Here is a 60948-nt window from a genome sequence, read left to right on the forward strand (position 1 = left end):
TATATAGATGAGTGTACTTGTTGTATACTTTAAAGTGTACTTTTCAAAACTTAAAATGAACTTTAAAGTATACTTTTATAAACTTGAAATGTTCTAATTTAGTCCTAAAAAGTATTCAATTTGTATACTTTCTAGTACACTAAAAGTACATGGTCTGTAGGATACTTGCTATACTTATACTGAAGCATACTTAATAAAATGAACTTTAAGTATACTACTGTTTGCTAAGGGAATAAGTCTTTATTTGTCACACATACACTTAAGCACACAGTGAAATTTAACCCATCTGAAGCAGTGAACACACACAAGTGAGCAATGAGCACACACACACACACACACACACACACACACACACACACACACACACACACACACACACACACACACAGAGCAGTGGGCAGCTATGCTGCATCACCTAGGGAGCAGTTGTGGGTTAGGTGCCTTTGCTCAAGGGCACTTCAGCCCAACCTCAGGCCATGGCTGCCCCATGTTAACCTAACCTGCATGTCTTTGGACTGTGGGGGAAACTAGAGCACCCAGAGGAAACCCACGCAGACACAGGGAGAACATGCAAACTCCACACAGTCCCCGTCGGCCAGTGGCTTGAACCCAGAACCTTCTTGCTGTGAGGCGACAGTGCTAACCACTACACCACCGTGCTGCCCATCATGTTATGTGTAAACCCAAAGTGGTCAATTTACCTCATCAAATGCTTAGAAAACCAACATAAATCTATTTTTATATGCTCAGGTTGTAATTAAGGCATCGTTTTTTTTTCAGCAAAGTGCAAACTGCTGTTAGCTAACCACCGCTCCATAGAGACTGAATGTGATTTAGTTAACTAGCGATGGTTTTTGCTAACATAGTTAGCTGAAAGTTATCGCTAGCTATGCAGGGGTAACGTTAGATCTCTTGCATCAAGTTAAAAGTGATGGGCAACTCATGATTATTTTTTGTGAGTTGTAATAGAGATTGTCGAACATATTGTCTGATCTAATTCATATACAGAGCACGACTACTTGTGGAACCCAAGGGCAAAACAGTACAAACTTCAGGATCTAAAAAAGAAAGCCTTTCCAGAGCTCCGTCACCTCTTTTCCTCCTCAGCAGCCATCTCCTGATCCATGACCTTTTGTCTTTTTTGCTGAGATGAGAATTAAGCGATTATATTTTTTCCATTATGTTTTTGTGATGTGTATGTCAGTTAGTAGTTATAGCACATGTGATTGAGGCTAGTAGCATTTTTAAAGAGATTTAAAAAGTGTTTATTATTAACAGAATAATGTGGTTATTTTGACTTATAAATGTTAAAATAATGGCAAATTATCTTTTGACCACAGTATCTATTCAGTTTTGTTCCAGAAGTGATATTTACTCGAGTGAAATAAAGGCTGAAGCCAAGATAAAAGTGATTGCTGCAAATGTTTGTGTCCATCTTTGCGGTGTCTGTCTCCCTGGTAATAGATTTGCTCTTATCTGATTGGTTGTTGCGAATTGTCTGTTGCCCTAATTAGTTGCCCTGTGTCTCACCTGGTTGCCCGTTGCTGGCAACACTGCCCGACAACATTGCCCAAAAAGTTGCCCTATGTATCATCACCTTTAAGCAAAAAATGCAAGAATGTTTCAAGGGCTGGTAATATCAGTAAACTTCTCATTCTCATCTCATTATCTCTAGCCGCTTTATCCTGTTCTACAGGGTCGCAGGCAAGCTGGAGCCTATCCCAGCTGACTACAGGCGAAAGGCGGGGTACACCCTGGACAAGTCACCAGGTCATCACAGGGCTGACACATAGACACAGACAACCATTCACACTCACACCTACGGTCAATTTAGAGTCACCAGTTAACCTAACCTGCATGTCTTTGAACTGTGGGGGAAACCAGAGCACCCGGAGGAAACCCATGCGGACAGCATGCAAACTCCGTACAGAAAGGCCCTCGCCGGCCACGGGGCTCGAACCCGGACCTTCTTGCTGTGAGGCGACAGCGCTAACCACTACACCACCATGCCACCCATCAGTAAACTTCATCATATGAATTAAAAGTTGTAGGTACAACAAACAGTAGTGATACTACCACTTTATTTCTCCTGATTCAGTTTGCTACAAGCTTTGTGTGAGTCTAAAAATGCTGGTGCTAACAAGATGACACATACTCTGCCACACACAGTTATATGGAGGTGCCTCTGGTGGTGCAAGAGCATGTGTCAATCATGTCCCTAAATTTGGATTGTTAGTGGGAGAAATTCAAAATGAACAGAGACAAAGAGAGTACCATATTTACTGCACTGACAGAATTATCTGTCAGTCTGATGAGGAGCTAAGTATTTTAGCAAAAAAAAAAAATGTAGACAGACATTTCATAACTTTAAACAGAAGGGAGTATTTTTTTCGCAAACTTATGACTTTAACTTCACTACATTTGAAAGACAAATATCGTACTTTTTACTCCACTACATTTCTATCAAGGTCCTCGTTACTTGTTACTATGAAGCAGCTTTGAAAGTGGATTTTTTTCCTTTTTTTTCTAAAATGTGATTTTTTTTTCCGCAGGTGACGCTGAGACAGCCTGTCAGTAATCACTAAGGTCACGTCTCATCCATAAACTATAAAATTAAGTTCAATGATTTCTCTGCAGCATTATTTGAACACAATCAGCTGATGGCAGAATGGAAGGAGGCAGTTCTGGGGAATGCACGCACCCAGGGCCCATGAACCCATGTTTCAGTTTTCTGAAAGGATTAAAGATTCATTTCATTTTAAATGTTTGCTTTGTTTGCTGAAAACGAACCACATTGCAGCCTACAAAAATTTGCCGTCCAACCTGCGGAAGCCTATTGAGGTATGTAAACGTTTTATTCCTAGAGAAAGCTTGCAACGAAGTTGTCTGTGCTTTTAGAGCTAGAGATGACATTACAATAGCGATGCAGTCTGGTTAGTCAAATGATTTTCTATGGATTTGCCCGCCAAGTTTCCGTAGCCTTGTCCATGGCTAACGTTAACACATAGCTAGTTAATTTGGACACCTGTAGTTAGCATGTAAAAACAGAGTTGCACTAACATGAATAATGTTAACTTATCTGAAGTCCTTTCAGAAATATGGTTTAGCATAATCTTGCCAAATAAACAGAATGTAGAAAGCTTTCTTTTCTAGTAGCGTTAGCAACCCAATATGATTTTGAGTTTGAAAAGAGTTTACTAGAATGTCAGGTGGAGCTTCACTGACTAGCTAGCTTAACATTAAACCACCATGATGGCACAGCATGCGTTCATTTTGTGAATTCACATTTCTGTCTTTGGTAATGGCATTAGGTTTTGTAAGCATTGTGGCAATAACACAACGATGCGTTGACAGAAAATGTACTTTTAATACTTAAGTATTTTTAAAAGCAAGTACTTCAGTACTTTAACTTAAGTAAAAATTTGACTGGACAACTTTCTCTTGTATCGGAGTAACCAGTGGAATCTGTACTTTGACTTAAATAGTGAAGTTGGGTACTTTGTCCACCTCTGGATTTAAGGTAGTATATGTTCAAAAACCAGGCGGCATGGTGGTGTAGTGGTTAGCGCTGTCGCCTCACAGCAAGAAGGTCCAGGTTCGAGCCCCGTGGCCGGCGAGGGCCTTTCTGTGCGGAGTTTGCATGTTCTCCTTGTGTCCGCGTGGGTTTCCTCCGGGTGCTCCGGTTTCCCCCACAGTCCAAAGACATGCAGGTTAGGTTAACTGGTGACTCTAAATTGACCATAGGTGTGAATGGTTGTCTGTGTCTATGTGTCAGCCCTGTGATGACCTGGCGACTTGTCCAGGGTGTATCCCACCTTTCGCCCGTAGTCAGCTGGGATAGGCTCCAGCTTGCCTGTGACCCTGTAGAACAGGATGAAGTGGCTAGAGATAATGAGATGAGATGAGATGAGATGTTCAAAAACCTATTCACAACTGAGTGTGTGTAGCATGGTTATATTTATCTCCAATAAGAAAGCAGGTGTAATGAATTAAATGATGTTAAATAAAATTTCTTTTTAAGTAACACCTTTACAGCTATTTGGAGCAAGTATGTATTCACATCACGAAATATCACAAAACATTGCATAAAAATCTCATAAATGTGTGATTTTATTTGTTAAACATAGGTAGTAAAGAAGGCAACTGGATTTGCTTGAAATTTTTGAAGATGTTTCACCTCTCATCCGAAAGATTTATGGTTTACGATGACCTGGATGACTGAGAACCTTCACAGACGATTTTATTTGTTCTTCTGGAGAAAAAAAAATCTACTGTAGGGTTAAATCAACTTGGAATAGCTTACTAAAGGACAGTGTTTCCAGAGCAACATGACACCTGCAGAAGTGGTATACAGTGTTATACAGAAGGATTTCATATTGTTATTACCACCAAGTGGTAACAGTCTTGGCTCTTCATCTTGTTTAAATATGATCTTGGTCTTGAGCAAGTGTTCAAGTTGAACAAGTCTTCTATTGGTGACTCAATTATATGCCTAATTCTATTGTCCAGAACGATTCTACAGAATTCTGGACTTAAAGCTAGACGGCCTTTCGATTTCATAAAATCGGTGAAATTTAGTTCCCTCTGAAATTTGGTCACTGTGATATATGTTTATCTCTGTAATATCTCACAAAATATCAGGCCATTCTGTGGCTGGGAAGTTATTTAATTTGAAGGGATTCCAGAGCAAATAATGTGCATGAAATCGCTCGCTTCGCACAGTCAAGCAGACAGAGGAAGTCCGTGTGTGCATGCGCAGGTTTATGTTCGTCTTTTTCTTCTTTTGGGTTTTACAGCAGCTGGCATCAACAGTGTTGCATTACTGCCATCTACAGGTTTACCTTTGACCGTGCACTGACAGTTACATCATTCTGTCGCTAAACAAACAGCTGATCACACTGAGGTGCTCGCTGACCGCTGATATTTATTAGTTTGGTCCTGCATTTCCTTTCCTTCACAACATAATGTCTTTTCTTCTCGCTTTCTGTTACTGTAGTCGGTCTCTCACGTTTCATTCGCACACTCACATCCTCCATTTTTCTCTCCTGTTTCAAATTTGTATCCCACAATGCCTTGTGCGAATGGGAAAAGCCCACCACGTGATGTATGACGAATTAGGTCATGGTGAAGCAGGAAAAAATAGTGGAGAATTTAGGACCCTAAATTCATTAATTATTCTATTTAAAAAAAAAACAATAAAATTGGAAGTCTATGATTCAAATTCAGTAGCTTTTGGTCCAATAAACAAAAATAGTTGGGGGTCGGGGAAAATTCTTTTTATGACCTACACTTGAAAAATCTGAAAGGCAGTCTACCTTTAAGGCTCGGTCCCACAATACTGATAACTATAACTACAACTATAATGATAATTGTAAACAAATCAGTCCCCTGGAGTTTATGTGGTTGGTGGTCACACCAGACTGATAACAATGCCTATAGCCCAGGCCTAGGTTTATCAGTATCGGTGAGGTTGCTTCTGGAGAGATTTTTCCAGGCCTGGACCTGATCTGATAAAACATCTGACCAATCAGCTAATTGTTTACATGTGACATTGTCTGAGCATGTGCTATTTTCCCTGGACATCTTTGTATATCCTTATTGTATCATGAAGTCATGGAATATGGATTCACGGAAAATAAAAAAATATATAATACAAAGTACCGATCTTTTATTCATGGATATGTGATATTTTCCACGAAATTTCAATAGTAAATTAACAAAGAAAACATATAAATGCAGGTAAAATATTTTAATTATGAACTTCGGCAGTCCAAACATTTAATTGTTTTAGACTTCTTAATTTTTTATCTGTGATGAATCATCCGTATGAAATCCGTAACCAATCTGTAACATACTGAAACGTCCATGACCAATCGGTAAATTATTAGCATCCATGATGCATCTGTATTAAAATCTGTAACCACTCTGTATTTTGTATCCTTTTTTATTATATTTCCATAGTCCTTGGCCTATCTGTGTTTTGTCAGCCACTGGAGTGTGTGCATGGGTTGCTCTGAAGTCCAAGCTGTGCAGTATGACCCGGAATAATGTGCTACTACTTGGAAAAAAAACTTCCATGACTATTCCTAAGTTGCATGCATTTATTTCCCTGAGTGGCAGGACCAACCAATATTATAGTCGGGATTATAGTTGTGGTATGACTGCTCCAGACTGGAACTAAATTCAGACATAGGTATACAGTAGTCATAGCTGTAGTTATAGGTATAGTTATAGTTATCAGTGTTGTGGGACCGGGCCCTTAATCTCAGCTAGTCCTGATCTAGGACTTCATAATGATGATTTTGACTACAACCCTAGAATTAGCTTTTACAAATGTTTATGTTAAGTGTGGTCATGAAGAGCTTATGTATATGTCATGTAGCCCTGTGAACATAACTCCTTACATAAATTGTTATGTAAACTTAAAAAAATCCTCCAAGTAATATAACATTTAACAAACCTTGCCCGGCGGCACTTATTTTATAACTATATGTTGATAATGGTAATATTTCTCAATCGTCAGCTGTCAGGTTATAGTCCTATGAAAATCCACGACCTTGAGTTTGGCATTTCAAAGTCATTCAAGGTCAAAGGTCATGGTGGCAACTGAAAGCCCATATGGGACTTCTTATCTGTTGATAATGGTAAACATCTGTCTATCATGAACCATTTTAAAGTTACCGCATAGCCCTATGAAAATCCATGACCTTGAGTTTGACATTTCAAAGTCATTCAAGATCAAAGATCATGGTGCCAAATGAAAGCCCATATGGCACTTCCTATAAGTTGATAACAGTAAATATATGTCTACCATCAACCATTTTCAAGTTACAGCCATCTGAAAATTCGTGACCTTGAGTTTGACCTTACAGGGTCACTCAAGGTCAAAGATCATAGTGCCAAATGAAAGGTAATATGGGAGTTCCTATATGCTCATAATAGTAAACATATGTTTATCAACAACCGTTTTTGAGTTATAATGGAAAATATGTTATTTTGACCGAAAGGTTGAGCTTTCTGGTGACCTTGACCTTCACCTTGACCTGATTACCCCAAAATTTAATCAGGTAATCTACGGACCATTGCCCACCTACTCTGAAAATCTGAAGTCAATTGATGCAACCATCTAGACACTAGATTGTTAACAGACAGACAGACAGACAGACAGACAGACACAAACAAACAAACAAACAAACAAACTGATTACAATACCTCACCCTGCTTACTCCATCATGGGTGAGGTAATGACTAAATCCATGCCTCGTGTTTCAGGAAAGTCTCATTTTTGGTGTAGTTTCTTTCCAAGTATAACAATAAAACTGAACGAGATGGCTGGCTTTGACTGAAGAAGTGCTAATTAAACAAAAACGGACATTCTAAGCATTTGCATAAATTCTTACAGAACCAGATCAAAAGAAAGCCAAACCTATTATTGCTGTTATGCACCGCTTTTACGCAAGACCAGTTTTACGATGTGAAAGTCTTGACTTTACTGTCAAAATAAATCTAAATCTCTACAGCATGTACCTCCGATTCATTTAAAATAATCCCAGAAAAGACAGACAGCCTCTTTGGATTTTAGTGTCTATTGACATTTCAATGGTCTGACTTCAGTAGCAGCAGTTAACCAACACATTGAATTCTGGGAAAGCAGGCTGCACAAAGTCCAGTTGTTCTCCCTGTTCAGCCAAAAACAAACTTATTAAATTCTGGCAAAATATAGTGATTCCTCAGGCCACATATTGAAAACATGACATTTAAAGAGATGAAAACACACAGTGTCAGCCTTGGATGACAGAGACATTCCTGGCTGTGGGTCCCAAGTTTGAACAGTATTTTATTGTATATTTGCTAGCATTGCTCTCGCCGAAGAGTTTCACAACCTGAAGCAGTAAAACAGACCGGGCAATATACAGTATATCAAACAGAAAAGGAGCTTTTTGTTGTTGTTGTTGGGACAAGTTGTTCTGGGTGTGTAGCGGAAAACCTTAAACATATTACTTGTACTTTTTCAAGGCACTGCATTGCACTGTATTCGATTCAAAACCATGTGCTTTCCACATGCCTGCCTCAATGAGATCACTCTTTGCACATCCACCCCCAAGGCCAAAGCGCTCTCATTCAGAAAGCTGTTTAGACGTTACCAAACAACGCCTATTTCACTTAATTAGTGGGTGGTTCAACTTTAGCCCACCAGTCAGAAAATCCAGCCCTGAAGAAACACAGTCAGCCTCTTCTACCCATTAAAGGACTAAATGTGTTACAGAGCAGAGGCTAAATGTGTTATGGAGCATTTGTGTGAGGAATCACTTGAAGGCAAGAAGAGATTTATATGCTTTATTTTTAATGATTGTCAAATGCTGACGCTGCAAGCACAGATCGTTAAACAAACCTGCAAGAACACACCAGAAGCGACCTGTTCTTAAACAACTATTCGCTGATACAGACTGTATGGCTCTGACGCACACACACGCACGCACGCACAAGTTGAGACACATAAGTAGACAGCGGCATTTTCGTCTCTCTCCTCTCATCCTCTGTTATGACATCACTGCGGAGCACAGATTGTTGCCAAGGAAACCTGCAATAGGGGAAATGTGTAAAGTGATAAGGCTTCAGCAAACCTCGTGTGCATTTTCCCGAGGAGCTCTCAGGGAGAAATATTTACAGCACACAGTCACTGTAAACATGCTTGTCCTTTAAGAAAACCCACAGTAGAGAAGAGGCTGTAAAACCTAAAGCGATTCCCACAAGAGCAGCCTTGTGGTGTGCTGTCGTGCATGTTGTCTGAAGGGCAATTCAACGAAAACAAATGTTTTCTGTTGTAATGAGACGAGCAAAGCTGCACTGCATCCCTTACACATGGTTTAAATGGGCTCTGTTGTGCCCTTTGTCATCTCTCTCTCTCTCTGCATGAGAGATGAATGTAGTTGAATCATAAAAGCTGGAGAAAGTATGAATGCAAGAATGGGAGGAAAATGCCCAAAGATCATTGGTGCATATCTGAATGTGTGTTTTGGAAGGGAAACAAGACAGAGTGACTGAGTCACTGATAGAGAACGAGAAAGTGCACAAAACACATACATCCAATAGCAAGGGAGTGCATACTTTCTGTTAGAGTTACAGTGAGGATTTTATTCATCTTAATGCAAAATAGTGAGCATGAGAGAGCAACAAGACGTATTCAATGGTATATTAGTATATTGTCCTACTTGCATGCAATTTTGCCTTAATCTATCTATCTATCTATCTATCTATCTATCTATCTATCTATCTATCTATCTATCTATCTATCTATCTATCTATCTATCTATCTATGGTATCTATCTATCAGGACAAGACAAAGTGAGAGCACAGAATCCATGAGAAACACAGGGAGGCAGGAAGGGAAGGAGAAAGTGAAACAGGGTGATTGACAGCCAGCATCTCCTAACAGGACTTCATCTCCAGCCGGCTTCACATGTTCTAAACACAGCATGTCATAAAGTAACTGTTCAGTCTGGATGTAGCAGCGATTCTAAGAAGTGGAGAAACCACAGAAATAGAGGCAAATTGACTGCTGAGAGAGAGAGAGAGAGAGAGAGAGAGACAGGTGCTGCAAGAGGGGAGAGCAGGAAAGAGGAGGAGGAGATTTCTCTTCGAGCAGAACGGAGAAGAGAGAAGCCGCACACAGTTATGCAGAGGAATTCCTAAACAGCTGTCCGGCAGACCTCCTGCTTGTGAGAAACGGACATCCAGGGCTAAGAGACGGAAAGACAGAGTGAGAGACAGTGAAGAAGAGGAAACCACTGTAGACTACGCTAAATAGAAGTATTTTGGGACAGTAATATTTCACAAGACAAGCCACTACTTCTGCAGGAAGGACTGAGAGATTCATCTTAAGAAGATAAATACACAGGTAAAAACATATAGGTGGGAATTATTGGGTTGTAATCTCTTCTGCTAATAAACAGTATGCATCATTTTTAAGGTTTTATTAAGGTGATATTTTGATTTTGAATTATACATCTATACTTTGGTTTCTTTTTCAATCTGAGTTAATATGCTATAAGTGGTATGAGTAAATTATGTTGCACTGCTGAATAACACTAAAATAATGCTTATGGTTTATGGGTTATGACTATTTAGTAGCCTTAATGAAATAAAAATGCCTGCTCATTTGAGACTCGAAAAAAATCAAGGGGGCATGTAATTTTCGGTAAAGAGAAAAACTCTGCAGTAAATTATTCCATTAAATTATTTCATGCACGCCACATGCCAGACTGTGTTTAGTAGATATTGTGTCTGCAGGATTTTTTGCTAAGTTCTCAGAGCAAAGCGGAAGCAATAACACACAAGTGTAAGATGGACAGGAGTAGCCGAGCATGTGCCCACAACAAGAGTTGAAGCACAGCAAAAGCAACCTGATACTTTTTTTGCCACTGCAGCAAACACTTTCCCACTCCGTCGACACACTAACCGCAATAACCATAGAGCTGCTATTCAGTGGCTGCCAGAAGAACTTAGAGAGTTCTTCCAGCTGTTTTGACGTCCCCTTCATGTTTTTCAGCCCTCTCATTTCATCTTCAGCACACGGTGGGCCAAAGACAACACGGGGGCTGAGAACAGAAGGAGAGGTGGACAGCAGAGGAGGGAAAAAATAAAGAAAGAGGGAATAACAGATGAGGTTGAAACGAGAAGAATACTTGCTCCACCCTGCCTGTCTCAAAAGACTCAGAAATCTCGAGCCCTCAGGCCTCGAAAGGAAGCGCCTAGCCTGAAGTATAATTACAGCTCCCTTTATGTTACAAACTGGCAAACCAAACTGGAGGAATGTTGAGGGAAGGCTGCCATTAGCCTATGTGCTATCAGCCTTTAATCTCTTTTATTACAGAGTGCAAAAGATGGGGTCTTCAGTCTATTTTGGATGTAGGAATGTTTAGGACTAAGGGTCAATCTGCAGAAACAGTTTGGTCACTCCAGTGACATGCTAGTCAATCGTTTATAGCATAGGATGTCTTATGTCTAGATCTCAGTGCCATAGTTGGATGGATCTTAAATACAGCATCAGCAGCAACAACTGCAGAGGTCCAAGTAGCCACCACATTTTCTGCCAAAAATGGCCAAGGCTAAAAAAGGTCAGCACAACACTCTGAGACAGCACTGTTGTAGGCACTAAATTAACGGTTGTCCTCGAAATGCATCTCTGCATACAGCGAGCTTAAACTGCTGAATGTTATCATTGCACTTGTTTAGATGAGCGCACGCTCATATTCACTCTAATAATAAGCTGACCCACATTCTTGGTCCATGATTTAATTACTAAGAACAAACGAGCAAGCTGACATAAGTCAACACAAGGACCCTTACTTACTGTCTCACTATCCCCATTAAGGGCCCCCCCGTCTAACTGCCCATCTCCATAATTAAACAGCACCCTCTGAGTGACTGGAGTAGGTCCAGGCTTTGGCTCTCACTCAGCCAGCAGGATCAGAGATACACTGATGACCTGCTGGTATGAAGGCCGTATGCTCCACTGTGGTTGATTGACATAGTACAGCACTAACACCTCTGAAAAGAGTGTGTGACAGAAGGGGGGGTGGATGGATGGAAGGGAAATTCATAGTCATATTCTGCTATAGAGGACATGGGCATGGCCATGTGGGTGGCAGAATGGCAGCTGCTAGTCTTGAAATACGTCTTGCTTGCGGTTTACCCATCCCAAGTCTGACCTTAAGTCATGCTTTAGTCGTATCCAATTATTCTGACTTAATGATGCATGTATATATAAAATATGGAAACGAGTGTTTTACTGGAAAATATGCCACTCGTATTTTTCATACTTGCTACATCCAGGACATGGAGAGCCAAAACCATTACATAAATCTCTATATGACACTCGTTTATCTTCTCGTTGACAAACTCGCATTTTTCATACGAAATACATTGTGGATCTGAGTGACATATTTCCTGATATTTCACTCCAATGATGTCACTCCCAGTGTATTCCTGCTGACTAGGCGCACGCTGTCAAAATGGTGAACTGGTTCAAAATTAAAATTCTTTTGATTAACTTGCGTATTTTTTGTGTGGATATGTCCATATAATATAAAGAACATAACATGGTGGCACAAGGATAAGAAGTTTATCTACTCATTCGCTTCGCTTACTCATGAATATGTTCACCACTCGAAGATAAACTTCATATCTTCACACAACCGGGTAATATAGATGATATATATATAAACAGTTGTTATTCCAGGAAACCGAGTCGTACATGAGCTGATTGTCGATGAGGTGCGTAGCACCGAGTTGGCTATAAGCCATGTATGACGAGATTGAGTGGAATAACTATCCACATTCTATCCACATTCACTGGATTTTGAGAAACAGAGCATTTTTATTTTTTGCAAATTTGACAAATAAAAACTTTATACAAAAGGCCTGACAAAATCATTTCCGTTTAGAATGTAAATAAACCGACAAAATTACAGTAGCAATTTGTGAAAAATACTATAATAATAATTCTTGAAAAATAAAAAAGATGTGTTCTTACTGTCAAATACTTTTATTCCATATTTTGTTGCTTTTTTTGTAATTTTTGGGGTTTTGTTTTCGAGTAGACTTTTTATTACATCCTCAGTTGGTTCGGCAACACGTTCCACCATTTTGTTTTTCTCTACTCACAGTATATGAGCTGATATCCTCATAGTAGAGGAGCCAATCAGAGCGCATGATTGCACATATCCAAAAGCTTGGTCACATATTAAGGTTTAATAATAAATCAATTTATTAACCACTTAATGGCACATTGTTTAAGAAGCTTAAAAAAATACCTCATTTTAAAAGATTTGTTTTGGTACTACTCTTTGCAAGGCAGTGGGATGCTTAGACTGGATTTGAGAATCCCTGCCCATTCTTTTAATATTTGTTTTCCAATTTCAAAATTAGTACCAAGATGAAAGATTAAGAAGCTATTTTTCCTTAATGAACTGTATATTAGTTGAATATAATTTATACATTATTACTGAACCTTAATTCTTATCAAAGGTTGATCACCTTAAAGCTTATCTAAGGTTCATAATTTTAGCTAAGGTTCATCAAGGGTACCTCATGTGTTCTAAGCGCCCTATAGAGGTTCCTCTTGGAACGCTTTCTGATGTTTAGTCTACAGCTATTCTTCAAGAGTTCCTCAAGAGGGTCAAACTGAAGAATACTCCAGACATAGAGTGTAGAACAAGTATTAATCTGATACAATAATGAGTAATTATATGGTTATTTTGGGAAAAAAAGGAATAAATTAAATATTCTATCAAGGGAACTGTGTTAGGTTGTTCCACCCCTTAACATGTTCTTGCCCTCCATTTGCAGTTCCATGTATTAAAATGTGGGCAAGCCACACACAGAGGACGAAAGAAACACACTGCCTACTCCTTCTCCCTATTTTTAAAAACAGTTTAGAGTATTTTTAAAAACCAAATTTTAGTTTAAAAACCAAACAATAAATAAAAGGGATGCATTCACCATTACTGTACATTAGTATCACTGTATATTTTGGTTGTTAACTGTTAAAAATGTGTTGTGAACTGCATCGACTTTAACGTCACTTTAATTTTTCAGCCTTACAATGATAGACATGGTTTCTGGAAGCAGTGACAGAATGTGTACTTATTTGTGAAATTCCTCATGTGAAACTTGAGCATTGAGTCCTGCTTCCCAACCGAAGTGTCAGATTTACTCCACATGACATGTCTTGTCATCAAATCCCACCTCAAAGAGTATTACTATATTTTACAGAGACACATCCATCATGGTATTTGCTAACATCCGTCCTGCTTTGAAAAGCCTTATACTTAGCTGTTAAGGTAATAGCATTGAATTGAGTGCACTAATCATTTCCTCCTAGAAAATATCACAAGATGTGTACATTTTTAAATACATTTTGAATTAGCAGGTAGCCTTCCGGGGTGTTAGAGCCTATGGGTGATCAATAAACTAATAGTACTAATAGATGTAATGATGTTCTAGTGTCTCAGCACTGCAGACAGAGCCCTCTCTTCACTCTCTCTCTTTTCACATATACACACAAACATTTAAACACACAGAGTTCCTGTTTGAAAAGAATGTGGATGCTGATCACGGGTGGGGAGGGGGTGCTTGTGGCACGCGACAGGCTAGATTGTTGGTGTGAATCCAATTTGCTTCCTTGCTGCAGTGAGTGTGTTAAGTCAAGGTCAAACTTCAGAGTTGCAGGAGCATAATGGAAATTGAAGGAGTTATTACAGACACTGAGCAGATTGAAGAGAAGAAAGAAGACAAAGAAGTGAGTTAGAGATAAATGAACAGACAATACAATGAACAGTTTAACTGGTTCAACTGTGACACTCACAGTTTTCACACTTTTCTTTACCCCGCATAGATTTTGCTTTCACACAAACACATAAAATCTCTTCAGCCACATTTTCACATTGCCATATAATATAATTACACTAATTTTAGGCTAGAACAGCAGGAGTAACACGCATTCATTAGCCCCCCCCCCACACACACACACACATGCACACACACATTCCTTATCCATCCATAAAGCTCAGTGAAACTATATATAGCTCTCTGGATGTTTGTCAAATGAGGTTTAGGTTATTTGTGTTGAAATGCATCAGCATCTAAAAATGTCTTTAAAGACATGTGGACTCTTTACCCTCTGGGCTGTTCAAGAGGAGAACACATACATGGGCGAGCGAGCCTGCACGTGCACGCGCACACACACACACAAGTTTGTCTCACTGTCCTTGTGAGGACCTTCCATTGACATAATTATTATTATTATTATTGCAGTTAATTAATGCTGTGCCTGCACCTAAACCTAACCCCAACCTCCGTAATGAAAAGGAAACTTTTTGGCCCTTTTATTTATTTTGTTTGTTTGTTTGTTTAAAAAACCACAACAACAGCAATTTCCTTGTGGGGACCATCCAAATGTCCCCACAAGGTTGAAATTGTCAGATTTTACTATCCTTGTGGGGACATTTGGTCCTCAGTAGTACATAAACACACACACACACACACACACACACACACACACACACACACACACACACACACACACACACTTACGTAGAGTAGGCTCCTCAAAAGAATAATGCCACTAATTCAGCCTATGTAGGAAGGAATAGCAGTCATTGTGTAAGTAACATTCATTTTCCCTCTACAATGTCACAAGTACTACAATGTACAAGCCAATGTAACCTTGATGTTGTGTACACGCACTCAAAGTTGTTAGCATTTTACCATCGTCAAGTCATGTATCCTGAGGAAATGGAATCTGGGCTGTTTTGTAAACAGATCGGAATTTCTGCTGTTTTGTCTTCTTTGGCTGCCACTTACTGCGTTCAGGGCAAAGAGAACACAGTGTTGAAGCTTATAGTGTCTTATTTCAGCCAAAATACTCATCCTTTAAGGCTTCATGCACTTTTTTTTCCACTTGTAAGCACACAGAAAATTGGATCGGTGATAAAATGTCAGAGTCTGTGCAACATCGCATTTGGTGGCATCTATTCATAGCTTTAGGAGCTTTTCTGATTGAGGTCTCAGTGGCAAGAAAAGTACTGAGCTGTGCTACTACAGGAATGTAGATGTTTTTTCAATCGTACTCATTGGTGTGGACTTGGCCCAGCCGCTGCTTTTGTGATAGCTTGCAGTCTGTCGGTGAGGGTCAGCGCTTAGAGGTTTCTCAAAAGTAAATATGTCTATAAATGGGCAAGTACTCTGCCTCTCTCTCTCTCTCTCTCTCTCTATCTATCTCTCTCCTGCCCTCAGTTCTCTCACTCTCCTCATCTAGAAATTTATCCACGCCACTTTAAATGCTCTTCAACCTTGTTGCTTTGGCATCTTGTAATGTACTTACAGCCTAGTTTATCACAAATATCTGTAGAAATACAGGCTTCACTCTCAGTACGGTAGCTTTCTCTCCTGAGTCATTCTCACTCTGATCCTTTTAAAGCCCCATCTCCTCTTCTAGACCAATGTAGAATCCAGCTGGTCCATATTAGCACATACTAAACAGGAGCCGGACTGACTTTGAGCCAACGACAGCTTGGGCCTCTCACCATTCATGACTTTCTGGTTATACTGATCTGAGATCAGGGGTATGAAGTCATTTTGGGGGCTATCCTCTGTGGCACACAACTGTTCTTCCCTTCTCCAGAGGCTTTGCTATGAATAAGATGAAGTGATATCTTTGTTGGGTGGTTTCATGACAGACACCATATATCATCAGTGACAAACTAGTATGACTTAGAAGGTTGGTCTATAAAAATATCAACATGTGCATGTGGACATTATTTGAAAACTGAGCGGAATGCAAAGTAAAACATCAGCTTTCATCATTACACACATACTGCTTTATATAAGATAGGTCCCTGATGTAAGATAAAACATAAAATAATAGACCATATGTCAGGCAGTTTTCTTGACCAAACTCATAATACACATGATGAAGTTTGCTTTTTAAAGGGTTTGTTGTTGATTTCTACATGACCCTTTAAGATTTCCCCTAGAAGAGCCAACTGTAGAACCCATAATGGATCTAGATATTTAAAAAGTGTATTTTGAATATCATCCAAAAATAGCATCTAGCTTAGCTTGTAAGAAAATATCAATAAATGTAAAATAACAAAAAAAGTCAAAACAATATTAAAAAGAGAAATGCTTCTCTCTGGTTTCCCCAGGTAAAAGACATCCCATCTGGACTATTAGGACCAAAACAGCCCAACACTGAGGTCTGAGGACACTGCCACTATATCATCAACTGTCTGAGAATGTAACTCCTCTCATTTTCTGAGGAGAACTCAGATCAGCATCAATTCTGCATCACAGGATCGTAAGATTCATAAAGACCTCCCTTTCTTCTTTCTCTTCTCTCACGGATTTTACTATTCTGAGATGCCAGCTAAAACTCCCATCTACCTAAAATCCAACAACAGCAAGAAAGGGAAGAAGTGTCGCCTAAGAGACATTCTGTCCCCAGACATGATCAGTCCTCCACTAGGAGACTTCCGCCATACTGTCCACATTGGGAAAGGGGGTTTGTGTGACACCTTTGGCGACATGACTTTTCTTCAGGGCAAGTTTGAATTGCTTCCTGGTAAGAGTGGCCTGGTTCGACCACAATACGGTGCCCATGGTGAGTTCATGCGAGCGAACAGTGCATCCGATGCCTCCTACATTGAAACTCCTTCACCAATCCTGAAGAATGCTATCTCCCTCCCTACCATTGGTGGGAGCCAAGCACTGACCCTGCCTCATATCACTACCACCATGTTACCCATGACCCGAGACCCACTAGACGACCTGGTTGGGCCACCCATTCCACCTGCCAGCTCAGAGGGGACAGATGATCTGGAACTCCTGCAAATGGAGAATCTTCTTCAATCCATATCTATCTTCAGACGTGATCCCAGTCCTGTTCTAGAGGAGGTTATTGAGAAATCCTTATTTCCTATCAATCGTGTGGAGAAATCACTGGAAAAGAATACCACCATGTATACCTCTGAGAATGAGGATACAAAGAAGCCATTGATGTCTTTCTTCATCAATGGCAATCACAATGAAAATGGCAACAGCATTAGGAATAACAAATGCAAAGAAAACAGTCTCAGCAATAATAGCTACAATGACTTGAACAGTGACATCTTTCAGTATGAAAAAGAGCTGGCCAGCATGAATGGAGATTGGGAAAACAGAGATAGTGGTGTAGAGGAAGGACGCATTTGTGATTTTGACTTTGAGCTCTCTAAAAGCAAGACTCTCTCTCGGGAGTCTGTGAACAACAACAATAACACTGGATCATTGCTGTCTCTCGAACTAGACTTAGGTCCTTCTATCTTGGATGACATACTCAATATCATGGGTAAGCCTGAGTCTTGAACTTTGCTTCTGGCAGAAGCTGGAAGAGAAAAGAGAGATTGGTCAGTCAAATCAAACACGTGAACTAAAAAGGCAGAACTGTCTCAGCGATACTTCTCCCAGTATATTTTTATCCTGAAATTCAACTTTCTGTGCTTAACCAGTGTCATTTCTCTCATAGGTCATAAGGGATGCATGCTTTATCAAATTTAGGGATGCTACACAGAGATATTGTGCCTTTTAATGTCACTCTTGGGTTAAATCAAGAACTAAAATTGTTTGGTGAGCTAATCAGTGTAAATAAAAGCAATACATTTTACTGTATGCTGTTCTTAACTAATGCACAATGTTACATGCTATGTAATGATATTTCTCTAAGAGATGTACAGCTGTGTGAATTATCACCAAACTTGGTCACAACCCCCCACCCCCAACCCCCACCATGTACAGATATTATATTTATACTGACTCTCTCATTAACTGTGCTACAAAAGCATCAAAGCATATATCTATGTTTTCACTGTGTGGAGATACAATACAAAATAAATGAGTCAATAAGGAAATACGTACCATTTAGTTATCTGTTGGGAAATGCTGTGTTCTATGAATGATATCATTTTGTTATAATGTTACCTTTCAGTCCAAGAAAACTTGAATAAAAAAATGAATGTTACAGATGAGTGCTAGCAGAGAGAATATGGCGCCCGCCCACCTTTTCCCTCGTCTCTGACATTCCTCTCATTCACCCAGAATGCCCTGCAGTGGAATCAGAGGTGGGCGAACAGTGCATCATTTCTACAGCCAAACGCCTGCACCATTTGTCTGCAAGTTGCTTGGTCAGAGAGAAGAGAGGGTCTTTAGCATTCCCTACATTCCACTGAAGCAATACAAGTACATAGGACAGGCCATAAATAAACATCCTAGACCCTGACAAAGGGCCATGATCTTGAGCTGAGGGTAGGATTGTGAAAGCTAACAGATGAAAAGCAAACAGTTTTCCTTATAAAGAGTGAAATCTCTACTCACTACTGTAATTAAGAGCTGTGGCTGAGGTAATGCTGAAACACAAGTATTACACCCAGGCAAGTGAAATTAACATGTATGGAGTTGCTTGACGTTGTTTTTCCTCTGTTGTGATAAACATATTGAAATTAATTTCAGCTACTTTCACCTATGTGAACTGTAGCTATAATTACAGTTATTGTAATGGCAGTCATTTGGCTCTAAAATCTCATGAAAGGTTTATTTGTTTGATGCTTGAGGTTATTTTTAATATCCGCCTTTCAATGCAACAAAACTAAATAAGCAGACCTCAAATAGCATCGATTTCTATCTGTAATGCAATTAGCTAGTTTTGGCACAGTTCAAAGCCTTTTATGAATAAGAACAGAAATAAACAGGCGATATTCTCAGCCATGGTTCTGCTTGCTACATTCCATCTGATTGCTCCTGATGTTCAATTACTGAAGTCATATGTTAACCATTACTTGTATGTTTTCCGCATTGCACTGAATTCTAGTGAACAGATGTGGCTTCAACCCCTTTATTTAAAGAAACCACAATGTCTACCTAAACAAGGTGCATAATTAATTTATACTTTTTATGTTGTGTAGGACTTGGTAAAGTATATTTACTAAGCCTTACTAATGAATATGTACATTTTGCCAGACATTTAGGTGACTTTTTGAACCCTGGAAACCTTGTTACAGAGGTAATAACCATGTTTGTGCCTACAGTGATATGGCATTAGGCTAATGACAGTGTTTGTCAGTTCAATTATGCTCCAGACAGATCTTTAGGATTTCACTCCTGATATACGTTTCAGATGTGTATAAACATACTCTTTTCAGATTCAGGTAGATTATACACCCTTACTGAGTACAAACCCAGTTTAATTATCAGACCATGTATTACATAGTATATATATTTTTTCACTAAATACTCGTGATTTTCCTCCTTTTTGTTTTGTTTTTAATATTTTGCTTTTTGGATGCCCATTATGAGCTCAATTTAGATTAAAAGCAGCTGGCAGCCATACACTGTGACATACAGTACACTGTGCCTCATTGTGTAAGTAAAGCATTTGTATAACAAACATGTACAGTGCCTTGAAAAAGTATTTATACCCCTTGAAATTTTTCACATTTTTCCACCTTACAACCACAAACTTAAAAGTTTTTTATTGAGATTTTATGTGATAGACCAACACAGAGTAGCGCATAATTGTGAAGTGAAACAAAAATGATAAATGGTCTTCAAAATTTTAAACAAATAAAAATCTGAAAAATGTGATGTGCATTAGTATTCAGCCCCCCTGCGTCAATACTTTGTAGAGCCACCTTTTGCTGCAATTACAGCTGCAAGTCTTTTGTGGTATGTCTCTACCAGCTTTGCACATCTAGACACTGAAATTTTTGCCCATTTTTCTTTGCAAAATAGCTCAAGCTCAGCCAGATTGGATGGAGAGCATCTGTGAACAGCAATTTTCAAGTCTTGCCACAGATGCTCAATGGGATTTAGGTCTGGACTTTGACTGGGCCATTCTAACACATGAATATTCTTTGATCTAAACCATTCCATTGTAGCTCTGGCTGTATGTTTAGGGTCATTGCCTTGCTGGAAGGTGAATCTCCTTCCCAGTCTCAAGTCTTTTGCAGCCTCCAACAGGTTTTCTTCCAGGATTGCCCTGTATTTAGTTCCATCCATCTTCCCATCAACTCTGACCAGCTTCCCTGTCCCTGCTGAAGAAAAGCATCCCCATAGCATGATGCTGCCACCACCATGTTTCACAGTGGGGATGGTGTGTGCAGGGTGATGAGCAGTGTTAGTTTTCCGCCACACATAGCGCTTTGCATTTAGGCCAAAAAGTTCAACTTTGGTCTCATCTGACCAAAGCGCCTTCTTCCACATGTTTGCTGTATCCCCTACATGGCTTCTGGCAAACTGCAAACGGGACTTCTTATGCCTGTCTTTCAATAATGGCTTTCTTCTTGCCACTCTTCCAAAAAGGCCAGATTTGTGGAGTGTACGACTTATAGTTGTCCTGTGCACAGATTCTCCCACCTGAGCTGTGGATTTCTGCAGCTCCTCCAGAGTGATCATGGGCCTCTTGGCTGCTTCTCTGACCAGTGCTCTCCTTGCTCGCTCTGTCAGTTTAGGTGGACGGCCATGTCTTGGTAGGTTTGCAGTTGTGCCATACTTTTTCCATTTTTGAATGATGGATTGAACAGTGCTTCTTGAGATGTTCAGAGCTTGGGATATTTTTTTATAACCTAACCCTGCTTTAAACTTCTCCAGAACTTTATCCCTGATCTGTCTGGTGAGTTCTTTGGTCTTCATGATGCTGTTTGTTCTTCAGTGTTCTCTAACAAACCACTGAGGCCTTCACAGAACAAGTGTATTTATGCTGAGAGTAAATTATACACAGTAGGACTGTATTAACTAATTAGATGACTTCTGAAGGCAATTGATTGCACTGGATTGTATTTAGAGCTATCAAAGTACAGGGGGCTGAATACTAATGCACACCACATTTTTCAGATTTTTATTTGTTTAAAATTTTGAAGACCATTTATCATTTTCGTTTCACTTCACAATTATGTGCTACTCTGTGTTGGTCTATCACATAAAATCTCAATAAAAAACTTTTAAGTTTATGGTTGTAAGGTGGAAAAATGTGAAAAAGTTCAAGGGGTATGAATACTTTTTCAAGGCACTGTAGTTATATATTTTAAGGATGGCTGCTATGAGACCTATAAAAAGACAAATGCAAAAATAAAAGCCTGAGAATTGTTCAAATTTAAATTAACCAACTGACCAATTACATAACCAATAACATTTCTTTCCCTATACTAGTGCATCTCAAACAATTAGAATATTGTGAAAAAGTTTTTTTTTTGTAATATAATTCAAAATGTAAAGTTTCATATATTCTATATTCATTACATGTAAAGTGAAATAATTCAAGCCTTTTTGTTTAAATTTTGCTGATTATGGCTTATTGTGGGCGGCACAGTAGTGTAGTGGTTAGCGATGTTGCCTCACAGCAAGAAGGTCCGGGTTTGAGCCCCGTGGCCGGCGAGGGCCTTTCTGTGTAGAGTTTGCATGTTCTCCCCATGTCCACGTGGGTTTCCTCCGGGTGTTCCGGTTTTCCCCACAGTCCAAAGACATGCAGGTTAGGTTAACTGGTGACTCTAAATTGACCATAGGTGTGAATGTGAGTGTGAATGGTTGTCTGTGTCTATGTGTCAGCCCTGTGATGACCTGGCGACTTGTCCAGGGTGTACCCCGCCTTTTGCCCATAGTCAGCTGGGATAGGCTCCAGCTTGCCTGCAACCCTGTAGAACAGGATAAAGCGGCTAGAGATAATGAGATGAGATGGCTTATAGCTCCTGAAAATCAGAAATCCAGTATCTCAAATTATTTGAATATTTCCTAAGATCAATCAAAAAAGGATTTACAATACATAAATGTCCAATTTCTGAAAAGTATGTTCATTTATGCACTCAGTACTTGGTTGGGGCTCCTTTACCACAAATTACTGAATCAGTGTGGTGTGGCATGGAGGCGATCAGCCTGTGGCACTGCTGAGATGTTATTGAAGTCCAGGTTGCTTTGATAGCGGCCTTCAGCTCGTTTGTATTTTTGGGTCGGATGTTTCTCATCTTCCTCCTGACAATACTCCATAGATTCTCTCTGGTGTTCAGGTCAGGTGAGTTGGCTGGCCAATCAAGCATAGTAATATCATGGTCAGCAAACCATTTGGTAGTAGTTTTGACACTGTGGGCAGGTGCTAAGTCCTGCTGGAAAAGGAAATCAGCATCTCCATAAAGCTTGTCAGCAGATGGAAGCATGAAGTGCTCTAAAATCTCCTGGTAGACAGCTGTGTTGACTTTGGACTTGATCAAATACAGTGGACCAACACCAGCAGATGACAATGCACCCCAAATCATCACAGACTGCGGAAACTTCACACTGGACTTCAAACACCTTGGATTCTGTGCCTTTCCACTCTTCCTCCAGACTCTAGGACCTTAATTTCCAAATGAACTGCAAAATTTACTTTCATCTGAAAAGAGGACTTTGGACCACTGAGCAACAGTCCAGTTCTTTCTCTCCTTAGTCCAGGTAAGACACTTCTGACGTTGTCTCTGGTTCAGGAGTGGCTTGATATTAGGAATGCGACAGTTGTAGCCCCTTTCCTGAAGACATCTGTGCGTGGTGGCTCTTGATGGACTGACACCAGCCTCAGTCCACTCCTTCTGAAGCTCAACCAAGTTCTTGAATCAACTTTTCTTGACAGTCCTCTCAAGGCTGCAGTCATTCTTGTTGCTTATGCACCTTTTCCAGCCAGCCTTTTCAGCAATGACCTTCTGTGGCTTACCCTCCTTGTGGAGGGTGTCGATGATCATCTTCTGGGCAACTGTCATGTCAGCAGTCTTCCCCATGATTGAGGTTGTGTGTACTGAACTACACCGAGAGATACACAGTATATATACTGTTTTACTCAAACTTGAAATTAAATATTCTAATATTTTGAGATATGTTTTTGTGCTGTAGGTCATAATTATCAAAATTAAAATAGAAAAATGCTTGAAACATTTTAGTTTGTATGTAATGAGTAGAATATATTAAATTTTCACTTTCTTAAATAACTGATGGAAAATATTGAACTTTTTCATGATATTTTAATTGTTTGAGATGCACTAGTATAACAGAGCAATCAGCTAAACATGCATGGAACTATCTCTTGGAAAAAAGTCATTCTATGATTTCTGTAAAGCCAAGATCCAACCATTACTAGAACCCTAACCATTAGCTGTCCTTGATTTACATTATCATGCATTGTACACACATCTAATTGCCATATCAGAGTTGATAGTTTCACTGAAGTGACCCATTCTATGAGATTGTTTTCTTACCAGTGCAGAAAGAATTGAAGTTCACGACCTAAAAGGCATGGTTCACCACTGCAAACCATATTAAAATACCGCATCAAAAATTATTATTTTGTGTATATTCCATTTTACTCTGTCAGAACACCCACTTTCACTGCTGTCACTACAGTATGAAAGCCTTCAAGATACTCCCAGGAAAGAAAGAATTAGGAGCAATCCTTGAACTGTTAGAAAACTTCTTTTATGCCAAGTCCACACAATGCTGCTCTACAAAGTTCTAGTTTCAGGGATTTGGGGAATCTACTTCAAGCCTCTTTCTACTGTTTTTCCTCCAGCACTAATGGCACAAACATCATCCCACAAACTGACTGTAGAAAGCAAAGAATTCCAGCATGGTCCAAGGCTCCATAGTTGCATGAACAGTATTGTTTTGATGAGGACGTAGCCCTGTTCTTTAATGAGAAAACAAAGAGAGAATGTGGTAGCACATGAAGCACCCTGATTATCTTTAGTCCTAAGTCATGAACATTTAAATCATATTCATAGATTCATGTAGTTGATAACTGAAAATAGTGCCTCAGTCACTTACTGTAGCTGTTGTCATGTACTTCAGTCAGTCTCAGGACAAGTCTCATTTAGGTTAGCAGCTGGTTTAAACATTGCTGTTATAGGAAAGGAAAGGTCACCAGGAAAGGAAAAGTAGTTATGGATGGAGTATAAGTAGTTAGCTAGCTGACTTGGTTAGAAATTGAACCATATAGGTGAACATGTGCTTTGTTTTAATAATGGGATTTGTTCCTTGGGGCGGCACGGTGGTGTAGTGGTTAGCGCTGTCGCCTCACAGCAAGAAGGTCCTGGGTTCGAGCCCCGTGGCCGGCGAGGGCCTTTCTGTGCGGAGTTTGCATGTTCTCCCTGTGTCCGTGTGGGTTTCCTCCAGGTGCTCTGGTTTCCCCCACAGTCCAAAGACATGCAGGTTAGGTTAACTGGTGACTCTAAATTGACCATAGGTGTGAATGGTTGTCTGTGTCTATGTGTCAGCCCTGTGATGACCTGGCAACTTGTCCAGGGTGTACCCTGCCTTTTGCCCGTAGTCAGCTGGGATAGGTTCCAGCTTGCCTGTGACCCTGTAGAACAGGATAAAGTGGCTAGAGATAATGAGATGAGATTTGTTCCTTACTGTAGGTACCATTTCCTGGAACCACAACTATCTGGCTTAACTCTTACAGTAGGTAAACAAATGATCCAATTATTTAATATATGTGGTTTACATGATGATATTGACCTTAAAAGTGTAGCTCAAATTAATTTCAAATGATGTAGTCGTGATATGTAGCATACAGTTGTAATTTAAATTAGCTTTATTCCAGTGGCGGCTGGTAGTCTTTCAAACAGGGGAGGCTGGTCGGTTACGATATTTCCAGATTTTAAAAGAAAAAACACATCAATTTTGCCCATACTCTTGCCTCTGATCTGGCTGATTATTGGTAGGGTCACAAACTGTGAAATAACAGGTTCTTTTGGCCCATTAGCCTACTGTCCAGTATACATGATGGTGGTGTTGGGGGGGGGGGTATATTTTAACATTTTATATTTTAAAATTGTGGCATGTTGTTTAAAAATTGATCATTATTGAAAGCAGCTCTTTGTCAGGAACCTCAACAGTAGAGCTGGGTGCCACACATTTCATTCAGTGACACTTTCCCTATATTTTACTTATTTTGACTGAGAAATGTTTTATTGACAATTTTGATAACCCTTCACTTTTAATCCAGGTCTGTAGTGTGAAATGTTCTCGGCTGTGTTTTTGTTTAAAAATGTTTTCCAAATTGTAGCTGTGTTTAATTCATATCCAGAAAAATATATATTCCAATATAATATACTCAGCATAAACATTTTAAATAGATTCTATATTTTTGGTCCATCCATGACATATTACTAAAGTAGCCTATTTACTGTTGTTGATGTGGGTCACTTGCTGTTAGCCAATTCACTTTCTCGTACCAGGAGAGCTGAAAGGAACGAGTATTATTCCCTACCTTTTTCACCAAGTCAATTTGAGGCATTGGTCTACCCTGCTCTTTAATTTTAATTTTTTCCTCGAAAGGAAGACTGGCAAATGGCTTTGCCAAAATTAAATCAGCAATGCTTGGCATCCGTGCGCAGCTTTCTTGCTAGCTGACTAGCCCCCTCAAGTTCAAGTTCAGTCACTCAAATAAACGAAATTTCTGGAACTAAGATAGCAAACTTGACAACACTATATTTACACTTTATTTACAATGAAAATATATACAAACTAAAAAAGCTGGTAGAAACCGTATGTAATGAATGAAATCGAAATGTAAGCTGATCTCTTACAATACACCACAGCACTTGCGAATCCGCATGGGACTGAACTGAAATTCACCGCTACCTGTTTATAGTTGAAATGAGCTGTCAATCAAAGAAAATATCCAGCCGCTTTCACCAATCACCAGTCTCCTCGCAGAAACTGCCATGACCCTCCCACTGTGAGGCTCGGAGTCCGTGGGTGGGCATTTTCGCAGTATTTGTCCAATAATCATCTTGCAGTTTGAGATTGACAAGCGCATAGCTCCCAAATGCCATTGAAGTGCACTGAGGCTGCACTGCATCGCGCTGTCACGAGGGGGAACAGTGTTGCCAGATTGGGCGGTTTCCCGCCTAATTGGGCGGTTTTAAGTGCATTTTGGCGGGTTTTGAACATATTTTGGGCTGGAAAACGTCAGCAGTATCTGGCAACATTGGGGGGAAAAACTCACGCACACATTAGGCGAACTGGGGAAAGTTATAAGGCAGGGGTGTCCAAACTGATCCATAAAGGGCCATATGGCTGCAGGTTTTCATTCCAGCCATGCAGCAGCACACCTGATTTGGCTTATTCAATCAACTGACACACCCACCCTTTAATCAAGGGTGGGTGTGGCTGCAAGTATTTGACTGTGTGAAGACAGTTCAGTTGATTGAATGAGCTAAATTAGGTGTGCTGCTGCATGGCTGGAATGAAAACCTGTAAATTGACTGTTGGTGTGAATGTGAGTGTGAATGGTTGTTTGTCTCTATGTATCAGCCCTGTGATGATCTGACAACTTGTTCAGGGTGTACCCCGTCTCTCACCCATAGTCAGCTGGGATAGGCTCCAGCTTGCCCGTGACCCTCCACAGGATAAGTGGTAATGGATGGATAGTTATGTGGATTGAGTTACTCGGCTTGCCACTTGAATATCTGTATATCTCAGTTGATAGAACATGTATGTGTGGTGTTACACTATTTTACATGTGCATATAGTGCTGACAATTAGCAAATATAAACGTCACCTGTTAATATTTAAGTCAGATATTAAACTGGTGCATAGTTTGTTCTCAGTGTGAAAGGTATCCCCCCACACAATAAATAAATAAATAAATAAATAAATCTCCATATACTACATTAATAGCATTTAGCAGATTCTCTTATCCAGAGTGATGTACAACAAACCCAGAGCAGCCTGGAGAGCAGCTTGAGGTTAGGCACCTTGCTCAAGGGCACTTCAGCTATTCCTGCTGGCCCAGGGAATCGAACCCTTAGGTTTGATTAGGGATAAAATTATCTCATCTCATCTCCCATCTCATTATCTCTAACCGCTTTATCCTGTTCTACAGGGTCACAGGCAAGCTGGAGCCTATCCCAGCTGACTACGGGCGAAAGGCAGGGTACACCCTGGACAAGTCGCCAGGTCATCACAGGGCTGACACATAGACACAGACAACCATTCACACCTACGGTCAATTTAGAGTCGCCAGTTAACCTAACCTGCATGTCTTTGGACTGTGGGGGAAACCGGAGCACCCAGAGGGAATCCACGCGGACACCATGCAAACCCCGCACAGAAAGGCCCTCACCGGCCATGGGGCTCGAACCCAGACCTTCTTGCTGTGAGGCGACAGCTCTAACCACTACACCACCGTGCCGCCCTGTTTTTGTTTCTGTTTTATTATATATAAAAGGGTTATCAAACTCAATCTGACAACTTTTGTAACCACTCGAGAGGTCATATGACTGTTTTTTTAGTGAATTATAAATACATATTTTCTCTAAACATATCAGGAAATAATGTTTGTTTTTGCTTCATAACTATGAAAAAAACCCTCATTTGTTCATACCACAGCTTTTTTACTATAGCGTATAGATAATCTGGGCTTATCTTTTCTTCAGCCTCCCACTGTTCTTGTCTTCACACTCTGTCAGTGCTCTCATCATTTTGTAGGTTGCTACACAGGATAATCACTCATTATATTAAGGAACTTTTAACACCAAATTAATTTCTGAAGGTTATAGACACAAAGTTGATCCATTTTAACAAGCGTTTTCATCTACACTTGTAGTCAGAAGTTTACATACAGTGACATGAATGTCATCTTGGATATGAATGTCATGGCAATATTATTTGGGCTTTCAATGATTTCTCTGAACTGTTCTTTTTCTGTGGCAGAATGATTGTACAGCATACATAAAAAAAACTAGAATTTGGTGCACAATTTTCTTTGGGTTTTCTGAAATCAACACAGGGTCAACAGTATACATACAGGGTCAAAAATTTACATACAGCACACCTAATATTTGGGTAAAATGTCTCTTTGCAAGATTCACCTTGACCAAAATTTTTTTGTTTACCATGAACAAACTTCTGGCAGAATTCTGGCTTCATGGGAGAACTGATATTCAATTAATTTTTTTTTCTTGGCATGGACTTGACTTATAAGCACAGTCCGTATATTTTCAACAGGGTTGAAGTCAGGGCTTGTTTTAAGCATAATATTAGCCTGCTTTATCCTCCACAACCAGCTCTGATGCGTGTTTGGGTTCATTGTCCTGTTGTGACTCCCAGTCATGTTCACGTTTCCAATGATTTCAGGTTATGCTGAATGTGACGCCCCAGCTGGTTTGTGCTGGGTCTGTCACGTGTCCCATCCTGTCTGTCTGTTGGTTTTGTTGTTTCTCTCTTTGACCTGCAGGGGGAACTTGCCATTAGCGTGACGTAGGCTAATTGCTCAGGTGATTGGGAGGTGGATATAAGCCGGGTCTTGGCAGTCTGTTGGAGAGCTCTCTCTCTCCCACACTCGCCTGGCGTCGTCGCTGGCAGCCGGAGCGGGCTGCGGTTTATGTTTTCTTTTTGTTTTTGCACTGCATTGCACTGCACTTCACTATGCTGATATACACTACAGTCTTGCTTTATCTCTCATTCACTGATTTTTGTACATAGCTTGTTATTTTAATAAATATCTTTCGTTAATTGGAGCAACTGTGTGGTCTCCCCTTTATGTTGTGGCTGCCTTGAGCCAGGCGACCATGACATGTGGGGGCTCGATCCGGTTAAATTGACCTCAAACTTTTTGGTGCGCTTTGGACTTTGGTAGGTAAGCTACGCTGCAATTCCCATTAGTTACTTGACTGACGTTGGGGTAATGTTGGGGCACTGAATAAAACGTACAGGTATAAGTTTGGCCTACTGTTTGGGGGGAGCCACAGGTTGCATTTTTGTTTGGGTTTGTGGGAGATAAATTGGGTTTAGTTTTATGTCCAGCCTTATTTTTTTCGTGGTGTATTTTGGCAGTTTATGTAACCGGATGAAAATATTTTGGAGCTATCATTCATCCTCGGCTTAGAGCGCCATTGCACTGGGGCTTTAGGCTGGAGTCTCACTGTGCCTGGGCCAAGGACATCGCCGTGTAGATCCGGGCTGAATTGGCTTCGGTCGGGCGGTTGTCCAGGAAAGTACGGGTTTTTCCCCTAATGAACTGGTGTTTGCACATGAAGTGTGCACTCCTCTGTCAATTTTGAAGGGTGACTTGGATGGTTCTGGGCCACCTGGGAATCTGTCTGAGTATTTGCATGGGTTTCGTCGGAAGTTATTCCTGGCCTGGAAGATGGCCAGTGAGAATTTAACAGCAGCTCAGAAGAAGATGAAATGACTTTTTGATCGTAAGATGGAAGTGAGAGTTTTTAGGCCGGGGGATCAAGTGGCAGCTTTGCTGCCCATCCCTGGTTCCCCATTTGGGGCTAAGTACTCGGGTCCTTATTCTTGAATCAACTTTTCTTGACAGTCCTCTCAAGGCTGCAGTCATTCTTGTTGCTTATGCACCTTTTCCAGCCAGCCTTTTCAGCAATGACCTTCTGTGGCTTACCCTCCTTGTGGAGGGTGTTGATGATCATCTTCTGGGCAACTGTCATGTCAGCAGTCTTCCCCATGATTGAGGTTGTGTGTACTGAACTACACCGAGAGATGCAGAGTATATATACTGTTTTACTCAAACTTGAAATGAAATATTCTAAGATTTTGAGATATGCTTTTGTGCTGAAGGTCATAATTATCAAAATTAAAATACAACCCAATTCCAAAAAAGTTGGGACAAAGTACAAATTGTAAATAAAAACGGAATGCAATAATTTACAAATCTCAAAAACTGATATTGTATTCACAATAGAACATAGACAACATATCAAATGTCGAAAGTGAGACATTTTGAAATTTCATGCCAAATATTGGCTCATTTGAAATTTCATGACAGCAACACATCTCAAAAAAGTTGGGACAGGGGCAATAAGTGGCTGGAAAAGTTAAAGGTACAAAAAAGGAACAGCTGGAGGACCAAACTGCAACCCATTAGGTCAATTGGCAATAGGTCATTAACATGACTGGGTATAAAAAGAGCACCTTGGAGTGGCAGCGGCTCTCAGAAGTAAAGATGGGAAGAGGATCACCAATCCCCCTAATTCTGTGCCGACAAATGGCGGCACAATATCAGAAAGGAGTTCGACAGTGTAAAATTGCAAAGAGTTTGAACATATCATCATTTACAGTGCATAATATCATCAAAAGATTCAAAGAATCTGGAAGAATCTGTGTGTAAGGGTCAAGGCTGGAAAACCATACTGGGTGCCCATGATCTTCGGGCCCTTAGATGGCACTGCATCACATACAGGCATGCTTCTGTATTGGAAATCACAAAATGGACTCAGGAATATTTCCAGAGAACGTCATCTGTGAACACAATTCACCGTGCCATCCGCTGTTGCCAGCTAAAACTCTATAGTTCAAAGAAGAAGCCGTATCTAAACACGATCCAGAAGTGCAGACGTCTTCTCTGGGCCAAGGCTCATTTAAAATGGACTGTGGCAAAGTGGAAAACTGTTCTGTGGTCAGACGAATCAAAATTTGAAGTTCTTTACGGAAATCAGGGACGCCGTGTCATTCGGACTAAAGAGGAGAAGGACGACCCAAGTTGTTATCAGTGCTCAGTTCAGAAGCCTGCATCTCTGATAGTATGGGGTTGCATTAGTGCATATGGCATGGGCAGCTTACACATCTGGAAAGACACCATCAATGCTGAAAGGTATATCCAGGTTATGCTCCCATCCAGACGACGTCTCTTTCAGGGAAGACCTTGCATTTTCCAACATCTCATCTCATCTCATTATCTCTAGCCGCTTTATCCTGTTTTACAGGGTCACAGGCAAGCTGGAGCCTATCCCAGCTGACTACGGGCGAAAGGTGGGGCACACCCTGGACAAGTTGCCAGGTCATCACAGGGCTACATTTTCCAACATGACAATGCCAAACCACATACTGCATCAATTACAGCATCATGGCTGCGTAGAAGAAGGGTCCAGGTACTGAACTGGCCAGCCTGCAATCCAGATCTTTCACCCATAGAAAACATTTGGCGCATCATAAAACGGAAGATATGACAAAAAAGACCTAAGACAGTTGAGCAACTAGAATCCTACATTAGACAAGAATGGGTTAACATTCCTATCCATAAACTTGAGAACTTGAGCAACTTGTCTCCTCAGTCCCAAAACGTTTACAGACTGTTGTAAAGAGAAAAGGGGATGTCTCACAGTGGTAAACATGGCCTTGTCCCAACTTTTTTGAGATGTGTTGTTGTCATGAAATTTAAAATCACCTAATTTTTCTCTTTAAATGATAAATTTTCTCAGTTTAAACATTTGATATGTCATCTATGTTCTATTCTGAATAAAATATGGAATTTTGAAACTTCCACATCATTGCATTCTGTTTTTATTTACAATTTGTACTTTGTCCCAACTTTTTTGGAATTGGGGTTGTAGAAAAATGCTTGAAACATTTTAGTTTGTATGTAATGAGTCTAGAATATATTAAATTTTCACTTTCTTAAATAACTGATGGAAAATATTGAACTTTTTCATGATATTTTACTCTTATAAGAATAAGATACTCTGATAAGAATTCTCAGGTAGTCCTCCTTCTTCATTATTCCATCCACTTTGTGTAATTAACCAGTTCCACTGGCTGCAAAACTGCCGCAGAGCATGATGATCCTACCACCACCACCATCAGCTGGTACAACGTTCCTCTGTACATGGTGGTCACTGTGGCCAAACAACTTAATCTTTGTATCATCTAACCATACAGCTATCCTCCAGAAGGCTTTTTCTTTGTCTGTGTGGTCAGCTTCAAACTTTAGTTAAGCTTGAAGGTGTCAATTTTGGAGCAGGGGGTTATTCTTTGGATAGCGGCCTCTTAGTTCATGGTCATATAAAACTCACTGAACTGTAGACAGTGATCCATCAGCTTCCAGATCATGGTAGGGCTGTGCCATGGTGGTTCCTGGGTTATTCCTGACCATCCGAACCAATTTCCTTTCAGCTGAGGGTGACGGTTTGGGTTTTCTTGAAGCAAAGTGGCTTGGCAAAGTGACTAAACCTCACAATAACTGGGATACAATTGTTTGAACTGATCTTGGAATTTGCAGTTGTTTAGAAATGGCTCCAAGTAACATTCCCGAGTTGTGTATATCTGTGATCCTCTTTCTCAGATCTGCACTGAGCTCCTTGGACTTTCCCATTTTACTGTGTGTTGGTCAATCCAATGAGTGCTGTAAACAAGCCATTTTTATGAAGGCATAGAGAAGCTACAAGCTGTAGTCAATCATGATCACTAACAGGAAGTTAAGAGACCTTGGCCTTGGCAAGCTAAGAGACATTTTGGAAGATTCAGCACCTCTGAGTTAATAATCTAAGTGACCATATGTACATTTTTGACCCTGTATGTATAATTTTGACCCTGTGTTGATTTCAGAAAACCCAAAGAAAATTAAAACTTGTGCACCAAATTCTAGTGGTTTTTTAATTAAAGATGTACAGTGGTGCTTGAAAGTTTGTGAACCCTTTAGAATTTTCTATATTTCTGTATAAATATGACCCAAAACATCATCAGATTTTCACACAAGTCCTAAAAGTAGATAAAGAGAACCCAGTTAAACAAATGAGACAAAAATATTATACTTGGTCATTTATTTATTGAGGAAAATGATCCAATATTACATATCTGTGAGTGGCAAAAGTATGTGAACCTCTAGGATTAGCAGTTAATTTTAAGGTGAAATTAGAGTCTGGTGTTTTCAATCAATGGGATGACAATCAGGTGTGAGTGGGCACCCTGTTTTATTTAAAGAACAGGGATCTATCAAAGTCTGATCTTCACAACACATGTTTGTGGAAGTGTATCATGGCATGAACAAAGGAGATTTCTGAGGACTTCAGAAAAAACGTTGTTGATGCTCATCAGGCTGGAAAAGGTTACAAAACCATCTCTAAAGAGTTTGGACTCCACCAATCCACAGTCAGACAGATTGTGTACAAATGGAGGAGATTCAAGACCATTGTTACCCTCCCCAGGAGTGGTCAACCAACAAAGATCACTCCAAGAGCAAGGTGTGTAATAGTAGGCGAGGTCACAAAGGACCCCAGGGTAACTTCTAAGCAACTGAAGGCCTCTCTCACATTGGCTAATGTTAATGTTCATGCGTCCATCATCAGGAGAACACTGAACAACAATGGTGTGCATGGCAGGGTTGCAAGGAGAAAGCCACTGCTCTCCAAAAGAATATTGCTGCTCATCTGCAGTTTGCTAAAGATCATGTGGACAAGCCAGAAGGCTATTAGAAAAATGTTTTGTGGATGGATGAGATCAAAATAGAAATTTTTGGTTTAAATGAGAAGCATTATATTTGGAGAAAGGAAAACACTGCATTCCAGCATAAGAACCTTATCCCATCTGTGAAACATGGTGGTGGTAGTATCATGGTTTGGGCCTGTTTTGCTGCATCTGGGCCAGGACGGCTTGCCATCATTGATGGAACAATGAATTCTGAATTATACCAGCAAATTCTAAAGGAAAATGTCAGGACATCTGTCCATGAACTAAATCTCAAGAGAAGGTGAGTCATGCAGCAAGACAACGACCCTAAGCACACAAGTCATTCTACCAAAGACTGGTTAAAGAAGAATAAAGTTAATGTTTTGGAATGGCCAAGTCAAAGTCCTGACCTTAATCCAATTGAAATGTTGTGGAAGGACCTGAAGTGAGCAGTTCATGTGAGGAAACCCACCAACATCCCAGAGTTGAAGCTGTTCTGTATGGAGGAATGGGCTAAAATTCCTCCAAGCCGGTGTGCAGGACTGATCAACAGTTACCGGGAACGTTGAGTTGCAGTTATTGCTGCACAAGAGGGTCACACCAGACACTGAAAGCAAAGATTCACATACTTTTGCCACTCACAGATATGTAATATTGGATCATTTTCCTCAATAAATAAATGACCAAGTATAATATTTTTGTCTCATTTGTTTAACTGGGTTCTCTTTATCTACTTGTGGGACTTGTGTGAAAATCTGATGATGTTTTAGATCATATTTATGCAGAAATATAGAAAATTCTAAAGGGTTCACAAACTTTCAAGCACCACTGTATGTTTTACAATCATTCTGCCACAGAAAAAAAAAACAGTTCAAAGAAATTACTGAAAGCCCAAATATCGCCATGACATTCATATCCAAGATGACATTCATGTCACTGTATGTAAACGTCTGACCACAACTGTAAGTATTTCCCAGGCCTGTTTCTGGAACAGAATGTGACTTATGCTTACTTATGCTTACTATACTTGAGATTTTTCCAGGAAAAAAATGAACGGTAGACACAGCCATTCACTCTAGTAAGCTATGTATACTGTACACCTCTCAATACCATGTACACTCCCTGCATACCTGCCATTTTTGTAACCAGCAAGAACCCTTTAGTCCACACAGACTCACCGATTAAATCACAATGCACAAGTATGATCTAGTAAAAATATTGGTTTGTAGTTGAAGTCAATTTTCAGTTTCTGTATTACTGCTACAACCACAAACATTGCATTTTGTGTAATATCGTGTCTGGATAAAATAGCATGGGAGGTAGAATTTGATAATCCACCTGTCAGCATGAGCAAGTCTCCAAAGGCGACATCTCAAAACTGTCACAACTGGCAAACCCAGTAGTCTTCAAGCTACAATTTTACAACAATGTGAAATGTTAACCCTTATAATCTAAACTATTGATTTCAGAAAACCCAAAATAAATTAAAACTTCTGCACTAAATTCATGTTTTTTTTCTATTAAAGAAATATGTTGTACAATCATTTCGCCACAGAAAACGAACATTTCAGAGAAATTACTGAAAGCCCAATATTGCCATGACATTCATATCCAAGATGACATTCATGTCACTGTATGTAAACATCTGACCACAACTGTACAAGGGCTCTGTGAGTTTTGTGTTAAATGCTAGGCCACACACCCCCTTGATTTTCTTTTACACTCTGGCATAATTAGGTCCATATTTTTTTTTAAATGTTTGCATGATAATATTATTGATGGTTAATCAGAATAAACCCAAAAATACAGGTTATCCACAGTCTAACAATCTTGCGTCACATTTTTTTTAATCGAAATATGCTGCCATTCTGTGGACTATCCAAATTCTTTACATTTCATTGTTAAACACCGGCACTACAATGGTTATGCATTATAAAAATGGAAGGTGTTATTTAACACAATTCCAGTATGAACATACTGTGTATCATAGGCCAATTCAATATTTTTTGCAAATTTATATGGGCCAAATGGAATAAGGCAGCAGACTGTATTTGGCCTACAGGCCATGAATTGGACACCTCTGATATACAAGTAGCACTTGCATCTAAGAACAACTTCCTCATATTTTCCCATAAGTCTCCTTGAAAATAATAGTCTAAGGATAAATCATATAACATCATTGACTGTTTCAGAACAACAATCCTTCATGAAGCACTACATGACTCATTTTCTCTCTCTCATATATATATACACACACACAGCGGCACGGTGGTGTAGTGGTTAGCGCTGTTGCCTCACAGCAAGAAGGTCCGGGTTCGAGCCCCGGGGCCAACGAGGGCCTTTCTGTGTGCGGAGTTTGCATGTTCTCCCCGTGTCCATGTGGGTTTCCTCCGGGTGCTCCGGTTTCCCCCACAGTCCAAAGACATGCAGGTTAGGTTAACTGGTGACTCTAAATTGACCATAGGTGTGAATGTGAGTGTGAATGGTTGTCTGTGTCTATGTGTCAGCCCTGTGATGACCTGGCGACTTGTCCAGGGTGTACCCCGCCTTTCGCCCGTAGTCAGCTGGGATAGGCTCCAGCTTGCCTGCAACCCTGTAGAACAGGATAAAGCGGCTAGAGATAATGAGATGAGATGAGATGAGATGAGATATACATACACACACACGGGGTTTAAATCTGAGTGCTAACCTACTAGTGATATTCCCCGGGCAACGGCTACAGCAATGACTTTGGGTTGCGATACCACCAGGAGCATGGTGGGAAACCGGCAGGCTCATCCTGAAAGGTTCTCCCTGCTCCTGGCAGGTTCAACCATGGTGAGACGGTTCCCGGGGGAGCTGCTGCTGCCAAAATAGCACCCGCACCTTTCCAGCTCATCGCTCTTCCTTATCAGAGCGTGATACAAAATAGATAAGGTTGGGCGAAGGGTCAGCACCCCCTCACCACAAAAACTTAAAACTGCTGCAGAAGCACGAACTAGAAACTCTATATGGGCCTGGGAGAAGATGGTCCTCCAAAAGGAGGACACATGACACCAAGTAGTGAAATCCAAATAAACCTGGAAGCTACTAGGCCGATAACCATCATATTGACCAGGACCACTAACAGGTTGGGGACATGGAATGTCCGAACTATGTATGAGGTGGGAAAAACAGCACAAGTGGCAACAGAGATGAGAAATCACAAGCTAGAGGTGATGGGAATCAGTGAGTCAAGATGGACAGGCTCGGGACATGTGATATTAAACACAGGAGCATTGCTGCTATATGCAGGTCATGAAGAGGAAAACGCCCCCCACACACAGGGAGTGGCCTTAATGTTGTCCAAGACAGCCCAGAAAGCTCTCATTGGATGGGAGACACATGGCCCAAGGATTCTAACTGCATGCTTCCGTACAGAAAGAAGGAGGATCAACATGGACATCATCCAGTGCTACACTCCAACAAACGATGGTGATGAAGAGGTCAAAGAGGAGTTCTATAACAGAGTACTGACAATCATCCAGAACAGGCCAAGATGCAACATCGTCATCACCATGGGGGACTTCAACGCCAAGATAGGGAGTAACAACCAAGGCCACAAGTCAATCATGAGGGAACAAGGTTTGGGCAAAATGAATGATAATGGGGAGAGGTTTGCCAATATGTGTGCTACAAGCAACCTAGACATAGGTGGGAGTATGTTCCAACATAAAAGGATACACAAAACTACTTGGACATCACCAGACATCTCATCTCATCTCTAGCCGCTTTATCCTTCTACAGGGTTGCAGGCAAGCTGGAGCCTATCCCAGCTGACTATGGGCGAAAGGCGGGGTACACCCTGGACAAGTCGCCAGGTCATCACAGGGCTGACACATAGACACAGACAACCATTCACACTCACATTCACACCTATGGTCAATTTAGAGTCACCAGTTAACCTAACCTGCATGTCTTTGGACTGTGGGGGAAACCGGAGCACCCAGAGGAAACCCACGCGGACACGGGGAGAACATGCAAACTCCGCACAGAAAGGCCCTCGCCGGCCCCGGGGCTCGAACCCAGGACCTTCTTGCTGTGAGGTGACAGCGCTAACCACTACACCACCGTGCCGCCCATCACCAGACATGTTCACGGAAAACCAAATTGATCATATATGTATTGGGAAAAGTTCAGAAGATCCCTCCAAGATGTTCGAGTCAAGCAAGGAGCTGATGTTTCCTCAGACCACCACCTACTGATCGCAATCTTAAGGTTAAAACTGAGAAAAAACTGGACAGGGGACACCAGACAAAGTGGCAGAAGGTACAACACCTCAGTCCTGAGGGATGCAGAAAAGCTGGAAGAATTCAGGATCACACTCTCCAACAAGTTCCAGGTCCTGCAAGACTTAGAGACCACGGTAGAAGACTCCATCAAGGAAAAGTGGCAGGGGATAAAAGAGGCAGTAACATCAACATGCCAGGAAGTGCTGGGCACAAAGAGATGAAGCCACAAGGAGTGGATCTCAGCAGAGACCCTGGAAAAAGTGGAGGACAGGAAAAAGAAGAAAGCAGCAATAAAAACCTGCCGCACAAGAACAGAAAAAGTCAAAGCACATGAGGAATACGTAGAAGCACACAGGGCAGTAAAGAGGCATATAAGAGCAGACAAGAAGAATTACATGGAGACACTAGCAGTAGAAGTGGAGGATGCAGTCCACCATGGCAACATGAGGGAGCTGTATGCTACCATCAAGAAACTTTCTGGAAAACACACCCAGTCAAAGAGACCAGTAAAGGACAGTGATGGGAATATCATCCCGGATATGGAAGGGCAAAAGCACAAATGGGCACAGTATTTTGAAGACTTGCTAAACAGACCAGCCCCAAGGGAAACGGCAGACATCCACCAAGCAGACAGTGACCTGCAAATTGAGTGTGGACCATCATCAAAGGAGGAGATCCAGAAAGCTGTCAAACAACTGAAGAATGGGAAGGTGTCAGGTCCAGACAATATCCCAGCAGAGGTGCTGAAGGCAAATGTGGAGACAAGTGTGGAGATGCTCTACCCATTGTTCCAAAGCATGTGGGAGAAGGAAGAAGTCCCACAGGAGTGGAAGTAGGGGTACATCATCAAACTACCAAAGAAGGGTGACCTTAGCTCCTGCGCCAATTACAGGGGAATCACCCTTCTCTCAATTCCAAGTAAGGTCTTCAACAGAGTCCTCCTGAACAGGATGAAAGATGCCGTGGACCCAAACCTCCGTGACCAACAAGCAGGGTTCAGGAAAAACAGATCCTGCACGGACCAGATCACCACACTTAGAATCATTTTGGAGCAGTCCATAGAATGGAACTCACCTCTCTACATCAATTTTATTGATTATGAGAAAGCATTCGACAGTTTGGACAGACAGTCACTATGGAAGCTACTGAGGCACTATGGAATACCTGAAAAAAATCACCAACATTATCAAGAACTTCTATGAAGGGATGATGTGCAGGGTAATCCATGGCCAACAATGCACAGATGCCTTCCAAGTGCGGACAGGGGTGAGGCAAGGGTGCCTGCTGTCCCCATTCTTGTTTCTTCTGGCCATAGATTGGAATATGAAGACATCCGCAGATGGTAAGAACAATGGAATAAAATGGACAGCTGGGAAATGGTTGGATGATCTGGATTTCATAGATGATATGGCTTTTCTCTCTCACACACAGCAACAAATGCAAGAGAAGACCAACTCAATAGATGCAAGCTCAGCTTCCCTAGGCCTCAAGATCCATCGTGGAAAGAGCAAGATCCTCAAGGTCAACACAAACTGCAATACTTCCATCACCCTGGCAGGAGAAGCACTAGCAGAGGTGGATAATTTCACTTACCTAGGAAGTGTCATCGACAAACAAGGTGGGACAGATGCAGATGTAAAGGCATGGATAGGAAAGGCAAGAACAGCTTTCCATCAGTTGGATAAAGTCTGGAGATCATCAGAACTGACTACCAGTACTAAAATCCAGATGTTCAACACAATGGTAAAACCTGTTCTATTGTATGGTGCAGAGACATGGCGAATAACAGCCAGCACAACCTATAAAATACAAGCTTTCATAAATACCTGCCTTAGGAAAATTCTTAGAATCTACTGACCTAACACCATCAGTAATGAGGACTTGTGGCACCACACTGGGCAACAACCAGTAGGGACTGTCATTCTATGTAAATGCTGGACATGGATAGGGCACACCTTGTGCAAACCAGAAACAAATATCACAAGAGAGGCCTTCACCTGGAACCCCCCGGGGAAGCGGTAGAGGGGAAGACTGAAGAATGCATGGAGGTGGGACCTGGATGCTGACGTGAGGGCAACCGGCTACACATGGGAACAGCTGGTAGAAAGGGCCCAGGACCACATGAGATAGAGGGATCTAGTCCGTGGCCTATGCCCAAAGATGGGCAGTAGGCCTACCGTAAGTAAGAGAGTACACACACACACACAGTGGTGCTTGAAAGTTTGTGAACCCTTTAGAATTTTCTATATTTCTGCATAAATATGACCTAAAACATCATCAGATTTCCACACAAGTCCTAAAAGTAGATAAAGAGAACCCAGTTAAACAAATGAGACAAAAATATTATACTTGGTCATTTATTTATTGAGGAAAATGATCCAATATTACATATCTGTGAGTGGCAAAAGTATGTGAACCTCTAGGATTAGCAGTTAATTTGAAGGTGAAATTAGAATCAGATGTTTTCAGTCAATGGGATGACAATCAGGTGTGAGTGGGCATGCTGTTTTATTTAAAGAACAGGAATCTATCAAAGTCTGACCTTCACAACACATGTTTGTGGAAGTGTATCATGGCACGAACATGGGAGATTTCTGAGGACCTCAGAAAAAGTGTTGTTGATGCTCATCAGGCTGGAAAAGGTTACAAAACCATCTCTAAAGAGTTTGGACTCCTCCAATCCACAGTCAGACAGATTGTGTACAAATGGAGGAAATTCAAGACCATTGTTGCCCTCCCCAGGAGTGGTTGACCAACAAAGATCACTCCAAGAGCAAGGCGTGTAATAGTCGGCGAGGTCAAAAAGGACCCCAGGGTAATTTCTAAGCAACCGAAGGCCTCTCTCACATTGGCTAATGTTCATGAGTCCACCATCAGGAGAACACTGAACAACAATGGTGTGCATGGCAGGGTTGCAAGGAGAAAGCCACTGCTCTCCAAAAAGAACATTGCTGCTTGTCTGCAGTTTGTAAAAGATCACGTGGACAAGCCAGAAGGCTATTGGAAAAATGTTTTGTGGACAGATGAGACCAAAATAGAACTTTTTGGTTTAAATGAGAAGCGTTATGTTTTTGGAGAAAGGAAAACGCTGCATTCCAGCATAAGAACCTTATCCCATCTGTGAAACATGGTGGTGGTGGTATCATGGTTTGGGCCTGTTTTGCTGCATCTGGGCAAGGACATCTTGCCATCATTGATGGAACAATGAATTCTGAATTATACCGGCAAATTCCAAAGGAAAATGTCCTTTAAAAAGTCAGGACATCAGTCCATGAACTGAATTTCAAGAGAAGGTGGGTCATGCAGCCAGACAATGACTCTAAGCACACAAGTCGTTCAACCAAAGAATGGTTAAGGAAGAATAACGTTAATGTTTTGGAATGGCCAAGTCAAAGTCCTGACCTTAATCCAATCGAAATATAGTGGAAGGACCTGAAGCAAGCAGTTCATGTGAGGAAACCCACCAACATCCCAGAGTTGAAGCTGTTCTGTATGGAGGAATGGGCTAAAATTCCTCCAAGCAAGTGTGCAGGACTGATCAACAGTTACCGGAAATGTTTAGTTGCAGTTATTGCTGCACAAGGTCACACCACATACTGAAAGCAAAGGTTCACATACTTTTGCCACTCACAGATATGTAATATTGGATCATTTTCCTCAATAAATAAATGAACCAGTATAATATTTTTGTCTCATTTGTTTAGCTGGGTTCTCTTTATCTACTTTTAGGACTTGTTTGAAAATCTGATGATGTTTTAGGTCATATTTGTGCCGAAATATAGAAAATTCTAAAGGGTTCACAAACTTTCAAGCACCACTGTATATGAAATTTTGTGATAAAGAAAAAAGTGTTAAAAAACAAATTATGTTTCATATTTTAGATTCTTCAAAGTAGCCACCATTTACCTTGATGATGCTTTACACACTATTGGCATTATCTTAACCAGCTTCATGAGGTAGTCACCTGGTTAATGGAATTGAATGCTTTTCAGTTAAACGGTGTGTCTCGTCAAAAGTTAATTACTGAAATGTACTGCCTTCTTCGTGCATTTGAGATCAAAGAGTAAATAGTAAATAATAGAAATACAGCAAATAGCCCTATTCCACAACTGTAGTGATCATGATTATGATTATGTCAAGAACCACTCAACTAAGTAAAGAGAAACGACATCCACCATTACTTTAAGGCATGAAGTGTCTTTTAATTCATAAAACTAAAGTAAAAATGATTAATTATTGAAGTAGAAGGTGTGTCCAAACTTTTGACTGGGTTTATATATATATATATATATATATATATATATATATATATATATATATATATAGGGAGGGAGAAAGAGAGAGAGAGAGAGAGAGAGAGGTAGATGAGACTCTGAATGGTCCAGCACTATATGAAGTAAGAGTGCAGTCCCTTTTATTTTCCTGGAACAAGGTGAAACTGTCAGGTTTCTGATTAATATGCTTTGGCCCATGGTCCAGGATTGCCAAAGAAAGCATAACTCAAACTGGGGGAATTTCTCCAACTGTCCCAGAGCAGGGCTCAGAATAATGTGAACAGTGTCTTGCTAACCCTGAGCTGTAACACACCAAGCTCTCACCAATCTGAGACAGCACCCATAAACAGGATTGGAGCCTGGAGGCAGGTTTTACTAAGACATGTTGTAGTTCCATGAAGAGGGCACATTTCCATTTTCCATCATGTTGGTGTTGAGGAGCCTGCTGAACAAAACCTGCTGGCCCAAAGGGGAGGACAAGAGGAAGTGCAGTATATGGCTCTGGTTGAAAGAATGAATGTAATTTCCTATATAGAGAATTACAAAGAGATATGTTTCTGAAAAGGGAATGGTGTTGGTTAACATGTGGATAAAGGAGTTTTGGCAGGAGAGGTGCTTTTACTAAACGTTGCTGGATCGAGTGTACCTATTCAATGTGCCAAGTCTGCAGACCAAGTCCCACTTGTGTAAATTGTTCTTAGCTGAAAGAATGAAAGTGTTGACTTTTTCAGCTTTCTGAATACAAACAGTCGTAAGACAAGACACTGAAGTTCTTTTTTCCCAAAACTGCTGAAAATTTGCATTAAATCAGACCTTTGTTTGTGGATACAGTAATAAAAGAGCAGCACAAAAAGATAAAAGCATGACATGAAAATCAAAACACAAAAAGCTACATAGTGGTCGAGCTAATGAGAGTGAGAATTACTGAACACTGACAGAGTCCATGCATGCCACTGTGATGCCATGCTCACTGTGGTTCACCAGTTATTCCCATGTATCTCTGGAAGCTGATGACACTATAAAGGGCTCAAGCTGCTTTCTCACAACAGTTACATTACAGACAGTGTGATCAGGAACAGATGAGACATTGTGTATTCAGCAATCCGTAGCAGCACCTCACTGCTAAACTATAACAAAGAAATCCCTCTTTAAAAAATGATGACTTAATTCCATTCAAGAATCTCCAAGAAATCACTATATTGTTGATATTTCTTTGCTTCCTAAATTGGAACTACAGGGAATCTTCTCTAAGATGGAAATATTCTGCTCTTAATTTTTTTAGTCCCCCAAAAACTTAATGTTATGCAGTGTTGAACCAACACATGTGAGACTCTGAAAGGAAAACTGGACGTGTTCATAACACCTCTATATAGGTGTTAATTCAAGACTAATGATTTTAAAGCAACTAATTATTTTATGATTTTTAAACAGTCAAGTCTATTTGTATAGCACTTTTAACAATAGACATTGTCGCAAAGCAGCTTTACAGAATTTTAATTAATTAAAACATGAGCTAATTTTATCCCTAATCTATCCCCAATGAGCAAGCCTGTGGTGATGGTGGCAAGGAAAAACTCCCTCAGACAACATGAGGAAGAAACCTCGAGGGGAGCCAGACTCAAAAGGGAACCCATCCTCATTTGGGCAACAACAGACAACATGACTATAACATTAACAGTTTTAACATGAAGTCAGTTTCGTTGATGTTATAACTCTTCATTGATGGAAACTTTAGTGCAAAACTGTTCATGACAACTGCAGTCCTAAAGTTAGCAAGTCAACTGTAGTCCTCAGCCATAAAAGCACTACTGTAAGTGTCCAGAGTGTCTTCCAAGTGTGACTTTCAACTGTCCATATGGGGCCATCCTCCACAGGAGTGATGTGATGAGACTCCAACCAGACATAGGGTATCAGGATGGATCAGGCAGGTCTGAGGAGCAGAAGAGGTCAGCATCTCGATCTCAGGATTCACATGTAACTCAGAGGAACAGATGGGGGGGAGAGAACACAGGTTGTTAGGTATGCCCAATGTCACCTGAACAAGTAGGAACAGTATACATTTAAATACTTACCTAAGTGTTTGCAGATTGCACTAAGCCAGAGTAACTTTGAAAAAATAGAAACAAAATGATGTTTTAAAATAGTGAAGTCCCTCCTCAAGGTATAGACAAGGCTGAATATTCCAGTTAGGAGGCAAATAATTCCATTATTTTATCCACATTCACTGGATATGAGCAATCCTGTGCTCTGATTGGCTACTCTACTACTAGGCTATCAGCTCATATACCGTGAGTAGAAAAAAACAAAATGGCGGTGCGTGTTGCTGAACCAACCGAGGACAAAATAAAAACTCTACTCAAAAACAAAACGTCCAAAAATAAAAAAAAGCAATAAAATATGGAATAAAAGTATTTGATGGTAAGAACGTATCTTTTTTTATTTTTCAAATATTATTATTATCAGATTTTTAACAAATTTCTACTGTCATTTTGCCGGTTTGTTTACATTCTAAGCGGAAATTATTTTGTCGGACATTTTGTATAAAGTTTTTATTTACTGAATTTGCTAAAAATAAAAATGCTCTCTTTCTCAAAATCCAGTGAATATGGATAGAATAAAACAGTTATTCCACTCAATCTCGTCATACATGGCTTAGAGCTAACTTGGTGCTACGCACTTCATCGGCTATCAGCTCATGTATGACTCGATTTTGTGGAATAACTGTTAAGTTTTCATAACCCTTCTTCATAACCGGTAGTAGGTTTCAATGGCAGTCCTGAATCTACATCATTCTACATGATTGTAACAAACATAACAAAACCTATTAATATTAGATTTAGGGTCCACAAAGTTTGATATACAAAAAAACTTCCTCATTTACACTTTTTTCCTCTTTATATCAGCAGGTCAGCAAGTAAAAAACTGTTGTACGCAAGCATGTATTTGAATATATTTGTAAAATATTTGAGTATTTAACATGTGGTTCTTATATAAATTATGCTTTACAGCACATCTGAGCACAAAACTAAACTGGATTAATGTGCCATCAACCAGCAAGAGAGCTGACGTGGGGAATGGAGAATTTATAAAGCTGCTTACCAAGTGAATATAGATTTATGCAAATAAGGAGGCGAGGTGAAAAGCCCCTCTATCATGTCCTACACCACTGCATTCACCACACTGCAAATCTTTTCCACTTTCTCCATGTCAGGAGCCTAAGCCTAAGCTGTAACTGTCCATTAAGCATCATACTTTCACTTTTTACTTTAGTACACCTTATGCCAATGTGTCTTCACGGCAAACACACAAGCGCTTTACAGTGACACATGATTGGGAATATGCCCAACAAAACTATACTCCAATTAATATGGGTCAAACCACAAAGGTGGAAGCACAAAATTGTATAGAATGTCTTTGTATGCTGTAGCATTACAATTTCCCTTCACTTCAACTAAGGCACCTCAAACCTGTTCCTCCATGACAATGACCCTGCACACAAAGAGAGGCCCATGAAGATATGGTGTGCCAAGTTTGGTGTTGAACAACTTGAGTGGCTCTGAACTCAACCCCACTGGACAACTTGGATGAACAGGCATCTGAACCCATCATCAATGCTTGACATCGCTAATATTCATGTGGCTCAATGGGCAACTCTCCACAGTCACATTCAGAAATCTAGTGGAAAACCTTCCCAGAAGAGTGGAGGAAATACATTTTAAATGGGCTGACCAATAAGAACATATGCGTGTGATGGTCAGGTGTCCACAAGTATTTGGCCATATACTGTAGTGTATGAGATTATCAAAGCAAAATCAGTTCATTATGCTAGTTTAAAGGCTTTACTGGAGGACGTATCTTTTCCAGAAATGGGAGGAAGACATTTTGATGTCATTTTGGTGCAAAAACAGACAAGAATAGAAATGTATGTTTTAAGAAATACTAAAGTACTAAAAAGTCTGGTCATGTAATTGTTGTTTGTTAACTACAATAATACAGGGTGTTTCAAAAAATTTGATATTATATAAGATGTAAATACCCCAGAAACTACATAGTCTAGGCAAATGAAACTGAACAGGCTTAATGTTGAGCAATATAAGATTTATTCCTCAAAATTTGAATGAGAAATTCAAAGGTATGTGGATTCCTTGAATGATTTCACAAATTTTCAATATGCACGCCGCCTGAGACACAGACACACAGACAGCCTTCCTCTTTGAACTTTTTGTGCCGTGTCCAAATCTACATTGCAGTTGGTGCATTTTTAGAGAATTCTCTCATAAATGTACGCTGCAGTCTTGTTCGAATGCGCTTAATGCACAAAACGCCTTTTCCTTTCCAGTGAATAGCATTTCTATACCTAAAAAGATAAAAACATTAAACATAAAATTTTGACCTATTTCCACACATGCTGTTAAAATTTGAGGTCAATTGAACAAGAATTGGCAAAGTTATTAGATTGTGAAATGATGTAAAAAAATTTTGAAACACCCTGTATAATGTGTTTCAATGTCATTTCCATATGGATGAACCCCATATAACACATTTAACAGTACGGTTTCCATGAGATTAGATTAGATAAAACTTTATTGATCCCTTTGGGCAGGTTCCCTCGGAAATTAAGAATGATGAGCTCCTCCACCTTAAAATTCTCAATTTAACCACTGCATTTATCCACAGACATAGGTAGAGACACACAGACAGACAGACAGACAGACATATCACAGTGTAAGTTAAGCAGATAAATGTATTGTTTCTTGGGCACAACAGTGGCCTTAGAATTCTGTAGCTGTTTTGGGAATCAATCTTCAAGTCACTCACTTAAGCTTAACAGCTGAACTATCACTGTACATATAAAGGCCTGCAAAAGTGTTAGACAAAATAATTTCTGTATACTCTAATTTCTCATCTCATCTCCTCTAACCGCTTTATCCTGTTCTACAGGGTCGCAGGCAAGCTGGAGCCTATCCCAGCTGACTACAGGTGAAAGGCAGGGTACACCCTGGACAAGTCACCAGGTCATCACAGGGCTGACACATAGACAAACATTCACACCTACGGCCAATTTAGAGTCACCAGTTAACCTAACCTGCATGTCTTTGGACTGTGGGGGAAACCAGAGCACCCCCATGCAGACCCAGGGAGAACATGCAAACTCTGCACAGAAAGGCCCTCGCCGGCCACGGGGCTCAAACCTGGACCTTCTTGCTGTGAGGCGACAGCGCTAACCACTACACCACCATGCCACCGCCTGAGAACATGTCAAAAATATTAGTTTAAACTTTCAGTGTTTCCAACTGAAAAACACTGAACCTCAATTGCTTATGAGGTTCAGTGTTTTTCAGTTGGAAACACATTGTTAACAGTTGTAATTAAGGAGATTAGAAAATCCCTTCAAAGATCCATTAGACGTTATCTTCAACTATAAATTATCTTAAACATTTCCATTTTAGAATTAGAGAGAAAATTTAATAGAACACTTTGGAAGAGTCATGGAAAGAGTTATTATTGATATGTTTGACTTCAGGGGAATACTGCCACACTCTGTTATCAGGAAGGAAGGACCATTTGATGCAATACGGTATGTACACAGATCATTATAACAATATTTTGTACAAACATGAATCAAAGACCTAGCCACACACACAGGTGGTAAAGATATAGAAGCCTGATTTTTCCACCTCTGTTTTCAAAAACCATGCCAAATATTCACATTTAGGTCAGCATTGCATTCCAGTTATTCTGGCTATAAATCGCTTTCACTTTCTGCCTTTTATGGCAACATTTCTCTGTTTCTTTCTCTTTCCATCTGCCTCAGGCTCTCTGTCCTTCTCTGTCTTTCCCCTTGACCTTTTATCATAGGCCAGGCAGTCTCTGCCACTGTCTCAGTCTGTTGTTTTATAAGCCGTCACAGCGTTGTCATGCAATCACATATGAAAGCAGTTTCCAGCAGGTTTCTCTGGTCCTGCTGTTCCCTCAGTGAGCAACTGCAGCTGGCAGAGTTTTGCCTTATGCTTTGTTTACAGTGAGCTTTCACCCATCCATTTATTCCCTTACAACTACTAACGGAACAAGGTACAGAAGTGTAAACCTTTGTTGATGATACAGCTCTGTGTATGCGTAATGTTTATTTCTTTCATTCACTAAAGAAAAGAGAAACACTTAGTTCTCATCTTATAAGTATCTCAGTATCTACGCAGACGTTCTACACTGAGGTTTACAGCACTGTTAAAACTTCCATGTGTTCTTCTCTCAACACTTTCAAGTTTGGTCCCTTGACTGTAATGTATTTAACTGCACACTGCTGATGAAAAATAGGCTCTTTCGTCATTAAACATGACATTTTAACACAGCAGTGTTAGTTGGATCTATATAATGCACTATGTGTAACATGTAGAGTATGTATACACATATATTTCAATTTGTGTTGTACGGTAGGTGTTGTGAATTACCTACAGTATCGAAGTAAAAATCCACCCTGAATGACTTGCATTTTTAACCCACATGTGATCTTCAGTCGTGTAAATAATTTGTTGTGTTTCAAGTCTGAGTTGACCTTAAACTTTTTTCATCAACACTTTCCTACATGACCCACAGTGCCATTCAACCAGCTGTCCAGCTCTCTCATCTCCTCATCAGTATGCCTTACCTCAAGCACAGTGACTTACAAAGCATGAACATTCATGCTAATATCACTGTCAGTGCCATTGTGTTGTCCTCTCACAGAACACCAACTAGCCTCTGCCTTATACTTGCACTGCATCCTGGAATTTTGAGTCCAACATTTGCCATCTCTGCTACTTCTACATTGAATATCTCATTAAAATGCCTCACAGCTCTTCCCATTTTCCATGTTCTTCCCATGTCTGCATAAGTTTCCTCCAGGTTCTCCAGTTTCCCCCCACTTCCCAAAAACATGCCAGTAGGTGGACTGATGAAAATAAACCTTAAGGGTGTATTCGTGCCTCATGCCCAATGTTCCCAGGATGGAATTATTGGGATGGGCTCCAGATCCACTGCAACCCTGAGTGAATGTTTCTGGAAATTTAGTCAGTGAGAAAAGAAGCTATTGTTTTATTGTTGTTAGGCTATAGCAGCAAAATATGATCTTTATCACTTATGTTTGAGAGTGTTAAAGATGTTTTCTCAGATCAAATAAGTACTAACAATGTCCCCATAGGCGGTTTTAAACGGGGGCCAGGGGGGGCCAGTGCCCCTGTAAAATTGCTCCTGGCCCCTGTTGTGGCCTAGCCTGGGAAATCCCATGCTGCTTTGCACAATCGTTCCGATCACTTGTGATATGGTCTGGTGTTAACCAGACTAGTTGTGGCCCCTGTGCTGAACAGATAATAAGATTTATTAATTTCGACGTGCACTGGCTCGAAGATCGGAACTGACATGACGGAGTGTTCTACACGGACTCCTTAAAGCGCTACACGCACACTGTTACCTGCAGCAGAAAGACCAGCAGCAGCACGAATTGTAAACTTCAGACGTGAGAGATAACAGCTGTCACGTCCAAAGTTTTTTTATTAAAAAGCCATCAGATACAGTAGCGTTGACACATTTCACTGAGCCATATAAAGAAGTATTTTTTGAGCTCTTTAGACTATGCAAAATAGCTGTGGCACTCCCAGTGAGCTCTGCCTCTTGTGAGCGGAGTTTCTCCACTTTGAAACTGGTGAAGACCTACCTCCGATCCACCATTAGTGAGGAGCGTCTAAGCAATCTTGGTGTGCTCAGCATTGAATCCAGAAGGTCCAAGGCTTTGAATCTTGATGCATTTGTAGACCGTTTCTCAAGGAGTCACAATCACAGAATGTTGTTGTTGTAGTGTTTCAGCCTGCTGTGAATGCTATAGGGTGATTCTGAGACCACTGTTTGTGAATTTATTTTTTCTTTCTATTTTCCCCCCAACTGTACATAAAAAAAGAGTGAGATGATGACAGTGTGATTTAGATAGTGATTGTGCATTCAAGTCTCATGCTGTGAAAAAGAAAATTCATTCATGCTGTGAATTTAAAAAGTGTCATTGTACAGATAAAAGGTTCATTGTATGCAAAAATAGAAATCTTATTTTACAAAAAAGAGAAACATGGTTTTAAGATTTATTGAGCACAATTTATTTTATGTTTAGGCTATTGAGACAGAATGTTTATCTCATTGTATTTATGCTCAATGTATTTTGTTTTGGTTCTAAATAAACTAAACAAAACATTTTGAACGCTTAAATATTGCCATGTTTTGTCCTTATATGTGCCCCCCTGAAAAAACACTGGCCCCACCTTGGCCCCCCCTAGTAATTTTGGTCTAGAACCGCCACTGAATGTCCCCATGTGGCATCAGTGCAGTTCACAACTGCTAACTTTACTCAGCAGTAATAAAAAACACAGCACTGATCAAAAAATGAGCACCATGATTGCTAAACACATCACAAATATTATTATATAAACATATTTAATGTGTTTCGGGGTGGAGGTTTCCTTTGTTTATACAATAGTTTCATTTAGATTTGTTGTATAAAATATCCACATGTAGACATCTAGACATCATTTGATGATACCATTTTCCTTATCGTAAAATTTGCCTGTTCTTTATGAGCAAATTACAAAAAGAGATTGTAGTAGCTAAAATTTTCACAGAACACCTACCAATTCCAGTTACCATTACTCATTACCTGTGACCTTTTCCTGAGGGCTGCAAAGCTCACTTATCTACACAGTTTACTCTCCATGGACACAGCTCTTGTCTAGAAAGGAAGTAGTTTATACAATATGCCATTAGGCTGGGTTCTGTCCTCATCTTTCCCATGAAGTTCAGATCACAGGCATAACACTGAGGTAATTATTTCTATTTTCTCATCAGACAGTAAAAAGATGAGCTTCAACCATCAATATGTTTACAAACATACAAAGTCCAGACCATAGGCTTATAATATAATAATAATAATAATAATAATAATAATAATAATAATAATAATAATGGTGGCATGGTGGTGTAGTAGTTAGCACTGTCGCTTCACAGCAAGAAGGTCCTGGGTTCAAGCCCAGCAGTTGGTGAGGGCCTTTCTGTGTGGAGTTTGCATGTTCTCCCCATGTCTGCGTAGGTTTCCTCTGGGTGCTCTGGTTTCCTCCACAGTCCAAAGACATGCAGGTTAATTGGTGGCTCTACACTGACCGTAGGTGTGAATGTGTGTGTGAATGGTTGTTTGTCTCTGTGTCAGCCCTGCGATGACCTGGTGACTTGTCCAGGGTGTACCCCACCTTTCACCCATAGTCAGCTGGGATAGGCTCCAGCTTGCCTGCAACCCTGTAGAACAGGATAAGCAGCTACAGATAATGGATGGATTAATAATAATAATAATAATAATAATAATAATAATAATAATAGCCCTGTGATGACCTGGCAACTTGTCCAGGGTGTACCCCGCCTCTCGCCCATAGTCAGCTGGGATAGGGTCCAGCTTGCCTGCGACCCTGTAGAACAGGATAAGCAGCTACAGATAATGGATGGATGAATAATAATAATAATAATAATAATAGCCCTGTGATGACCTGGCAACTTGTCCAGGGTGTACCCCGCCTTTCGCCCGTAGTCAGCTGGGATAGGCTCCAGCTTGCCTGCGACCCTGTAGAACAGGATATAAGATGAGATGAGATAATAATAATAATAGTGAGACCATCAATGATGGCGTAGCTCACTCTGGCCCCGTCTAGTCCAGAAGGAGTGATCTAAATTGGGCCACCTTGCGCAGTTCTACTCTCAACCCAGGGCTCGAAATTCATGGTGGTCCGGTCACCTGAGGCAACTTAATTTGTCATTTGGCGGGTAATTCCTGTCACTAGCCAGCCTGGCTGGCTAGTTGAAAATAAAAAAATATATATGAAGCGAAAATCAGACACACCGTCAACTAAAGCCGCCACATATTAAGTGTGTGCCATGTCTGTGTTAATCCAAGTGTTTATCGGCAGGATGGAAAATACCAAAGAATTCCGAATCATATCGTGTACAAGTCAAGCTGTCAGTTTTTTCACTACTGCGCATGCATATAACACATCTCGTTGAATATTGCGGTAATCACGTGTAGTATTGGACCAGGTGGGTGGAGCACAGAGGCACGGCAGGCCAGAACTGAGTTCTCAATGAACTATTTATTGCTAGCTTTTCAGCCTTTTATCACTTCCCAGCCGCGCGTGCGCGCACATGTGTTCTGGTTGGGGAGAGCTCCCTTTCTCTGCTCTCCTCTCCTTTTAAAGGGCGTGGTCACTGGGGAAGACACACAAACACAGGTTAATCCCCATCAGGTGCAATGATTCCACCACTTACCTTCCCTGACTCCGCCCTCCATTCACAGACCGATGCTTGGCCACGCCCCCGCTGCCACATCACGTTATCAAATTCAATAGATGTGGCCACATTATCGCCCATTTAAACACGTGTTTTTGTTGTTGTTTACATCTACATCTGCCAAAGCTACATTGCGATGTGGAATTTTCTGAAAGGTGTACAGAAACCGACAGAGATGGGGACAAAGTGACCTCGGTCTGAAGAGGAGAAAAAGGCCGCCGATAAAGCGTACGAGAAGGAGAAATGACAAAGGACTTATAAGCAAACGTGGGAGCAGGGTAGGTCTTGGCTGCGATACGATTTTTATGGAATAATTAATTTTTTTCAAGTTGATTCCTAGTCAATATGAAGCTCCTAATGCTTTCTCTCTCATAAATGGTTAAATACAGAAAGCATGTTGGACATATTTTGGGTGCTATAGTCATGACAGTAAGTATATTTGTTTTCAATACTCATACACCAAGTTGCCAAGTTTTCCAATATATTATTATTTGTTGATATTATATTATGGTGCTCTGTGTTGTTCTCATTTATGTATTTAACAACAACATCAAAATACTCGGGTCTTGAAATAAATGCACATTAGTCATGAACAATGGTAACTACTCTTTTTTGTGTTATTTTTGACAGAAGTAAAATTCATACATGAACAAATTTTGGCTAGTTGATTTTCTGTTTGGCTAGTTACTTTGGAAGGTAACTAGTCTGGCTGGCTGGTGAAAAAATATATGAATTTCTAGGCCTGTCTCAACCAGTCCAGCTCAAATATTTGCCAGAAGGAATCCAAAATGGCAAGGAATTGACCGAGAAGAAGCAATTTTTGTTGAACTACTCATTAAGGTTTGATTAGTCCATAACTTCATTAATAATTGTAATTTAGCAAATCTGGGTGGAAGTTACAGTGGTACGCAAAAGTTTGGGCACCCCTGGTCAAAACTGCTGTTACTGTGAACAGTTAAGCAATTTGAAGATGAAATGATCTCCAAAAGGCATAAAGTTAAAGATGACTCATTCCCTTTATATTTTGAGCAATTTTTTTTTATTTTCATCTTTTACATTTTCAAAATGACATAAAAGGAAAAAGGCCCGAAGCAAAAGTTTGGGCACCCTGCATGGTTAGTACCTAGTAACACCCCCTTTGGCAAGTATCACAGCTTGTAAACACTTTTTGTAGCCAGCTAATAATCTTTCAGTTCTTACCTGGGGGATTTTCACACATTCGTCCTTGCAAAAGGCTTCCAGTTCTACAAGTTTCTTGGGCTGTCTTGCACTCACTGCTCTTTTGAGATCTATCCACAGATTTTCAATGATGTTTAGGTCAGGGGACTGTGAGGGCCAGGGCAAAACCTTCAGCTTGTGCCTCTTGAGGTATTCCATTGTAGATTTTGAGGTGTGTTTTGGATCATCGTCTTATTGTAGGACCCATCCTCTTTTTAACTTCAACTTTTTTACAGATGGTGTGATGTTTGCTTCCAGAATTTGCTGGTATTTATTCAAATCCATACTTTCCTCAACCAATGAAATGTGCCCTGTGCCACTGGCTGCAACACAACCCCAAAGCATGATTGATCTACACCCATGCTTCAGAGTTGGAGAGGTGTTCTTTTCCTGGAATTTGGCACCCTTTTTTCTCCAAACATACCTTTGCACATTGTGGCCAAAAAGTTCTATTTTGATTTCATCAGTCCACAGGACTTGTTTCCAAAATGCATCAGGCTTATTTAGATGTTCATTTGCAAACTTCAGACGCTGAATTTTGTGGCTAGGACGCAGGAACAGTTTTCTTCTGATGACTCTTCCACGAAGGTCATATTTGTTCAGGTGTCGCTGCATAGTAGAACAGTGCACCACCACTCCAGGGTCTGCTAAATCTTTCTGAAGGTCTTTTGCAGTCAAACAGGGGTTTTATTTGCCTTTCTCGCAATCCGATGAGCAGTTCTTTCAGAAAGTTTTCTTCATCTTCCAGACCTCACTTTGATCTCCACTGTTTCTGTTAACTGCCATTTCTTAATAAAATTACAATCTGAAGAAACAGCTACCTGAAAACACTTTGCTACATTCTTGTAGCCTTCTCCTGCTTTGTGAGCATCAATTATTTTATTATTCAGAATGCGAGGGAGTTGCTTAGAGGAGCCCATGGCTGTTGATTTTAGGGGCAAGTTTGAGGAGTCAGAGAATTTATACAGCTTTGAAATCTGCATCATCTGACCTTTCCTAATGAATAATTTGAACAAGCCACAGCTCAATAAGCTAATTAAGGTCTGGAACCTTGGTAAAATTTACCTGAGAACTCAAATTTATTGGGGTGCCCAAACTTTCACATGGTGTTCCTTTTCTTTTTTTCCCTCTCCAATTGTACAAAACAAAAATAATACACAAATCTCGCAGAAAACACTGAAAAGAAATGTGTCATCTTTACCTTTACGCCTTTTGGTGATCAGTTCATCTTCTGCTCACTTAACTATTCACAGTAACAGACATTTTCAGTCAGGGTGCCCAAACTTTTGCATGCCACTGTATATGCACCCTAGGTACCCCTACCTTCATGCTAAAAAGAATCAAAATCAGTGAAGACTTGAGGGGGAAGAAGCGATTTGTGTGGAAACTGCTCATTAGGGCTTAATTACTCCATATCTTCATTATTAATTGCAATTATGCAAATCCGGGTAGAAGCCGTACGCACCCCAGGCAGACCTACCTTCCTGCCAAAAAGAATAAAAATTAGTGAAGAACTGAGAGAAAAAAAGCGATTTTTGTGAAATGTGGATGACAAACGACGGACAAAACATGATGGCGTAAACTCATCGCCTGTCAGCCGGATGAGATAATAATAATAATAATAATAATAATAATAATAATAATAATAATAATAATCACCCCCAAGTGGACAATCAACAAAACTTACACTGAAAATTATTTGTGTATTGGATTAGTTTTATCTTCAAACTGAAAAAGATATGTAAATCTGAATAATATAATATTCATGAACTATAGCATGAATTAAGTATTGGGCTTAGCTCATACATGGGGTCTTTTCAAACTGTAAAGTGTAAGATGCCATGTGGCATGTATTGCAGGTTGCATTTCTGGATGCAGCGGTGGACTGTGTTAAGCGACAACGGTTTTCCAATGTGGGCGGCATGGTTGTGTAGTGGTTAGCACTGTCGCCTCACAGCAAGAAGTTTCTGGGTTTGAGCCCAGCAGCTGACAGTGGCCTTTCTGTGTGGAGTTTGCATGTTCTCCTCGTGTCTGCATGGGTTTCCTCCGGGTGCTCCGGTTTCCCCCACAGTCCAAAGCCATGCAGGTTAGGCTACTAAATTGACCATAGGTGTGAATGTGAGTGGTTGTTTGTCTATCAGCCCTGTGATGACCTGGCGACTTGTCCAGGGTGTACCCCGCCTCTCACCCATAGTCAGATGGGATAGGCTCCAGCTTGCCTGCGACCCTGTACAGGATAAGCAGTCACAGATAATAGATGGGTGGATGGTTTTCCAATGTAATACTGAGCCTATGTGGCTATATTTGTCACATTAACCAGATGGTTTCTCAGGCAGTGCTGCCTAAGGGCTCAATGATCATGCACAAGATTGGAAACAGTGGTTTCTGATCTTACCCTTTATGCACTGAGATGTCTCTGAATTCCCTGAATCTTTTCACAATATTATTTAATGGAGATTTTGAAAGACCTAAATTCTCTGCAATCTTGCGTTGAGAAATGTTCTTTTTGAATTCACTAACAATTCTCTCATGAATTTTGGCACAAAGGAGTGAGCCATGACCCATCCTTGCTTGCAAAGATTGAGTCTTTGGTGCTGCTCTTTTTATACCCAATCATGATACCTTCACCTGTTACCAGTTAACCTGCTTATTGTGGAATCTTCCAAAATGGTGGTACTTGAATATCCTATAAACTTTTAGGTCTTATTTTGCCTCTGTCCCAACTTTTCTTGAGTGTGTTGCAAGCATCAAATTCTAACTTCGTTTATATTTACAAAATACAATTATGTTGCTCAGTAAAACTATTGAAAATCTTTTCTTTGTACTTTTGTCAAATAAACATTCACATCAATGAACAAATCACAGATTTTTGTTTTTATTGCATTTTGGAAAATATCCCAACTTTTCTGGAAATGGGGTTTGAGTGGTATTTATTTCGTAGACATTCTCACAAAGCAGCTTTGCAGAAATCTGGAATTTTAGATCTCTAATGAGCAACCAGATCCTATTAATATTTATTTACTGTACACTGACTGATTTCTTGCAGGAGAGTTGCTCAAGTGGGTTTCATCAGCCTGCTTTTAAATGTCATATAATGCTATGTCATAACTGCAGGATATTTTTGTCACACATATCTGAGCAGTTTTATCGATCATTACCATCTGTCTTTTTATTCAAGTAGAAAGCGTCACCATCAGCCATCTGACCATCTGCAGCATGAAGAATGCATTTACACCAATACACACCCTGTGCATTTTCTGCAAAGACTGTTGTCAATAAACCCTGACCTCATTAAAGTCAAAGGTCAACCCTGACCCTGACCATGAGACCTCAGATGCAGCTAGGTATGTTGAAAAAAATGGAAGCGTAGATAGAAGACACTTCATAGGAATATACAATGAGGTACGTATATTCCCTTTTAAACTGAAGAATCCCATCATGGTGGAAAAACAAATCTATATACAGAAGAATCTTTTGGGTGTGTGCATGTCTTGTGTTGTTATATTCAGCATCTCAGTAAAAAGGAAGTGGATTCTTAAATGTTCAGATCAGGTCTGAGTTTCTCAAAAGCATTCCAGCAGAAAGATCACTATGCAATGGTAGAGCTGGAGGCAATGGAAAAACTCCCTAAGACATTACGAGGAAGAAACCATGACAGAAAAGGGAACACATCCTCATCTGGGTAAGACCGGATGGTGTGATTGTAAATAATTTCACTTTTATATCTCATCTCATTATCTCTAGCCGCTTTATCCTGTTCTACAGGGTCGCAGGCAAGCTGGAGCCTATCCCAGCTGACTACGAGCGAAAGGCGGGGCACACCCTGGACAAATCGCCAGGTCATCACAGGGCTGACACATAGACACAGACAACCATTCACACTCACATTCACACCTATGGTCAATTTAGAGTCACCAGTTAACCTAACCTGCATGTCTTTGGACTGTGGGGGAAACCATAGCACCCAGAGGAAACCCACGCAGACACGGGGAGAACATGCAAACTCCACACAGAAAGGCCCTTGCCGGCCACAGGGCTTGAACTCAGACCTTCTTGCTGTGAGGCGACAGCACTAACCACTACACCACCGTGCCGCCCACTTTTATATCTGTATATTATATTGTCAAAACATGCAATTGTGCAGCCAGGAAGTTGTGATCTTATGAGCAACTTATGATTATGAACATTGTGAATATGAATATGAGCTTAACTGTACAGTGCTTTTGGGAAACAGGGCCCTGATAAAACAAAAACTTTCAACTTAGTTCTGTAATGTTAGCATGATCTGTCTGGAATAGCAGTTTGTCTAATCATTCATACATTCCTTTCTTTATTCATCCATTTTCAGAAACCTTTATCATGATCAGGGTTGCACTGGACCTGAAGTCTATCACAGGAACATCCATCCATTATCTGTAGCCGCTTATCCTGTTCTACAGGGTTGCAGGCAAGCTGGAGCCTATCCCAGCTGACTATGGGTGAGAGGCGGGGTACACCCTGGACAAGTCGCCAGGTCATCGCAGGGCCTCACAGGAACATTTGACACAATATACACTCTTGATGAGACACCAGTCACCATGTACAGACATTCAAACCTGTGGCAATTCAATGCAGCCAATCCATCTACTGGAATTTTTCAATTTAATCTAATCTCTCGAGTGAAAACTGACAGGTAAATAACCCAAGAGGGGAAAAAAATAATAAGTTGGCCTTGAGGAACAGGCTACAGTAAAAAGTTTGCTCCAACACTTCTAACAGACAGGAAAATTCACTTGTGAGTATCATGTTTCATTAGTTTTATGTGTGGCCCAGGTCCAAATTTAATAGTGTTAAGATCAGAAAGGTCTGTGGGTTGCATGAACCATGATCTGAGGCTCTAATCTACATTTTTACACAAGTCTAAAATTAAACCAGTAATTCTTACTGGATTAATTTTAGGTTAGATGCCTGTTTGGCATCCAGTCCAGGTAGACTGGTCAGTGCATGTACATGGGCCAAGACTTATTAACACCTCATGACCTTTAATCTCATTGTACATGTGTACACTGCAAAACCTGATAAGGTCACTGAGCTAAAAAATTTTATTGAAACCGATTACGTAAAAATTTTTGAGGTAAGTAACAAATTTTTTAAGGTAAGATTTCTTAAAAAATTACAATTAAGTGTAACTATAGTGTAATTTTTAAGAAATCTTACCTTAAAAAATTTAAGTTGCTTACCTCAAAAATTTTTACGTAATTGGTTTCAATAAAATTTTTGAGCTCAGTGACCTTATCGGGTTTTACAGTGTATAGCGACAATAAAGGCATTCTATTCTATTCTCTATTCTATGATCACTGTGTTCCTGGAATAAAATCTGCTTTTAACATTTCTTTCTCAATGGTAGAAACAGTTCATGCTCATTTACAAGGTCAGGCTTAGGTGAGACAGGGTTTGAGCAGTGGGAACTGGTTCAATATTCTCTGGGTAAATAAACCAGGCTCCATCTAACAACCACTGTAGTTAATCATAAGATAAACACACTGAGACACGACTGTTATACTAGCAGAGTGGCACATAGTAGTTGAGTGGTTAAGTTTGGACTGTCACTGTGGGGTGCTTGAGCAAGGCTCATAACCCTCAACTGCACAGCTTTATCCTATCCTATCCTATCCTATCCTATCCTATCCTATCCTATCCTATCCTACCGAATTTTGCCTAACTTGTAAGTCACTTTGGATACAATCATTTTCGATGTGAATAGGAAGGTAAATGTATCTCAGGATGGTCATGCAAAAAATCCTTGAGTGTGGAAAAGAAGTTTCATGTATAAACAGTAGAAACAGAAAATAAGTTGCTTTTAAGTACAAATAAACAATAATTACAGGTGACTTAGTTTTATCATTATTCAAAATTGGATGTTGATGTAACAACCTGCTGGTGAAATCTGGATGTGAGATTTATTTGAGAAACCCAAAGTACACAAAAGACAACATAACAGCTGAACCCATATTTTACAGCTACTTATGTCAGCTCTCTACCTACAGACATGCAAAGATACACTAATATAAAAATACTGGGTCAGGACTACTACAACTACTACTACTACTACTACTACTACTAATAATAATAATAATAATATGAGTGTTTTGGATTAAGTCCATCCATCCATAAGTCCATTTATGTGAATTTGGAAGCTCTAATAGGATTTGATATGATCAGATCTACACATGGTCCCATATTTGCACAGCAATTCATATATAAATAACAAATATACAAATCAAATGTTTGAACTCATGTGGTCATTGGTGACTTCATTATTACTACAAAATAATAATGATATTAACACGGAGTTAATACATACAGAGTTATGCACTGACCAAGAAAAGTGTTAAACAAATCCATCCATTATCTGTAACCACTTATCCTGTGCAGGGTCGCAGGCAAGCTGGAGCCTATCCCAGCTGACTACGGGCGAGAGGCGGGGTACACCCTGGACAAGTCGCCAGGACATCACAGGGCTGACACGTAGAGACAAACAACCATTCACACTCACATTCACACCTACGGTCAGTTTAGAGCCACCAATTAGCCTAACCTGCATATCTTTGGACTGTGGGGGAAACCGGAGCACCCAGAGGAAACCCACGCAGACACAGGGAGAACATGCAAACTCCACACAGAAAGGCCCCAGTCGACCACTGGACTCAAACCCAGAACCTTCTTGCTATGAGGTGACAGTGCTAACCACTACACCACTATGCCACCCTAAACAAATCTATTTTTCATCTCATCTCATCTCATCTCATTATCTCTAGCCGCTTTATCCTTCTACAGGGTCGCAGGCAAGCTGGAGCCTATCTCAGCTGACTATGGGCGAAAGGCGGGGTACACCCTGGACAAGTCGCCAGGTCATCACAGGGCTGACACATAGACACAGACAACCATTCACACACTCATTCACACCTACGGTCAATTTAGAGTCACCAGTTAACCTAATCTGCATGTCTTTGGACTGTGGGGGAAACCGGAGCACCCGGAGGAAACCCACACGGACACGGGGAGAACATGCAAACTCCACACAGAAAAGCCCTCGCCGGCCCCGGGGCTCGAACCCAGGACCTTCTTGCTGTGAGGCGACA

General features: G+C 40.4%; 1 protein-coding gene and 1 pseudogene across 1 annotated transcript; both read left to right on the forward strand.

Annotated features, from left to right (window-relative positions):
• The first annotated feature begins 9565 nt into the window (after positions 1–9565).
• cdc42ep3 (CDC42 effector protein (Rho GTPase binding) 3) lies at positions 9566–18455 on the forward strand. The gene is made up of 2 exons (XM_060924817.1): positions 9566–9898; positions 16710–18455. Exon 2 carries the CDS (start codon positions 16924–16926, stop codon positions 17905–17907), a length of 984 nt encoding a protein of 327 aa, XP_060780800.1. The 5' UTR covers positions 9566–9898; positions 16710–16923; the 3' UTR covers positions 17908–18455.
• An 18276-nt stretch (positions 18456–36731) lies between these two features.
• LOC132888899 (craniofacial development protein 2-like) lies at positions 36732–38212 on the forward strand (annotated as a pseudogene).
• Positions 38213–60948: the final 22736 nt, after the last annotated feature.

The sequence above is a fragment of the Neoarius graeffei genome, chromosome 7, assembly GCF_027579695.1.
Source record: "Neoarius graeffei isolate fNeoGra1 chromosome 7, fNeoGra1.pri, whole genome shotgun sequence".
In the NCBI taxonomy this organism is placed as follows: domain Eukaryota; kingdom Metazoa; phylum Chordata; class Actinopteri; order Siluriformes; family Ariidae; genus Neoarius; species Neoarius graeffei.

What these genes read in the sequence shown, in the direction of transcription:
- cdc42ep3 (XM_060924817.1), top strand. Translation starts at nt 16,924, where the DNA reads ATGCCAGCTAAAACTCCCATCTACCTAAAATCCAACAACAGCAAGAAA.